Raw genomic sequence first — 72,089 nt, 5'->3', positions numbered from 1 at the left:
CCCCATCAGTGGTAGCAGAAGATACCTGACTGTAAAGTTAATGCTGCTAACACTTTTCTCTACTAAATCATCTTTCCAAAGCATAAATTAAAATATTTCTACACATGTCACATAAAAAAATAGCAGCAGTATTATTGCCATGGTGCAAAACCCTACCCATAGGCATTGATTATGCAGCATCTTTGTCTTAGACATTACTGTCTTGTCTTTTCTCCCCGTTCCCAGTTGTTAGGCACTCAGTGGAAGAATCAGCCTCAGAGTAAATATTTTGCATTTCTAAGAAAGAGGAAAGGTACTTGGGTTGACTCCCTTCAGGCAGACCAGATATTTTCCTGAAGAGTGAATTGGCAAGGTCTTGCTTGTATTAGGTTTCTATTACTAGCTTAGTCTTGTAACGCAACCCTGACCTATTGTCTCACAGTTTCGTAGATCAGGAATTTCTGGCAAGCTCACCACGGCCCTTCTCAGGGTCTCAGGAAGATGAAAACCAAGGTGTGGAATGGATAGCTTCTTATTTAGATGCTTTAGGAAGCAGCCTGATTTCCAGCTCACTCTGGTCCTTAGCAGGATTTAGTGCCTTGCAGCTGCAGGAGTGCTCTGTTCGCTTGATGACTGCCATGGTTTGGATGCCCTTGTTCCCTTCAACTTAATCCCTAGTGCAGAGGCCAGCATTGTGGCACAGTGGCTTAAACTGCCACTTGGGATACTGGCATCCCATATCAGAGTGCTAGTTTGAGTCCTGATTACTCTGCTTCTGGTCCAGCTCCTGCTAATGCACCTAGGAAAGCAGCAGCAGATGCCCCAAGTGCTTGGGCCTCTGCTACCCACGTGGGAGACCTGAATAGAATTCCTGGCTCCTGACTTCAGGCTGGTCCCACTGTGGCCACTATGGTCATTTGGGGAGTGAATCACAGATATCTCTCTCTCTGTCACTCTCTATTTCTCTGGCTTTCAAATAAATGGATAAATCAATCTTAACACAAGAGGCATGGTGTCTAGGAGACAATTAGAGCCCTCATGAATGGGTAAGTGTTTTCATAAAAGGACTGGTTGGAAGGAGACAGGTCCCTTCTGTCTTTCCATCCCTTCCACCATGTGAGGACACAGTATTCATCCCCTCTGGAGGGTATAGCTTTTAAGGCACTATCTTCAATTCGGAGACTGGACCCTTAGCTGACCAAAGAATTTACCAGCCCCCAGAACTATGGCAAAGAAGTTTCTCTTGTTTCCAAAGTGCCCAGTCTCAGGTATTTTGTTAGAGCAACACAAAGAGCCTAAGACAGACGCTGGCAGTTAGCCAGGGACTGTGCCTTGCTCTTAGAAGCTGCCTGCATTCCTCCAGGTGGCCCTCACATCTTCAGGTAGCTCAAAGCATGTCAGGCCCGCTCATGCTTCGAATTCCTCTGCTTCCTCTCAAGTAAATTTTCTTCTTTTAAGGACTCATGTGATTATAGCAGGGTTTCCTGGATATTCCCTTTACAGCCAGTGGTTCCACACAGCACAGTGCCATTACAGGAGTAACTCGTGGGCTCCAGAGGTTAGGGCATGGCACCTTGGGGGTCATTCCTAGAAATCCTTCCTGCAACTGCCCTGGATGGTAACAAGGCAAACGTAGAAGGACGATTTAAAGAAGGTTAAAAGTGTTCAACCCAGGCAAACCTTGGTAATGACCCACAATGTTAAAAATTTTGAAAAAATACGTGGCCCTCAGCAGGCTTTTGACAAACACATATCTTAGCATTTGCTGTTCCTAATGTTACACAGAGGAAGGAAAAGGGCAACCTCATCCCACAGTCCTTAGTTACATATGAACAGTTCACATGTGTTGAGTCCTCATTGTGTACTAGACGTGGTCCTAAATGCTTTCCATGTGCTAATAACCTGATCTTCAGATTAATGTATGATAGTCAGGTACCCTATCCCAGACAAGAAACTACTTGATCAAGGAACTTAGCAGGCACTGGGCATATAGTGTAATAGATAGGCTTTGAAAGGAGGCAGTCTCACTCCTGAGATGGTATGCTTAACAATTATACTAGGTGTATCTGGAATCATAGTTTTTTAAGGGGTTCAATTATGGAAGAATATTTTAGGGCAAAAATTGTGAGAGATAATAGGAGTCTGTGAATTCATGGCATGGACTGAGACCAATGGGGGACCAGGATGATCTGGTGGCATGAGCCTAGAATTTAGAGTAAAGCAAGCTGGTGTCTGAATGCAGCAATCACAGTTTTAAATGTTGTTACCTTGGGCAAGTCATTTCAGTTCTCTGAACTTCATATATTCATTTCTGAAATGGAGATGACAATATGTCCCCTCAACCTTTAAAGGCCATCTTGGTATTCAGTGATGTGAAAACATTGCTTTAATGGGTTATATGTATCTGAGATACAGGTAGTTAATATATTCACTGTTTCTTCTAGATCCCAGGACTCCATGCTGCCAACAAAAGCCTTGTTAGGTGAGAATGGTGTTTAATCTTAGGCTAACATTGTTTCTCACCTATATGTTCATATTAATACTTAAAGCACCATCATTCATTCTGATTTTTTTCACAATATGCCTTTTTTCCCATGCACATGAGAAGCCAATACAGAAGAATTCTATCGGAGATTAATAGAGGGCATTAGAGTTGGACTGAGGGGAAGATGAGAAATGTAAAGTAGAAAAGAGACACTTGTTAAATCTAATGGTCTAAAGGGAGGTGGGAATATAAAAAGGTTAAAGAAATCAGAAACCCTCATTTTCCACTGTTGATGAGTGGAAGGAAGAGGTACCTGGGGACTGAAAACTCAAGGGAAATGGTGACATTAGAAACAGCTGCTTTGGAAAAATAAAAGAAAAGTCAGTAGAAACATGTTAAAGGATTATCAAGAAATGCTTAGAGTCTGGATATGGCTGGAAATCAAATTTTCTCTGAAGTCAATTAGCATGATTCTGCAGTTTTACTCCTGTAGGTCACAGCTAGGAAACAGAAGCAAAAAATTCTCATGATCTTATGAGGCTCAGAAATAAACTAGTATTTATTAAGCATCAATAATTCATCCATCCTTTCATTGCACAAATATTTATCGAATACCTACTATGTACTAGACACTTTTCTAGTTATTAACAATGGAAGAATTGCAAGACATATCAATTTTATGTCCTAGAACATCTTGCAAGATTATAGCAAGAAACAGAATGGTAAAGAGGGAAATGAATATTTTTATATATGTGTGTGTGTGTACTATATATATACATACATACAGGTTATGATTTACATGTCATCAAGTATCTATATATGTGTATATAGATGTATATATACTATAGTATATATATATATCTTTATCATTACTATCTATATAAAATTACATTGAATGATCACATTAGCTCTTCCCTCTCATTTTATAAGTGGATCTCAGAGAGGTTAGAAAGGTCACAAAAGTACAAAGAGCCCAGATTTGAAGGCAGATGCTATACCCCAGGCATGTGCTCATTCTCTTTCACCAGTTATACTACTGAGCACCTGGCAGGATGAGTGAGTGGGAAGTTGAAGGAATGAAATCAGCTGGCTTTAATAGGATTGATACAAAAATGACTGACTACTAGGAGTAAAATATCATGGAGCCAGGAAGGGGAGGGAGGTCCTGCCTTGGAAAGTTGGGGAAAGAGGTCAAGGATTTAGCATTTTCCTTGAGGCTTTCCAGGACATTACCATTAGGAGGACAGTGTGGATAAGAACTGGCTCTGGTCGGGCTCCCATCTGGATTCTACAGGAAAGCATACTTTAGCTTTCCTTCTGGGCTTCTACTTTAATATGGTATTGGTCTTTTGTTGATGGCAGGTGTTGTTTTATTCTTGTTAACATTTGGGGATTCCTAATGGTGGGGCATCCTTCAACACACTGTTAATTGCATTGATCACGCAGATGTATATCATGCATCCAGCAAATGGTAAGAGCTCTATCAACAAAATTAATTATTACTATTATTGTTGCTTTCTTCCTTCAAGTGTGCTATGACTTAAAAAAAATCAAAAGAAATCCTATCATTGCAAGGGTGAGTAGGCTCAGGTGGCTTAGTTACCTTTAAAACGGACAATTTCCCAGGCTGTAAGATAGAGACAATTCAAGACAAAAAAAATAATCCCTTTGTTGACAATAAAACTCTTAACAGGGCATTTGATGAATACAGCAGGGATCATTTAATGAACCAAAACACAGCCCCTCGGTTTTGCTTCCCTTGACTGAAAGGAGGAGCAGTGCTGTTTTTTTTTTTTTTTTTTTTCTCAATGACCTTCACAATAACATTCTCACTCAGCAGCACCTGAGTCAGCATATCATTGCCAGTGACAGACTAGTTCAGTGAACAAGCAAGCTGGTTTATTTATAAGCCTCTTTCCCAATGGGATCCTGGGAAAACTGCTGTTCTCAGAAGTAACCTAAAGGTCAAGATGCCTTCATACATACTCAATGGGAAATCTAAAAGTGGTTCTTATATGATGATAGGACTTCAAACTCTGAACTACCCTTGGGTATGTTGCCATGAAATGTTTAGGGTGATAGATAAACTAGTTACCCTAATTTGATCATTGTACAATGTATACATGTATCAAAACATCACACTATACCCCGTAAGTATGTGTAGCTATTACAGGTGCATCAAAATGTTTAAAACAATTTTAAGTGCTGGGTGAGTATGTCATCTGGAGTGCTTCCCTCAGCAGTGTTCCTACCCATGACTCCATGATAGCTGACCCTCTCACTGTGAGACAGGATCTTCTTCCACTCAGTGCTCACCCCCACTGCATCCCGCTCCTCTCCCGCAGGAAGGATCTGCATTCCTTCTTCACAATTCTGACCACCACACCTCATCTCTCACGAAACTGAAGAGTGAGCATTTACTTATTTCTTACCACGTGCTGGGCAAACATCATTTCCGTCTGTTTTGATCATTCCTCAGTGCCTACAACTTTAGTATTCTGAATGCCTACTACAAAGTCAGACAGACCAATAATACTGAATAAATAAATTATATCATTTTGTCTTGAATATCACCTCATGTACTATGTAGGATTTACCTCCTTTAGAAACACAGTGTTTATAATGGTTAAAAAAATTATCCAAGAATGTAGGCAAGAATCCAGGTTTAAAATCCATGCTTGTCTGATTTCAGAGCTCATTTGCTAAGCCAATACTCAATTCTGGCTCAGACTGAAGTTATGCAATGGTCCTAGAGAATCCCAGACAAATCCATCAGAAGGACCATGACCTTCTGCTTTCAACAAGCCCTACATGTTGCTGCTACTTTTTTTTTTTTTTAAAGAAAGCTTTTATTTAATGAATACAAAGCTCCTACTTTATTCACACCCTTTCCATTCTCCAAGGAACTTTTTCTTCAAAAATCCAATACAGATCCAATCTATCTCTATGATGGATTCTCCTTTGAATTCTTGCAACAAAGTCACCCAAGCCTCAAACTTTCAGATGAACAATTTGCATGTTAAATTGCTTATAGAAGAGTGAGAATTGAGTTTTTATGCTCACCGTAATTTCCAATCAAGTGGAAGAGACTGAGAAGGGTCATAGCAAATGCTTGTGTAAATATATTTAATTTGACATTAACCTGTATCAATTTCCAGTTTCTTTTGTCAGCAATAGTGAAGAAGATATTTGCTAGACAATAATTTCTCTAGTTGGAGAAATTGTTGGGAAGCACAAAACAGTTTGGAGCTGACCCAAGGAACTTTGCTGAGATGAGAATTGAGGAAAGAAGCTATTTTTTTTTTCATACTTCTGAGCATGACTGCCAGCTTTGCTAATTTTTGAAACCAAGCTTCTGGGAACACTAAATACAAATGTACCTCCAGTCTCCAACACAGAGATACATGCACCAATTCCGTGGAAGTTCACCAAACCCAAATTCATGAGCAAGAATCAAAGTGGGAATGAAGGCAGTGAGTAACAACGGAAAAATGTATAGTAGAACTGCATCAGTATCATTTTTAATATGTCTCTGCGCTACTCACTGAAAAAGAACAAGTCAGGATAGTTGTCCTTACCGAGAGATATCGGTAGATACTTCTGTCTCATTGATTTGGAAATCATCAAGCAGAATCCTAAATGCCAAAGCCTGAAAACCTATCTCTATTCTTTCCTTCCCTTTTAACTCTGGCAGAACTGCAAGCTGAGATAACACCAAGATATTTTTAGCTGTGTATATTGATTTTTTTTTTTTGTCCTTGGAAGCTACTATATTCTATTATAACCCCAAAACAAGTGAAAAGAGCCAGCTGTGGCAAAATCTCATTTAAGGCAGCAGCATAATGATATTAAAATAATAACATGTATCTAACAATACAATACTTGGGTAGTTTGGCAGGAAGAATTGCTCTTGAATGCTTTGCTTTCTGAATAAGGCCTTTTGACTGAGTGTTTTGCAATGAAGTTATTAGGCAAATGAAAAATTTAAGATGCAGTAGACTTTCATGGTGGACAGGGAATCAAACTGCAAAAAAGGGGTAGTCTATATCAGTAATTCCCACTGGTAGAACAATCAGAAAAAGTTGAAAATGGGCATCTTCATTACATCTTTTCAGTATCCAGCCTTTTAGTCTCTGGCAATAACATCATCAGCCCAAAAGGGAAGTGATTGATCTTAAACCTTTGTTGCTCTATGCCAGTGAAGTCCCAGACACTAGGTAGAGTTTCGTAGCTTGCTTGTTCTGTTGAAAGTATCAAGTATTAATACTAACTGATAGAATTAAAAAGGAGAGAACCATCCAACATGGGAAGTGGGATACACAGCAGACTCATAGAATGGCAGACGTCCTAAGCAACACTCTGGCCTCAGAATCAGTGCTCAAGGCATTCAGATCTGGCTGAAGAGCCCATGAGAGTATTTTAGGTATGGAAAGGCAAGACACTGTGGCAAAAACAAACAAACCAACCAACAAACAAACAAAACAAAACAAAACAAAACAAAAAAAACAACCTAAATGAAAGATCTCTGTGAGTGAGATCCCAGTGGAAAGAACAGGCCATCAAAGAAGGAGGTACCTTTCTCTGAAGGGAGGAGAGAACTAACTTCCACTTTGACTACGACCTTGTCTAAATAAGATCGAAGTCGGCGAACTCAAAAGGTTTCCATAGCCTTGGCAACTCATGAAAAGAGCCCAGGGTGATTACTGATGCCACAAACAAGAATGTCCATTGTCAAGTCAACAACAGGAGTCACTGTGCACTTACTCCCCATATAGGATCTCTGTCCTTAGTGTGTTGTACTGTGAATAAATGGTATAACTAGTACTCAAACAGTGCTTTATACTTTGTGTTTCTGTGTGGGTGCAAACTGTTGAAATCTTTACTTAGTATATACTAAATTGATCTTCTGTATATAAAGATAGTTGAAAATGAATCTTGATGTGAATGGAATGGGAGAAGGAGCGGGAGATAGGATGATTGCAGGTAGGAGAAAGGTTATGTGTGGAAAAAGCTGCTGTAATCAAAGGGCTGTATTTTGGAAATTTATATTTATTAAATAAAATTTAAAAAAAAGTATCAAGCATTGATCATCCCTTCTTTTCCTATAGACCATATCTACCAGCAAAGCCTTCTACGTCCATTCTGGAATATCACAACATTTTGTGCCTGGATTTCCATTTATTGCCTTTTTGTGTAGGAGGAAATATTTTCTTCTTGGGATTTTGCCTGAGTCCCTAACATAGACTCTGCATTGTTTCTTAGAAGTAGCGTTATCCTCTACCTCTATGCTTATTTTCATTTCTCTGCATAGGAGAAGGATCTACTTGGAAGTTTCCAGAATGGATATGACATAAAGAATACATTCATCATCTAGAATTTTTTGTTCCTTTATTTTATAGAGTACTTTGTTATTGCAATGCATTCATTCTCAGTTCTTTCAACATTAGTCTGACCTGTTATGGGAAGGCCAGTTGTTCCACAGAGATCTATTTTATTCACGAATTGTGTTAAAAACATTGATTCTGACTATATCTCAAGCTTTAGTTTCCTCCAACCTAGCTTTACTGATAACAATCAGAAAAATCAAATCTCCATCTGTTTGATTCCTGGATGAATCTCCACGTGACTCCTAAACCAGTCTCTTAGTATAAAATTCCATTGTACTGTCACACCAGCTTATAAAATACTATTCCCTGGCCGGCGCCGTGGCTCAATAGGCTAATCCTCCACCTGCGGCGCCAGCACACCGGGTTCTATTCCTGGTCGGGGCGCCAGATTCTTTCCTGGTTGCTCCTCTTCCAGGCCAACTCTCTGCTGTGGCCCGGGAGGGCAGTGGAGGATGACCCAAGTGCTTGGGCCCTGCACCCCATGGGAGACCAGGAGAAGCACCTGGCTCCTGCCTTTGGATCAGCGTGGTGCGCCGGCCACAGCGCACCGGCCATGGCGGCCATTGGAGGGTGAACCAATGGCAAAGGAAGACCTTTCTCTCTGTCTCTCTCTCTCACTGTCCACTCTGCCTGTCAAAAAAAAATACTATTCCCTATAACTTTATAGAAGAGTCTCAGAGAAGTTATAGGTCTTTGTGAAGGTCACGAAGATATAAAGCACAGAGATAAGATTTAAATACAGGCACTATGCTGTAGGCCGGTGCTCATTCTACTGTCTCAGTAAGTCATACTACTGAGTTCTCTGGTAGGATGGAGGAAGTGGGAAGGAAGGAGAAAGGAAATTGGCTGGTATTGTTGAGAGTGAATCATAAACGATAAGCCAAAGGAGTGAAAGATCTGAAGCCAGAGAGGGGATGGAAGTCCTGCCTTGGAAAATAAAGAAAGAGAGTCACGGGTTTGAAATTTCTCTTAAGAATTTGTAGGATATCAGGAGAGAAGGGACATTGTGGGAAGTGAGTATGCTCTGGCCACTCTATTTACTGGGATACACTGGGAAAGTATGGTTTTGCATTTTCTTGTAAGCCTCTATCTTTAGAAGGTGTTGGCCTTTCCTTGTTGATAGATATTTGCTTATTCCTAGTTAAGTTTCCATGTAGTAGGTATTCCATACATTGCTCTTTGAATTGCTTAATTCATATATGTATAAAGCACTCAGCAAGTGGTCAGTGCTCCAGCAAATAGTAAGAACTCCATAAGCGTTTTTTGTTAAATTTCTGGTGTTCATAACCTGGTAGACATGGCCAGAACATCAATTTGAAATTCTTGAAATTTAGAGTCCTGTTTTTGTCCCACAGTATACATCAATCTCCTAACAACTGTAGATACTAAAACCTCAAATTTAGGTGCAAAATTGGGAGACCTCTTGGATAACATCACAATTGCAGAAATGAGTTTTTGGATATATCATAAAAGGACAGGAAACAAAAGCAAATACAGAAAAATAGGATATTATCAAACTAAAGAGTTTCTATATAGAACAAGAAAAAAATCAACAAAGGGGCAACCTATGAAATGGGAGAAAAATGTTTGCAAACTTACATCTGATAAGAGGATAATATCCAAAATTTATAAGAAACTCCAACTACTCAATAGCAAGACAATATATAACTGTTTTAAAAACAGGCAAAGGACCTGAATAGATATCTCTTAAAAGACATACAAATGACTGACACATATAAAAAATGTTCAACAGTACTAATCATTAGGGAAATGAAAATTAAAACCATATTGAGATAGCATCTTAACCCTGTTTATCAAAAAGATGAAAGATTAGTAAGTGTTACTGGTGATGTGGATAAAAGAGAACCCTTGTGCATCGTTTGTAGAAATATAAGTTAATGCAACCATTGTAGAAAATAGTAGGGAAATTCTTCAAAAAATCAAAATTGGAACGATCATGATCCAACAACCCCTCTATCACTCTTCTCTCTCTCTTAAATTAAATTAAATTTAAATTTAAATTAAATCAGTATGTTCAAGGAAATGAAGAGTGGGGTTCTACTTGCTGGATTGAAGTTTATCTCTGTATTTCATCCATTGGCCCTGGTTAAGGTATTTGGAGGAACACAGGTGATCCTCTGCTTCCAAAGTTATACAATGTGGTTACTTTAATGTCATTGATGATTTTAATGATTGGCATGAGTCTTTAGTACAGTTCTATCTGGTTCCAACATTCATACTCTTAATAGATTGTTCTCTGACCCTTGTGTTGTCTTAATCTCTGAGCATTGTTTTAGTATATACAAACTTTATGAATGTAGAATCATTCACTAATGAGCTTTGTCTCAAACCACTACATAGAATTTAGGAAATACTAAAGTGAACTTGATCTTGTTTCATTGTTTGATGAAGCTTTGAACAATATCCCAAGACTGTACAGGGGTGTTTGAATATTGATTCCGTCATTTATCCTTCCTCCTAGAATTACTCTATTTGGAAATTTGATAAAATACTTTCTCATATTGTGGAGTGGAGAGAAATTATACCATAGTGGCTTATTGCATGGATTCTGAAGACATATTTCCTATGTTAAAATCTGGCTCTTCCAATTTTTGCTATGTTACCTTAGACAGTAATTTGCCTATTAATAGAAGAAAATAGAATGCTCACAATGATAAGTAGCAGCTATGAATCACTTTGTATCGTGTAGTATATACTTTTTTAAAAAAGATTTATTTATGAGAGAGAGAGAGCGAGAGTGAGAGAGGAAGGGGGGGGGAGAGAGAGAGAGAGAGAGAGAGAGAGAAAGGATGCATCAGGAACTCTATCTGGGTCCCCCTGGTGGGTGACATGGTTTCAAGTACTTGAGCCATCACTTGGTACTTCCCGGGTACCTAAGCAGGGAGCTGGATTACTAGTAGAGTAACTGGGACCTGACCAGGAACTTCTATATAGAATGCAGACATCACAAGCAACTGTTTAATTTACTAAACCTGAATGCTTGTCTCAGTAAATACATTTTAAACATGTTCATAAGACTATAAGGAGAGACTTCATCATATTTATTGCTAATATCAATATAAGTTATATCAGGCTATACCCTTCTACGTAGATATTCTAATGATTTTCAAACTGTGAAGTAAAGACTTGTTTTTTGTATTGAATTTGCACAAGCTTTCTGGCATCCCTTAGTTTGATGCATTATAACAACATCTATTCAAAATCTGTTCCAATATCTCATGGCAATTCACACAGATTTTAACTGTTGATTTTGTAATCGATGCCCCCCCTTTAAGAAGAAACATTTATTTATTCCTACTTCTTAAATACTTTTTCAGTCTACACAGTTTAACAGGATGACTTGAAGTTCCTCTGTGCTCACAACAGCATTACCTTTTGGTGTGTTGGGATGTGATTTCTCTGCATGTAGAAAGATAAATAAATATAAAGAACTTGATCCCTAACTTTTCCCTCACATATTGCAGTCTTCATTTTCCTCCTAACTGCATCTGTTCCATGCTTTTCAGTTTGAAAATCATTCACTTTGATTGAAACAACAGATGCATAAGAACTAAGCAGTTCTGGTTTTCTCTGCCATCTGTGAATATGCCACCTGCCTCAAGCTTTGGTCTACTCCCTTCTTTTTGCATTTGTGTGTTACTATCATTGAGAACTACTGATCAGGAAATTACCTTGAAATTTCCAATTGCATTCCTACCTGCCACCATGCTATTTTAAGAAAGCAATGTTTCCATGATATTGTTAATACACAGCTTAATTGAGTTTCTGAAGATCTCTAGGGAACAAGCTTCCACATCATGGACGCTGATACATTTCAAAATTTAGCAATTAAAACTCTTAGTTATTTTTTTCTCACATCTCTCCTGTCCCTTTATGTTTCCAATGGAACTCTGAGTTTCAGTAATAATGGTGAGATATATTGGGACCGTGATATGATATATTGTTGAAACCTGAATACTTTTCAAAGTGAAAGGGATATTATTACAATTACACCTATGCTACAGAAAGGAGAAGAATGGGTATGTCAACCCAAGGCAAATCTATAAGCATTGCAAGTACAGATTGTTTTTTCAAGTGTTAGTCCAATAATTATGGATTAAGATCAGTGACTTTGAATCATGAATGACAGATACAGAACATTAGTCCTTTATTTAAATGTTGCTGGTGGTGTACTATATGCCAAACTCTTAGGTGCTAAGGCCACAGAAGCCCCATCATCAAGAAATTTCACCATGTCCCTGAGGATAATGGATATGCTATCTCTTTGTCTGTACTTGGTGAAATCTGGTGGGAACAGAGGATTTCAGACTTAAGCCTGAACCTTGTTCCTTTAATTGACAGCATCTGCTCTCAAAAGTTGTGTCTACTCATATTTTTCCTAATTTTGCACAAAAACAATTCTGAGATGCCTCTCTCTAGTCTTGTGTTCTCTGTAAAAGGAAATTTTTTTCTTGAAAGTATTGGGTTAGTGATTAGCAAACCAAAGTGCTCTGTGTGTGTGCTTAAGGGTTTTTTTGAGAGTCAGCTATAATTTTGTCTCCCATTGTCAAATTAAGTTATAATCCTTTGTGTGCAAGAGAGTCAAGGAGAACTGGATTTTAAAGCTAGCTTTGCCACACACCAACTCTGTGGTCTTAAGCACTGATGTCATCTCTTTAATACTAAGCTTATTCACCTGTAAAAAGAGGATATAATCACTCTCTGGTAACACTTTAATGAAGATTTAATTAGACCATCATGTCTATCAGGCATATGTACAAGCACAAAAACTAGGTTTTATCAAAACTAGTAGGCATTCTTTTCACTTTAGACCTTCCCTTGTTATTTTTTTCCTTGCCCACTTGACATAGCCCTCCAGAACTCATAAATATTTGGATTCCAAGACTTTTGGGCTTTTCAGGAACTATCCAATCCAACCTGCCTATTTGAAGATGGGAAAATTGAGGTGTTGAGAGGTTGGGTGACTTGTAGATCACGCAACTAGTTAAATTCTTGAACTGCGGTTAGAAAAACCTAATGATCTTTCCTATTCTATGAAAGGCCATTGAAAAGAGCTTTTGTTGCCTAAAGGTTTAACCCCCAAGTGAAGCAGTACATTTCTGACCAACAGTGGACACTGGCTGCAGTGGCTTTCCTTGGTTCAGCAGCCATGAACAACTAAATGCCTTGAATGCTCTAATTTTATTAATCCAGACAGGACCATGTCCAAGACTAAAATACCAGATGTAAGACCTATTTCACCTACTTCTCATAACTATTCTTGAGTAACAATGAGAACATATATATTCCCAAAGCAGAGACAGGAAATTGCACTCCACTGTGGCTATGAGATTACATCTTTTGTATTAGTAAAATTGCTCATGGTGCTCTGATTCCCTGCTACAGACTTAGAACTTTCCTGTACCTGTCACACTCTGGAGAAAGCATGCAATAAAAACCCCTAATTATTTTCCATATATTTTTATTCTTTTAAACATTTCTATAATAAAAAGATAGTACCATGAGAGAAGTGGTTGCCATGGAAACTCACCAAGGATAAACAGTCTCTTGCAGCATGGTGTGAGGCAGGAAGACAGAGAAGACCACAACTCTCAGGAATGTGAACACAGCAGCAGGTCACGTTTTTCCTCCACTTCTATCCGTCTGGTTATTTGGACCTAATGGGAGCATTATGCATGTGCCTTTCAAAAGGCCCTGGATAGGAGGATGTTATGAATATCTTTAGTATGTCTGATACAAAGAGCAGACCATTGGATGCATACACATTTAGAGAGTTACAAAGAAATATATTTTCACTGAACTTATGAAGATTTGCTCTGGTCTAGGAGCAAAGCAACCTGGGTTAGTAGCTCAAACCTAGTACCTATCTGTGTCACAGAGGATGATCAGAAGTCGGCAGATTAAATTCATGTCACTGTGAGAAACATTGGGTGGATAAGAAAATGAGTTTTCTCTCTCAAGGGACTAACTCAAGTTTCTTTTGTCAGAGCCACATAGAGAAATGGTCAGGTGTATTTCTCTTGGATAGTGATACCAATGGCCTTTCTGAAGTGCCTGTCTTTAACTCCCCAAGCATTTTCATAAACTTTCCTATACATATTTATATTTCAAGATTTTGTCTACTCCTGCAAAATACGCTCTTCACATGACTCTGTTGTATGGCATGAAGTGTCCCTCCTCCTCCCTGCCACCCTCAATCCATTGGATGAACTTTGGCAATCCTTTATACCGCTACTTAGTCATTCCCTCTATATATGATCTCCTCACATGGATTAAACATCTATTTTGGTGCCATCTCTATAGAAGACACACACACACACACACAATCTATTTTTCACATGCCTATTACATTAATAATCTTTGTGGATTTGTATGCCCCTTGACACTACTAGCTTTCTGGAGGCCTTGGGGAACATCTATGTTATCTGTGTATTCCCAGAATGAAATATACACCAATCAACTTATGAAGATGAAAGGACTTTATATGAGAGTACAGTAGTCACCATCATCAATCCAATGCTGAGATCTAAACCTCTTCTGTATTTGCACCATGGCGTATTTCTGTGAGTACAGTGTGTTTTAGGGAATACTACGTAAACAGTGAACCATGAAGGAGACAGAGCTAAGATGTTTGAAGAGTGCTGATGATATGTTTTATAACTACCTGCAGTCACATTCACAAACTTCTGCTGATGTCTATTCTGCACCAGCATTGAATTTGATCCTCTGTGCTGCTAACAAAGACCCCCTCTGTTAATTTTCATTGTAAACATGGGTCAAAGGAAATATCATCTCTAACCTTCAAATGAAAAGAACAGAGAGAAGAGATTAAAGATATATCCAAGTCAATATAATTATTATGAACAAATGTTAGATTGATCTTTTATTTGTTACCAAGGCCAACGTATCTTCCGTCATAGATACAAATAAACATACTGATCTGGATTACTTCAAGAGAAACTCATAAGCTCAATCTGAGGCCTCTCTTAATATTAATGTAGACACAGGCCGGCGCCGCAACTCAATAGGCTAATCCTCCACCTGTGGCGCTGGTACCCTGGGTTCTAGTCCCGGTTGGGGCGCCGGTTCTGTCCCAGTTGCTCCTCTTCCAGTCCAGCTCTCTGCTGTGGCCTGGGAGTGCAGTGGAGTTTGGCCCAAGTCCTTGGGCTCGGCACCTGCATGGGAAACCAGGGGAAGGCACCTGGCTCCTGGCAGGCAGAGGCATCTGGCTCCTGGCTTCAGATAGGTGCAGCACGCCAGCCGCAGCAGCCATTTTGGGGGTGAACCAATGGAAGGAAGACCTTTCTCTCTGTCTCTCTCAATGTTTAACTCTGGCAATCAAAAAAAAAAAAAAGAAACAAAAAAATTAATGTAGACAGACTAACTTTTGTGAGATTGCAGAAATACCTGAAATTCTAGGATACACACACATATATATAAAACTATTCTGGGAAGAGTGATTAAATAATCACTAAAATACTGAAACATGAGAGGTTTCTTTGAGGCCAAAGCAAACTTTCTCACTTAACTCCATTAATGTCTTTATTTGAGGTAATTTTAATTAATATCTTCTTGCTAATATGTTTCCTAGTAGCAGGAAAGGGAATAGAAGAGAGAGAGGTGGTGATAAATGAAAGCCTTGGCGGGAGGAGGGGCCTGAATGTAGAGTTTAACCCTTTAATATGCTAATAAGGGAATTGAAGCTCACAGAATGGACTAATTTGCCTTGGGTATTGCATTTTATGAAAAATACAAAGCAATTCATTGATTATTCATTCAGAAAGAATTGGGTGGCATGCCTACATTTTTTCTAGGCCTTAAAGACTAATTACAGGGGGTGATAAGAGCAAATTAATTGAATGTGGTTCCTACTCTCAGGAATCATAAGGCCTACTGTAGGATAATGACTGCATGCAACTGCATGTGTGATTAGTGTCTGTGAAACTCAAATGCAGGGTATCTAGGAGTAAAGGATAAATCTTAGTTCATTCCAACAGAACTCTCCGTGATGACATAAATGTCCTAGAAATCCTCACTGTGTAGCAAAGTAGCAATAAGCTGTGTATGGCTATTGAACAATTGAAATGTTTCTAGAACTCAAGTAGAACCATTTTTTTATTTTATTTCATTTGAATTAATACAGGAAAATATCCATATGTGCTTTTGACCTACTCTTTAGTGAGTCAGAAATAACACCTTAAAAAAGAAAAAACTTGGGGCCAGTGCCATGGCTCACTTGGTTAATCCTCCACCTGCGGCACCAGCATCCCATATGGGCAACGGATTCTAGTCCTGGTTGCTCCTCTTCCAGTCCAGCTCTCTGCTGTGGCCCGAGAGGGCAGTGGAGGATGGCCCAAGTGCTTGGGCCCGGCACCCACACAGGAGACCAGGAGGAAGCACCTGGCTCCTGGCTTTGGATCGGTGCAGTGCCAGCCGTAGTGGCCATTTGGGGAGTGAACCAATGGAAGGAAGAACTTTCTCTCTGTCTCTCTCTTTCACTGTCTATAACTCTGCCTATCAAATAAATAAAAAAAAAAAAGACTTCCTTGAATAAAGAACAAGTGGAAACAAGCAAAGCAAAAGAGAGATAAGTACAAATACTCCAGGTTTGGTAATAAAATCATATTTATTAAGTTCCATTATCTCAGTGCAAGCACAGTGTGATCAGGATAAGGCCTGATCATGATTACATACGGCTAAATAAGAATTTGAAATGTCCACCTGGGTTGGAAGGCCAGGCCAACTAAACACTCTTACAAGTGTCTCTGGGAAATTTCATATCTCCCATATGGAGGTCACCGTGAGAACAAGTATGAGTGAATTATATATTAGAATAAAAGATAGACTAGAGACAATAATCAATGATCCCTGGCTTATTTTCCTGGTGGACTGTGGTCTTTTTGCTTTATATTTTTTGAAATCTTTATTTAGTGGTGCCATTAAATCTTTGTAATGTAAATAAAAATAAACTATCTCAAAAATTATAAGTAAAATATTAAGTTGAAGAAAAAAGAATAAAGGATGGAAATAGAGTTGAGGATCAGAACTATACAAAGAGACATACAGTCCATGAAATCGAGAAAGCAAAAGCAGGTTTGCCTTCCAAAAACATATTAGTCTTCACTTCTCCCTCTCTTAATTAAGATTCCACAGGATAGCAATATGCCAAGAAGAAGACTTTATATTTGAACCAGACTAGGTTTCCACTCCACTAGGTTACAACATTTATTGCAAACTGAAAGTATTCACACTTATATATTTTCCTTAAAAGTCAGCTCAGGGTGAGTCTAACAGTAAGCATTGGGACCATCAAGGCCCCATCAAACATGTGTCGATACCAAGTGGCCACAGTTAAGCAGTTTGGGGTTGGACAGGACTCTAGGATGGTGGAGAGTGTCTACAACCTGAATATGCTATAATTAAAAACAGCATCAATTCTGCCACTAAAGCTATAAAACCTCAGAAAAATTTTCACACTCGCTGGTCTTATTTTCTTTACTTCATAATCTGATCATGAGGATAAAGTGATGTAACAAATGTAAATCCTGTAGCTATAGGTTCAATATAAAAGTTCATCTGGAACTAAACCTAGCAATACTTGCCAGAAATAAAATGAGTTGCATAATTCAGACATGAAAGGACCAGACTTGAGTTTTGCCAAAAAGCCTAGATCAGAACTGAAGGGTAGGAGAGCTCAAGACTTGGTAGCCTTAACTTACTTGACTTTGAAGACTGTTTTCCTAGAGCAAAGGGTGCCAATCAGGATCTATCCAGAGATAAATTTGTGATATTTTATCTAGCAAACAGAATCTGCAGATTCCACCTCTCCTTGGAGACCAGCAGGCCATCACTTCTAAACCATAAACATATTGCCTTGAATTAAACCACCCTCAGTTCAGACTGAAGCAAAATTCTTCTGAGATTTGTGATGCATGTCTCAAAATGTGTTCTATGTTCACCACAATACAAACATTCTTCTCTTCAATTCCAGTTCCATTTCTCACTGGTTAATTTGCCATCTCATTTATGTCTCTATCAGACTTGGTTATTTTGCAGGTCTATTCTTGTTACTAAGAACTGGCCTGATTTCCATGGGTAAGTGATACACATTGATGCAGGATATTTTGCTAGATTTTCTGATGACAAAGCTTGCAAAAGTCACGAATTCTGCCCTCTAGGAGAACCAAATCTACATGATTTATATAGAACCTCCCAAAAAACAAGACATAAAAGGTTAGCAGAGAACCCATTCAACTGTATTGAAGCTCTAGTACCATACCATGCAGTGTTCTGCAGATATGTTTGTGAATTATACTATTCAGAAGCTGGCTCTATGCACAAATTGACTATTACAATAAAATACAACAGAGAAAACTGTAATATCATCAAATATTTATTAAATACTTATTATTATCTAGTCACTGTGCTAAGTGTTGGGAATATAGTTTTTTTTTTTTTTTGTTATGATTTCTATCATCTTGAAGCTGTCTGGCTATCTGGAAGTCACACAACTCAAGGAGTACATATACAAGCAAATACAAGTACATAAGTGTATATTATGGTACATTCTGTGAATGACAGGAATAGAGATATATACAAGAGAATAACTGAAAAGATCTGCTTAACAATGAATAATATGAGAGTTTCCACGGGAATGAGAATTTCAGGTCAAAGCAGGTCTAGTACAATTAAAGTTGGTAAAATCAGGGAAATGATATTCAAGAGAAGAAATAGCATAGAGAGATCCAGAAGCAGGAAAGCAAGAATGTATAATCTTTGTGCTAGGGCATCATTGTCATGATGATCCAATCACTTTGCAAGTCAAAATGGTATTTTTCAGTGTATGTCATTCATCAAGTGCAACTTGTATTCTGTGTGATGTGCGCTTGTTCATGAATTTCCCTTGGTCAGGAATGTCTTTTCTTGTTCTCTGTTTCACTAATTACTGAAAAGCCTAGGTTAAAAGTAATCTCCTATAGAAAATCTTCTATGTTTATCGACCTAAACATGATTTAATGCTTCTGCTTTCTAATACATAGTGAGAACTTTTCATATTATATAGCATTGAGCATATTGTACTTAATTCTTTGATAGAATTTCAATCCCCATTCCCAAATTTCTGGGTGAATTTAAAGAAATTAGTTTTTCCAGCTGCAACTCAGACACCAGCTACCCCAGCCTTCAGCTCCCAGGATATCAGGAATGGTATGCAAATTTCCAGATTAATTGCTTTGTCATGTCTTGGACAGGGTAAATTATTTCCCATGTAATGAAAGTCAACAATTTCCAAATTAACTTATATTCCAAAGAGGTGGAAAATCAACTACATGGTAGAATTGATATGATAATAAAATAATTTCCTCCATTCTTTTATTTCTTTCCTCAGTTACCCTGTGAAATGGCCTTCTAGATAATAAGAATTAATTGGAAGATTTAGTTCAGAGCTGGATACTTGCTGCTTAGTGCTGTCTCTAGCAGGGAAATGGACATAGAACTTAGAGTGGATCCCTAAGAGCAAAGAATAAAGCTGAGAGGAGAGTAAATGAGCGTTACATTTTCAATATGAAGAGACAGGGTGACAAGGGCAGAAAAGCAGGCAATTTTATGAGCAGAGCCTTATGCAAGAATAGCTCGAATTATCTGAGTGCCTGGTGTTTATTTTTTTAGGAACCTCAGAAAAATAGGATACTCATGGAAGAAAACCACAGTCAGTGGAAAAAAGGGTATCCTTTAAAAGAAATTCAATGTGTTTTATTATGTTTGAGGATGCAAATTGTTTTGAAGAAAACTCTGATAGTATCACCTAAAGATGAATATATATACTAATAAAAATCAGAATTTCTGGTAATTACAGTGTGCTTACAAAAAGCATGCACATATACTTAGGAAAATGTTTATGAAAATGTTCACAAAAACAATATCTGTAATAGTCAAAAATTATAATAGTCAGAAATTGTGTATCCATTGATGACATAATAGATAAATTATTGAATATTAAAGTAGATTAAATTGTATAATAGATATATAAGTTGTGGACTAGAATACTTACAGACTACTCCTACATAGAGCAACATGAATGAATTTCACATATGGTTAAACACAAAGATCTAAAATATGCATGCTGAAATGATTCTGTTCAGATGCAGAATATGTAATAAAAATGGAACAAAACTTATCAATAGAAGGAGAAATAAAAATAGTGAGATAATAATTATGATAGGCAATCAGGTGAATGGGGCTTCTTTAATACTGTGAAATTTTAGTAGTGGTTACAGATGTCTTTACTATTTGAGGTTCATTGAGTTGTACTCTTAAGATATAGGGGATTTTCTGCATACACCTTATAATTCAAATGACAATTATTTTAGAAAATAGATATGTAGAAGGACATGACTTTATTTCAATCATGTGATATTCATAAAAAAAATGGACCAATTGAAACCTGTGTGTTTCCTTGAACTTATTTATAAGCTGCTGAGTGAGCTCAGTTGATTTACTGTACAATAATGCAATTACAGTTAATAGCATCACATTGCATGTTTGAAAAATTGCTAAATAATAGATTTTAAATACCATCACAAAAAGTGATAACTATGTGATCTAAGGGATATGTTAATTGCTTGATTTATTGTCTCCACATGGTGTTAATATATCAAAACATTATGTTGTATATGCATAAATTTTGTCAATTAAAACAAATTTTTAAATTGTGGAAGCAAAGAAGCTTTTTCAAATTGAATGTATAAATTTTGGAAGAGAAATATAAAGCTATCTTTATCTTGCTATTTTCAAACTTTAAAATTTTTTAAATTTAATTTTATTTGTAATTGAAAAAAATAATTGTATATATTTATGGGATACAATATGACTGTTCAGTAGAATAAGGTATGTCTCTTACCTCAAATATTTATTTTTTCTTTGTGGAAAGAATATTTTAAATCATCAAGAGCATAATTTTAGGGAAATCTTTTCAGCATTTGACATAGGTGCTTTAAATGTCAAATCAGAAATCTCAGGAACGCCTGTAACAAATAGCTGACCCACATGGAACCTTAAGAACCAGGTATAGGGAAGAAATGTTAAAAAGAAGTTGCTGAGGGGGTTGTTGAGAAGAAATAAATAGAAAAGCATATAAAAGCAAAGTCAGTGCCAGCACTGTGGCGCAGCGGGTTAAAGCCCTGGCCTGAAGCACCGGCATCCCATATGGGCACCTGTTCTAGTCCCAGCTGCTGCTCTTCCAATCCAGCTCTCTTCTGTGGCCTGGGAAAGCAGTGAAAAATGGCTCAAGTCCTTGGGCTCCCACTCCCACGTGGGAGCCCTGGAGAAAGCTCCTGGCTCCTGGCTTCGGATCAGTTCAGCTCTGGCCGTTGCAGCCATCTGGGGAATGAACCAGCGGATGGTAGACCTCTCTCTCTGTCTCTACCTCTCTCTGTAACGCTGTCTTTCAAATAATAAAATAAATATTTAAATAAATAAAAGCAAAGTCACCGGTGGTTTAGGAATAGAAAACTGAAGCATTTCATTTGAGACAGAAAAGGAGCCAGGTTACATTAAATTCACAACATTTGGCTTACATGCCACATTGTCCACTTAGGTTCTGAGGCCATTGATGCCTGAGACAAGAAACTGCGCAACTTAGGAGTGTTCCCAGGACTCCCTTCACATCCTTGTTCTTCAGGCTGTAGATGAAGGGGTTCAGCATAGGGATGACCACAATGTAGGTTACCAAGGCAACCAAGTTGCTCTGGGAAGAATGGGTCAGAGTAAAACTGAGGTAGTCTAAAAGTCTTGTCCTATAGTACAAGGAGACCACACAGAGGGGAGAACCACAGGTGGAAAATACCGTATACTTGCCTGTGGTGGAGGAACTCTTCATCATGGAGAAGACAATCTGGGAGTAGAAGAGGATTTCAGTGATGGGATACACACCTGACAGGGCAGTTAACACATGCAAGATGATACTATTGATGAAGATATCAGAAATGGCAACCTTCAAAACTGGAGGCAGATCACAGAAATAGGGAATTCCAATGCCAACAGAGAAGGTCAGATGCATTATCAGTAGAAGGTGAAGCAAGGGGGCCCAGAAAATGATGAACCATGACACCAGCACAAGGAGCCCACAGAGGTGATGTATCATGATGATTGTGTAGTTCAGTGGGTGGCAGATGGCCACAAACTGGTACATAGGCCTTGACGGTCAGTAGGAAATTCTCCATCCCAGCAAAAATCATAAAAAAGTACATCTGACTGAGGCATCCTTTGTAGGACATATCTTTGTTGTGTGCCTGGATGTTCACCAGTATCTTTGGAAGTACAGTAGAGGTGAAACAGATATCAACAAGGGACAAGTTGCAGAGGAAGAAGTACATGGGGTGTGGAGGTGGGAATCAGAGCTGATGGTCAGGGTGGTGCACAGGATCTTGGGCACTGTGAACAGGTACATGGACAGGAGCAGCCCAACAAAGAAAGGCTGTAATTTAGATCCTCTTTTGAAAGGCCCAGGAGAAGGAATTTTTTTTTTTTTTTTGACAGGAAGAGTGGACAGTGAGAGAGAGAGACAGAGAGAAAGGTCTTCCTTTTTGCCGTTGGTTCACCCTCCAATGGCCGCCACGGCCGGCACATTGCGCTGATCCAAAGCCAGGAGCTAGGTGCTTCTCCTGGTCTCCCATGCGGGTGCAGGGCCCAAGCACTTGGGCCATCCTCCACTGCACTCCCTGGCCACAGCAGAGAGCTGGCCTGGAAGAGGGGCAACCGGGACAGAATCCGGCGCCCCGACCAGGACTAGAACCTGGGGTGCCGGCGCCGCAAGGCGGAGGATTAGCCTAGTGAGCCGCGTCGCCAGCCAGGAATTTTGATACTTCTATGTGGTTTTCTACTTTTATGTAGTAGGTGTTTCTGAAATCCTTGTATTTGATGTTCATGATTATGGGCTTTTGTTTCTTCTCTTGTTTTTATTGTCCATATACCTTTTCCTTTCCTCTGGAAGGATTCACCTTGTAGGCATTCTCTTTTCCTCATGCTGCCTTCCAGTCCACCCAAAGCCACAGTGGAGTCTCCATGGGGTTGGTTCTGAGGAGCAGGAAGCTCTGTTCTTCCAAGTGGATGCTACCCACATGTGTCAGATTCCATGGTGTCTCATCAGGCTCCTCTTTATTATTTTTTTTAACAAACATTACTATGTATATAAAAAGCCATAAAAGCAAAATAACTATAAGAACTACAAGTGACTTCAGCAAAGTTTCAGGACAAAAGTTTAAAATATAGCAATTTTATTTCTGTAGTCTAGTAATAAACTATTGAAATTTTAAAATTTTAAATTTATATTTGCTTTGTATGAAACAATAAAATGCTTAAGAAAGTTTTGACACAAGATGTACAAGACTGCTACCCTGAAAACTTTAAAGAATTTTTGCAACAATATAAAATAATAAATAAATAGGAATACCATATTCATAGGTTTAAACTCGGAAAATTATTAACATATGATGCTTCTCAGACATATATTTAATAGTCATGCATTTTCAGAAGAATTTTTTTGGTAAAAATTGATAAGCATTATCTTAAATTTAGGTGGAAATATAAAGGTCCCTAAATATCTAAAAACAATCTTGAAAAGGGAGATACTTTTCAGATTGGCATTTTCTGAATAAAATTTATTTTATATCTATAATAGTTAAGAAAATATGGCGGGGTCAGTATTGTGACATAGCAGGTAAAGCCATGCCTTCAACATTGGCATCCCATATGTGCACCAATTCAAGTCCCGGCTACACTTCCAATCCAGCTTCCTGATAATGGCCTGAGAAAATCAGCCCAAATACTTGGGCCCCTGCCACAACATAGGAGACCCAGAAGAGGCTCCTGGCTCCTGGTTTTGACCTGGCCTAGCTAGCCTCAGCCATCTGGGGAGTGTACAAGCAGATAGAAAATCTTTGTCTCTGTGTGTCTTTCCCTCTTTCTCCGTAACTCTATCAAAAAGAGAGAGAGAGAGAGAGAGAGAGAGAGAGAGAGAAAAGAAAGAAAAGAGAAATTCTTAAACAAACAAAAAATGCAGAAGTATCAGATTGAAAATTAGGAACAAAGGAACATTTGGACAGGAAGGATGGAGGCGAGGAGACGAAGATTAGGTTAAGGAAGAAAGCCATAAAAAGAACAAACCAGAAAATGTTTCTAATATGAGGTTAAGCAAACCAATGGGGGAAAATAAGAAAGCTATGAAATAGACAAATATTGATAAAGTTCATTAATTTCTGTAAATACACTGTAAAGGCACAAGGAATGTCATTTCCAAATAGAGTGCTAAATCAATTCTGATCTATACAAAATAATTAATTCAAGTCTGATTGTGTCCCTAAGTATAAAGCTAAAATTATTAAGCTCTGGTAAGAAACAGTAGAATGTCATAGCCAGCTTGGCATAGGCAAAAATTTCTGAAAGAGAATACAAAATACAGTAGCTACATATGTGGAAAAAATTGGATTTTATTAAAATGAAAGACTTCTGTTCATTAGAGAACTCCTTTAAGAAAAAGACAAGTTATTAGAATGGAAGAGCTATTCATAACACTTCTATCTGAAACAGAATTTGTTTCCAGAACATTTAAGTAAATTTTTCACAAAAAATTGAAAATACAAATAAAACAATAAAAATTGGCAAAACAACCACTTTATGATAGATGTATACAAATGGCCAAGAGGCACAAGAATAGATACTCAGCAACATTAGTCTTCAGGAAATGGACATTAAAACTACATTGAAGCCGGCACCGCGGCTCACTAGGCTATTTGTCCACCTGCGGCGCTGGCACCCTGAGTTCTAGTCCCGGTTGGGACGTTGGTTCTGTCCCAGTTGCTCCTCTTCCAGTCCAGCTCTCTGCTGTGGCCCGGGAGTGTAGTGGAGGATGGCCCAAGTGCTTGGGCCCTGCACCCCATGGGAGACCAGGAGGAAGCATCTGGCTCCTGGCTTAGGATCCGTGCAGCGCACTGGCTGTAGCGGCCATTTGGGGAGTGAACCAATGGAAAAGGAAGACCTTTCAACCTGTCTCTCACTGTCTAACTCTGCATGTCAAAAAAAAAAAAAAAAAAAAAAAAAAAACATAAAACTATATGGAAACACTATTTCACACCTGCTAAGATAAGTGAAATATTTTTGTAAGTTAGTGGGGCAAATTAAATTAAATTCTCTGCTATATTTGATGGAAGTAAAAATTGATAAAAAAAACCATTTCAAAAACTTGCAGTTTCTTATAAAATTAAAATGTTCCCACTGCATAACTGCCAAATTTCACTCCTAGATAAATTTCCAAAAGAAGTGAATGCTTATGTCAAAACAACTTCTCCAAGAATGTTTATAAAATTTTTATTTCTGATATTCAAAGATTTCTACAAACAGAAGAATGTGTAAATAAATAATAGTATAGTCACATAATGGGATAGTTATCAGCAATAAAATATGTGAACTACTGATATAAACAACAGAATAAATACATTAAACATTTTATTGAGCACATTATGATAAGTATTCATACCTAGAAGTGCATACATCATACAATTCCATTGATAATAAATTGTAGGATAGGCAAGACTGCTAAAAGAATATGTCAGTTTGCAAATAGGAAAGATGGAACTCCTTTTGATAACTAGGTATTCTGGTTTCTCATTGGCATGATGGTTATATGAGTGAATAATTGTTGATAACTCATCTGTCAGTACACTTATGTGAATTTGAGAAATAATATTATTTTGGGCACATAATAGTCACTCAATCAATATTAACTACAATTATTGTTAGAAATTGATTAAGTCTTTTCCCATTATTTTTGGACTTTCAAGAAATTTATTTTAAATTTTAGAATAGAGAGTCATAGGAAAAGTGGTATGATTTAAAAAGCCATCTTTGTCTTGGGACCATGAAACTCACGATCTGTATGAGTAATCTAAACTTCACAGGGTGATTGTGCAAGATGCAGCATGATCCAGTAGACAGGCATGTACTTTGTAGATACAGCCTGTAGACTCCTCACATCATCTTATTATATCCACCATGTGACATAAACTTTGTCTTTACTTTCATCTCTAAAATGCAAATAAATATAATTACCTCAATCATCTGGATTAAAAATAATAATACATATAAAAAGGCTTGGAAATTAATAAGCCCTCCAGAAATAAAACTTCCTTTTCTATTTCTGTCTGTGTACTCACTTCCGTACTGTCGCCTTTAGTTACCTTATTAAGTTAGGAGAATCGATTTGTGAAGCAATTTGCAATTTTTCTCAACACTTTATTAAAACAATAATTGTTTAAAAATGTTTACCATTATTAAATCAATAAATGCTTATGGGTTATAATGCAACATTTCAATACATGTATATAATATATACTACTCAAACCATGATGATAAACATTTCCCCTTCTTTAACATTACGTTTTAATTAGAGCTCTGAAGTTCCTTTGTTTTATTTGCTAATAAAACATGTAATAGGCAATTGTCAATAATAGACACCCCACTGTGCTACACAAAACTTTACATCTAAGTCTGATTTAATGCCTGTTACATAAATTTCTTCTATCCCTCCCTACCCCCCTCCTTTTATATTTTATTTTCTTTGAGGAACATACCTTCATGCATGTAATACATGCAGAATTGGGAACATGATGCTTCTCCCCCCCTCATCTTCTTCCCCCTCACACTTCTGCCCCTCAACCCCTCCCTCTTCCCCTCCCACTCCGATCTTGTACAGAGATCAATTTTTCAGTTAAATTTTATGCTTATAAAATTAACCCTACACTAAGCAGAGAGCTCACTGATCAGTGTGAAGAAAAAAACAAAGCCAATCAAATAAACAAACAGAAAAAAGTGTTTATTGTTCCTCAACAGTCAAGACAAGGACTGTTCAAAATCAATGCATCTCAAAGTGTCAGTTTCACTGCTATAGATTACATTTTAGGTACTCTATTAGTTATCACAGATCCAGAGAGACCACACTGTATTTGTCTTTTTGTGACTGGCTTTTTTCACTTGGTATAATGATTTCCAGTTGCATCCATTTTCTTGCAATGAAAACATTTCAATTTTTACTGCTGTGTAGTATTACAGAGTGAAAAATAACATAAACCTTTTATCTCGTACTCAGTTGATGGAAATCTGGGTTGATTCTAGATCTTAGCTATTATAAATTGAGTTGAGATGATCATGAGGGTGCAGATCACAATTTCATATGCTGATCTCATTTTCTTTGGATACATTCTCAGGAGTTGGATGGCTGGATCATATGGTAGGTCTATATTCAGCTTTCTGAGTATCTCCATATTGTGCTCCACAGTGCCTGTACCAGTTTACATGCCCACCAACAATGGAATAAGGTACCCTTTTCTCTGCATCCTCACCATTGTTTGTTAATTTCTGTATGAGAGCAATTCTAACTGGGATGAAGTGAAACCTTATTGTGGTTTTGATTTGCATTTCCCTGATGGCTGGTGATCCTGAGCATTTTTTTCATGTGTCTCTTGGCCATTTGAATTTCCTCTCTTGAGACGTGTCTGTTCAGTTCCTTTGCTCATTTCTTAATTGGATTGTTTGTTTTGTGGTTGTTTAGTTTCTTTAGCTATTTATAGATTCTGGAGGTTAATCCTTTGTCAGTTTTTAGTATGCAAATATATTTTCCCATTCTGTTGGTTACCTCTTCACTTTTCTGAGTGTTTCTTTTGTAGTGCAGAAGCTTCCCAGTTTGATGCAATCCCACTTGTTAATTTTGGCTTTGATTGCATATGCTTCTGGGGTCTTTTCCAAGAATTCTTTCCCTATGCCAATATCTTGTAGGGTTTCTCCAATGTTCTCTAGTAATTTGATGGTTTCATGTCATAAATTTAGGTCTCTGATACATTTTGAGTGGATTTTTTTGTAAGGTGTAAGGTAGGGGTCTCTTCATGCTTCTGCATGCAAAGATCCAGCTTTCCCAGTGCCAATTGTTGAAGAGACTTTCTTGGATCCAGGGGTGGACATTTGCTCTTTTGACAAAGGTAAGTTGGTTGTAAATGTGTGTGGATTCATTTCTGGAATTTCTTTTTTTTTAAACTTTTATTTAATGAATATAAATTTCCAAAGTACAGAATATGGATTACAATGGCTTCCCCCCCATAACGTCCCTCCCACCCGCAACCCTCCCCTTTCCCACTCCCTCTCCCCTTCCATTCACATCAAGATTCATTTTCGATTCTCTTTATATACAGAAGATCAGTTTAGCATACATTAAGTAAAGATTTCAACAGTTTGCTCCCACACAGAAACATAAAGTGAAAAATACTGTTTGAGTACTAGTTATAGCATTAAATCTCAATGTACAGCACACTAAGGACAAAGATCCTACATGAGGAGTAAGTGCACAGTGACTCCTGTTGTTGACTTTACCAATTGACACTCTTGTTTATGGCATCAGTAATCACCCTAGGCTCTTGTCATGAGCTGCCAAGGCTATGGAAGCTCCCTGAGTTCACTGACTCTGATAATTTTTAGACAAGGCCATGGTCAAAGTGGAAAGGTACCTCCTTCTTTGATGACCCATTCTTTCCACTGGGATCTCACTTGTGGAGATCTTTCATTTCGTGTTTTTTTTTTTTTTTTTTTCCCCAGAGTGTCTTGGCTTTCCATGCCTGAAATACTCTCATGGGCTTTTCAGCTGGATCCGCATGCCTTAAGGGCTGATTCTGTACTGTTCCATTGATCTACACACCTGTTTTTGTGCTAATACCAGGCAGTTTTGAGTATAACTGCCCTGTAGTATGTCTTCACATCTGTTATTGTGATGTCTCTGGGTTTGTTTTCATTGTTTAACATTGTTTTAGCTGTTCAGGGTCTCTTTGTGTTTCCATATGAATTTCATTATCATTTTTCCTATATCTGAGAAGAATGTTATTGTTATTTTAAATGGGGTTACATTTAATTTATAAATTGCTTTTGGTAGTTAGGACATTTTGAAAATGTTGATTCTTCCAACCCATGAGCATGGAAGATTTTTCCACTTTTTTATGTCTTATCCTATTTCATTTTTCATATTTTGAAATTTTCAGCATACAGATATTTGACATCCTTGATTAAGTTTATTCCAAGGTATTTGATTGTTTTTGTAGCTATTGTGAATGGGATTGATCCTAGGAATTCTTTCTCAGCTATGGCATTGTCTGTATATTAAAAGGCTATTGATTTTTGTGTGTTGATTTTATATCCTGCTACTTTACCAAACTTTTTTATAATTACCGAGTTTTTCCATGGAGTGTTTTGGGTTCCCTATATATAGAATCATGTCATCTGTGAATAAGGATAGTTTGACTTCTTCTTTCCCTATATGTATCAGTTTGATTTCTTTTTCTTGCCTGAAGATTCTGGCTAAAACTTCCAGGACTATATTAAATAGCAGTGGTGAGAGTAGACATCCTTGTCTGGTTGCAGATCTTAATGAGAATGCCTCCAATATTTCTCCATTCAATAGGATGCTGACTGTGGGTTTGTCATAAATTGCTTTAATTATGTTGAGGAATATTCCTTCAATACTAAGTTTGCTTAAGGTTTTCTTCATAAAAGCGTGTTGAATTTTTTTAAGATTGATTTATTGTTTATTTGAAAGGCAGAGTTACATAGAGGCAGAGGGAGAGACAGAGAGGTCTTCCATTCACTGGTTCACTCCCCAGGTGGCCTCAATGGGCAGAGCTGCACCGATCTGAAGACAAGAGCCAGAGGCTTCTTCCAGGTCTCCCACGTGGGTGCAGGGGCCCAAGGACTTGTGCCATCTTCTACTGTTTTCTCAGGCCATAGCAGAGAGGTGGATTGGAAGTGTAGTAGCTGGGACTCGAACAGGTGCCCATATGTGATTCTGGCACTGTAGGCAGTGGCTTTACCTGCTATACCACAGCGTCAGCCCCAAGAGCATTGAATTTTATCAAGTGCTTTCTCTGCATCTATTGAGGTAATCATATGGGTTTTAGCCTTCAGTTTGTTAATGTGGTTTAACACATTTATTGATTTTTGAGTGTTGAACCATCCCTGCATACCAGGGATAAATCCCACTTGGTTCATGTGAGTGATCTTTCTGATGTGTGGTTGGATTAGATTGGTTGGTATTTTGATGAGGATTTTTACATCTGTGTTCATCAGGGATATTGGTGTATAGTTCTCTGTCTCTGTCATATCTTTTGGTTTAGGAATTAAGGTGATGCAGGCTTCATAGAAAGAGTTTGGGAGGATTCCCTCATTTGCTATTGTTTTGAATAGCTTGAGAAGAATTGGGAATAGTGCTTCATTAGAAGTCTGGTAGGATTCAGCAGTGAAGCCATCATGACCTGAGCTTTTCTTTGTTGGAAGAGTCTTTATTATTGATTCAATCTCTGTCTTGTTTATTGGTTTGCTTAAGTGTTCTGTGTCTTCGTGATTCAATTTAGGTTGTTTGTATCTATCCAGGAATGTACCCATTTCTTCTAAGTTTCCTAATTTGTTGGCGTGCTGCTCTTTAATTTCTTCCGATTCTTTTTTATTTCTGTGGTATCTGTTGTTACATTTCCTTTTTCATCTCTGATTTTGTTAATTCAGTCTCTTTTTTCTTGCTTAGTTGTGCCTATGGTGTGTCTATTTTGTTTATTTGTTCAAAAAGCCAGCTTTCATTTCATTCATCTTTTGTATTGTTTTGTTTCAATTTTGTTTATTTCTGCCTCAATTTTAATTATTTCTTTCTTCCTACTAATTTGGGGTTTGGTCTGTTGTTGTTGTTTTTCTAAGTCTTTGTGAGGCATTGACAGCTCATTTATCTGATGACTTTCCAATTTCTGATTTAGGCACTAATTGCTATAAACTTCCCTTTTAACACTGCTTTTGCTGTATCTCATAAGTTTTGATATGAGTTTTCATGTTCATTTGTTTCCAGAATTTTTTTTTGATTTCTCATTTTATTTCCTCTAGAAAAACAGGAACACATTGTTCAGTCTCCATGTATTTGCATATGTTCTTAAGATTCTTGAGTTGTTGGTTTCAAGCTTCAATCCATTGTGATTAGAGAAGGTACATGGTGACTTTGTTTTGAATTTTCTGAGACTTGCTTTATGGGCTAGTATATGGTCTATCCTAGAGAAAGTTCTGTATACTTCTGAGAAGAGTGTATATTTTGCCACTCTGTGGTGAAAATTTGTGCAAATATTAGTTAGGTCCATTTGGTCCAGAGTGTCGATTAGCTATGTTGTTTCATTGTTGATTTTCTGTCTGGTTGATCTATCCAGTGATGAAAGTGGGATGTTGAAGTCCCCTATTACTACTGGATTGGAGTCTATGTCTCCCTTTAGATACAATAATATCTTTAGGTAGCCAGGTGTCCTATTGTTGAATGCATATACATTTATTATTGTCTCATCTTCCTCTTGAATTGATCCATTAATCATTATATTGTCCTTCTTTGTCTCTATTAACAGTTTTTGTGTTAAAGTCTATTTTGTCTAATATTAGGATGGCTACCCATACCCTTTTTTTTCTCCTTTAGCATGGAATATCTTTTCCATCCTTTCAATTTCAGTCTACATATATCTTTGTTGGTGAAGTATGTTTCTTGTAGGCAGCAAATAGATGGGTCTTGTTTTTTAATCCATTCAGCCAATCTGTACCTTTTTTTTAAAAAGATTCATTTATTTACTTGAAAGACAGAGGCAGAGAGAGAGAGAGAGATCTTCCATTCACTGATTTACTGCCAAAATTGCTGCAATGGCCAGAGCTGGGCCAATCTGAAGCCAGGAGCCAGGAGCTTCCTCTCGGTCTCCCACGTGGGTGAAGGCGCCTAAGGACTTGGACCATCTTCTACTTTCTTCTCAGGCCATAGCAGAGAGCTGGATTGGAAGTGGAGCAGCTGGGACTCTAACTGGGACCTATATGGGATTATGGATGCCATTACTACAGATAGTGGCTTTACCCACTGCGCCACAGTGCCATTCCTCAGTCTATATCATTTACCTGGAGATTTGAGGCCATTTACATTCATTTACTATTGATAAGTAACTACTTGGCCCTGCCATTTTTCCACAAATGTTCCTATCATTTGCTTTGCAATGCTCTTGTACTGGGGATTTTCTGTCTTCGCATTCTTTCATGATGATGGCTTTCTTCCTGTATTTCCGTGTATAGTGCATCCTTAAGCATCTTTCGTAAGGCTGGACAAGTGCTGACAAATTCTTTTAATTTATATTTGTTATGGAAGGTCTTTATTTCACCTTTATTTATAAATGAGAGCTTTGCAGGGTATAGTATTCTGGGTTGACAGATTTTTTTCTCTTAAGATTTAGAGTATATCTTGCCATTGTCTTCTAGCCTGTGTGGTTTCTGATGAAAAGTCAACTGTGAGTGTAACTGGAGATTCTCTGAAAGTTATCTGGAATTTTTTGTGCACATTTTAGGATCTTTTCTTTATGCTTTACTGTAGAAAGTTTGATTACAGTGAATCATGGTAAAGATCTTTTCTGGTCATATCTTTGGGATTCTATTCTCTTCCCGTACTAGGACATTCCTTTCTTTCTCCAAGTTAGAGAAGTTTTCTGTATTTATTTCATCAAGTAGCCCTTCTAGTACCTTCTCTTTTTACACAGCTTCAGGCACTCCTAAGATCTGTATGGTTTTTTTTTTTTTTTTTTTTTGGTATCCCATAGATCTCCAACACTGTTTTTAAGTTTTCTGATTTCTTCTTGTTTTGGGTTTGACTGTAACATTTCCAGAGATTTGTCTTCAGGTTCAGCTATGCTTCTGCCTTGCTATATCTGTTATTGACTCTTCATTGGATTTTTATTTGATCCTTTGAATTCTTCATTTCCTGTATTTCATTTTGATTTCTCTTTAAGATTTCAATTTCATGGGGAAAATTTTCATTCATATCATATATAGGTTAATTTAGCTTGTGAATTTGCTTCTTATTGCTTTTGAGTAATCTGATGATTAAATTTTTGAATTCCAATTCCAGCATTCCCTCAAACTCTTCATCTTCACATTCTAATATTGAAATTTTGTAGTATCCCTTTGAGGGGTTCATAATGTCTTTCTTATTCTTGTTTCTTAAATTTCTGCCTTTATAGGCATTTGTAATTTTTTTTTTGTCTAATGGCTTTTATCTTCGATCTGTACACCTGTGGCCTAGTGGCACATCTGCACTTTCAGTGAATACCAAGCAATGTGTGGTGGGCATGAACAGGGAGCTCTGTTCAGTGGTCCACGATGGGGCGAGTATCCAGGGTAACACTCAAGTTAGGCATAGTAGCTCTCCTCTGGTTTACTGGATGAAAATGGTCATCTTTGGTGGTGTGACTGCCCCTTCTCTTCCAAGCTAAGGAATGCCCAAGTGTTAGTCCCCAGTGGGCTCAACACTCATCTGCACCTCTGTATGAGCTGCATGTATGATTTGTGGAGTCTTTTCTGTGAGCAATATTCCCTGTGCTGTGAGCTGCTCTAGGCAACCAAGGAGCTCTGAGAGTGTGGAGAAGCACCTTGTGGTTGCGCAGAACCCAACCACACTCTGCCTCCTCTCAGGCAGCCACAGTCTTTTTTCAGTCTCAGCTCCCAGGACTCTCAGCGGGGAGGAGTGCCAGTGGGGCCACTCCACCCCACTAACCCATTCTGTCCACAAGGAAACTAAGGTGTTCCTAGAGCCACTAACTGTGTTCTAGCCAGCTGCATCGAGTCTGGTCCTCCCAGCCAGATTCTATGTCAGTAGGGAATGCGGGTTTCTCTCTCTCTGGTCAAGTCTGTGGTTTACAGGCACACAAAATACTCACCTGCCACAGCCCTGCTCCCTTCATAAAAGTGCTGGCATATTAGGGGAGTCTGGCAGGTGCACTTCCCTTCCACAGAGATGGCTCCCTTGCCGGGTGAGTGCAACTGGCATGGTGGAGGCCATCTCCCTCACCTTCTCTTGGACTGTTGTCACCCTTGCTGACTTGGTGGAGGGCACCCCAATAATTACTGGGTGCATGCACAGGAGCTGGGGTGGCCACTACCTGCTTGTGTCCAAAAATGGTGCCAGTCTTCCCACTGCTGGCCACAGGTCTCTGTTGTAGCAGAGAGGGGGTTGGGAAGAGAGATTCCCCCCTGTGTTTTTTTTTTTTTTTCTCCTGTCTCAGGGTAAGCAGTTGCCCTGCTGTCATGAGAATCCAGGTGGAACTCTCAAAGGTGCAAATTACTAACCTCTCCCTCCTGCTGGATCAGCAGTGCCATGGGCCTGTGGAGTCCGCTCTCACCTACTTTGCCAGAGCTGGTGCCTTCCTCTGTGGATCCAAGCTGCTAAGTCTTTTGCTGTGTGTCTGCTATTTCAGCACAAGTCTGGACTATTTCTTTAAAAAAAAAAAACTTTTATTTAGTAAATATAATTTTCCAAAGTACAGTTTATGGATTACAATGGCTTTGCTCCCCCTATAACTTCCCTCCCGCCGACAACCCTCCCATATCCCGCTCCCTCTCCCATTCCATTCACATCAAGATTCATTTTCAATGATCTTTATATACAGAAGATCAATTTAGTATATATTAAATAAAGATTTCAACAGTTTGCACCTACACAGAACACAAAGTGTAAAATACTGTTTGAGTACTAGTTATAGCATTAATTCACATTGTACAACACATTAAGGACAGAGATCCCACATGAGGAGTAAGTTCACAGTGACTCCTGTTGTTGACTTAACAAATTGACACTCTTGGTTATGGTGTCAGAAATCTCCCTAGTCATGAGTTTCCAAGACTATGCAAGCCTCTTGAGTTCTCTGACTTCGATCTTATTTAGACAAGGTCATAGTCAAAGTGGAAGTTAGTTCTCTCCCCACTTCAGAGAAAGGTACCTCCTTTTTAATGGCCTGTTCTTTCTACTGGGATCTTACTCACAGAGATCTTTCATATAGTTTTTTTTTTCTTTTTCTTTTTCTTTTTTTTTTTTTTTTTTTTTTTTTTTTTTTTGTCTTGGCTTTCGATGCCTAAAATACTCTCTTGGGCTCTTCAGCCAGATCTGAATGCCTTAAGGGCTGATTTTGAGGCCAGAGTGCTGTTTAGGACATCTGCCTTCTATGAGTTTACTGTGTATCCCGCTTCCCATGTTGGATCGTTCTCTCCCTTTTTTATTCTATCAGTTGGTATTAGCAGACACTAGTCTTGTTTGTGTGATCCCTTTGACTCTTAGGCCTATCAGTATGATCAATTGTGAACTGAAATTGATCGCTTGGACTAGTGAGATGGTGTTGGTACATGCAATCTTGATGGGATTATATTGGAATCCCCTGGCACGTTTCTAACTCCACCATTTGGGGCAAGTCCGATTGAGCATGTCCCAAATTGTACATTTCCTCCCTCTCTTATTCCCACTCTTATATTTAACAGTGATCACTTTTCAGTTAAATTTAAACATATAAGAATAATTGTGTTTAATTACAGAGTTCAACCAATAGTATTAACTAGAACAAAAAAAAAAAACACTAAAACTGATAAAGTATTAAATTGTCTTTTTTTTTTTGACAGGCAGAGTGGACAGTGAGAGAGAGAGACAGGGAGAAAGGTCTTCCTTTACTGTTGGATCACCCTCCAATGGCCGCTGCGGCCGGTGCGTCGTGGCTGGTGCACTGCACTGATCTGAAGTCAGGAGCCAGGAGCTTCTCCTGGTCTCCCATGCAGGTCCAGGGTCCAAGGACTTGGGCCATCCTCCACTGCACTCCCGGGCCACAGCAGAGAGCTGGAATAGAAGAGAAGCCACCAGGACAGAATCCGGCGCCCCGACCAGGACTAGAACCCGGTGTGCCGGCGCTGCAGGCATATGATTAGCCTAGTGAGCCACAGCGCTGGCACTCTGGACTATTTCTACTGCTTTCTCAGGTCCTCCCACTGCAGTCCCCTGCAGCTTTGCCCTGAGAGTGTACTTTCTCCCCTTTCTTTAAATATTAATTTCACCTCACTTAAATCATACCATCCTGTCACTATCCTGCCATCTTGCAATTGTCCTCCCTACCTTTTTTTTTTTTGACAGGCAGAGTGGACAGTGAGAGAGAGAGACAGAGAGAAAGGTCTTCCTTTTCGCCGTTGGCTCACCCTCCAATGGCTGCCACGGCCGGCACATCGCGCTGATCCGAAGCCAGGAGCCAGGTGCTTCTCCTGGTCTCCCATGGGGTGCAGGGCCCAAGGACTTGGGCCATCCTCCACTGCACTCCCGGGCCACAGCAGAGAGCTGGCCCGGAAGAGGGGCAACCAGGACAGAATCCGGCGCCCAGACCGGGACTAGAACCCTAGGTGCTGGCGCTGCAGGCGGATTAGCCTATTGAGCTGCGGAGCCGGCCCTCCCTACCCTTTTTAACCTCCGCTAGTCACTATCTTGTGTTCAGATGGAGGGGTTTTTTGTTTTTTTTTTTGTTTGTTTTTGTTTTTGTTTTTGGTTTCACAGATGAGGGAGAACATGCAATATTTGTTTGTGTTTGGCTTACTTCACTTTAGATGATAGGACTATTCATTTTCCTGCAAATAACAGGATCACATTCTTTATATGGCTGAATAATGTTTTATTGTATGTATATATTATATATATATATGCCACAGTTTTTGATCATTCTTTCTATGATGGACACCTTGATAGAGTCCATAATTTGGTTATTGTGAATAGCAATAAACATTGTAGAACAGGAATCTGTTTGATATAATAATGTTTTTTGATATATACCCAGTATTGGGATTTCTGGATTATAAGACAGTTCCATTTCTGCTTTTTCAGGGAATGTCCATACTGTTTTCAATAGTGGCTAAACTAATTTACATTCCTACCAACAGTGTATAAGAGGCTGCTGTCTATATCATTGCCCACATTTGTTACTGTCTGACTTTTTGATAAACTTTTTAGTTCATCTGACTTTAAATGTTTGAACTTGAAAGAATAAACTGTAGATCCATAAAACTATATGTTTTCCTAAAATGAATTCAAAGTTTCTGTGGAAATTAAACCTAGCTGCAAAAACAAAAGTATGTATTCATCCAATTTAAAAAGATACCATGCCCAAGCTCATCATTGCCTGGGTCACTGAGTTTCCTGTTACTAAGGCTACGGGATTTTGTTTACAAAAGGAGCACATATTTAACCATTTTTTAAAATAAAACTTAGGGACAGATTGTACTCTACTAAGGGGAAAAAAAACCCACAGATCCATCTGGGGAGGTTAGATATGATAGACCCTTTAATTTCATGAATAACATGGTCAAGGATCTCAGTGAAAAGATGACTTAATTTTATATTTGGCTAGAAGATGAAAATCTCCATTTTCTTTCCTCTGCTAAGGAGCATAAGCAGTAATGTGTATTTATCAGAGATGTCAGCAAACATAAGCAGTCGTGTTTACCACTGTTGAGTCTTTGGTAGATTCAGAGTCTCAGAAACATAGAAACAGCACTTATGAGTTACCCATTAGAGCATCTCTCATTTATATAGAAATTGGCAGCCCACAGAGGGAGTGTGGCTTGCCCACAGGAATGGATGTGAGAGTAGGAATGAGATGCAAGAGGTAGGTCTTAATTGATGATAGTCCTCTTTCACAAAATTCATACTGAGAATAACCTCACTTAGAAATGATCAACTTCAAACACATGGGAAATCACATTTCTTACTCATTTACCCAGTGGATTAGGGGGTGGATGTTCTCAACACAGTCATGCTGGATTCCTGGGAAAGCTAGCTTCACATTTGCCCCCCAGTAACTCACATCTGTTGATTGTTTATGCTCTGTTTGTTTGGTTTTGGTTTTTACTTTCTATCTGCACATTATGATGGAGCACTGTCATAGTAAAATATTGAAAACTACAGATAGAAAATCTTAAAAACGACCAGAGACAAACTAAACATTATATCCAGTGAAAGTATGATTTTCATTATTTCAGGTTACCCTCCAACATAATGGATGCTAGAATACAGCAAAATAAAGGCATTTACGGATAAAGGTTAATTAATAGCATTTGTCCCAGGAAAACTCATCATTACCACAAACACTAAAGAAAAACTCTCTAGGCTGAAGGGAAATAATAGCGCATAGAAACTTGAGTCTTCAAAAAGGAATGAAGGCGGTGAGTACTGTGACACAACAAGTTAGGTCACTGGTTGGGACTCTATCATAATACCTGATTTCAAGTCCCACTGCTCCTTCTGACCCACCTTCTGCTAATGTGACTGGTGGGGCAGCAGATGATAGCCCAAGTTCTTTGGTTCCTTGGACCTACATGGGAGACCCAGTTAGAGTTTCTCTCTCCTTGGTGGTTGTGGGTATCAGAAGTGAAGCAAGCCGGTGCCACGGCTCACTAGGCTAATCCTCTGCCTTGCGGCGCTGGCACACTGGGTTCTAGTCCCAGTTGGGGCGCTGGATTCTGTCCCGGTTGCCCCTCTTCCAGGCCAGCTCTCTGCTGTGGCCAGGGAGTGCAGTGGAGGATGGCCCAAGTCCTTGGGCCCTGCACCCCATGGGAGACCAGGAGAAGTACCTGGCTCCTGCCATCGGATCGGCGCAGTGCGCCGGCCACGGCGGCCATTGGAGGGTGAACCAATGGCAAAGGAAGACCTTTCTCTCTGTCTCTCTCTCTCACTGTCCACTCTGCCTATCAAAAAAAAAAAAAAAAAAGTGAAGCAGTGGATAGAATATAACTCTCTCTCTCTCTCTCTGCTTCTCAAATAAATCAATGAATATATAGATATATCTTCATAAAAAAACAGGAAAGAAAGGCATTGGAAGTATAAATATATTTGTTTTGAAGATGAAAATGTCTACTTTACTTTCATTGGCTAAGGATTTAAAATTGAATACTTTTTCAAATTATTTAATTTACTCATGGCTATTTAAAGCAATATTACAGCACTTTCTTGTAGCAGTTCTATGTATGTAAATACAATATTTACACAGAAGAGGAAGGTGTGGTAAATGGAGCTCTACGGTTGTAAGGATTCTGCATTTTCAAGGATTCTGTGTGGTCAAATGGCACCATATCAACAGGATGTAAATGTAAGAATGTAAAATGTAAGGAAATATATTTGATAATAGAGTGATTCTTCCTACCCTACCCACCTGCCCACATATCCACCCTTCTTCCTCCTTCCTCTCCTATGTTCCTAAATTTGCATATATGCAATGCATGAAGTTTGTATACCTTAAATACAAAGTTTCTTGAAAAAAAAAAAAAGAATGATGGACTCAGAGCCTGAGCTGTGGCCTAGCCTGTTAACTTGCCACCTACATCACTGGCATCCCATAAGGGCCCTAGTTCGAGTCCTGGCTGCTCCACTTGTCATCCAGCTCCCTGAAAATGTGCCTGAGAAAGCACATTAAGAATCTATTTTCAATTAACTTTATACCCATAAAATTAACCCTACACTAAATAAAGAGTTCAGCAAATAGTATATATATATATATATATGTATATATATACACACACACACACATATATATACATATATATATATATATATATAAACTGTCCATCAAGGGCTGTTCAAATTCATCACATCTCAAAGTGTCAGTTTCACTTTTATGGATTACATTTTAGGTAATCAATTAGATACCACAGATCAGGGAGAACATATAGTATTTGTCTTTTCTTGGACTGGCTTATTTCACTAAGTTTAATGGTTTCCAGTTGCATCTATTTTGTTGCAAATGACAGGATTTCGTTTCTATTACCACTGTATAGCATTCCACAGTGTACATGCACCATAATTTCTTTATCCAATCTTCAGTTGATGGATATCTGGGTTGATTCCCTATCTTAATTATTGATGATTGAGTTGCAATAAACATGGGGGTACAAATAACTCTTTCATATGCTGATTTCATTTCCTTTGGGTAAATTCCTAGGAGTGGGATGACTGGGTCATCATTCTTAAATGCATTAGCTTAACCCCCTGACATATTTCCCATGAAAGACCTCAGTGTATTTTCTGCCTCTAGAATCCTATCCCACAGCGACACCAGGGAGAGCTTTTCACAACGGCGCATGTGCCAGAGGCTTTCTGTAATCCAGTCATCATCATTGATGGATCCTTCCTGTCAGCTGCTCATGGATAACCCATTTCCAATGTACTTTGTGAGCACCTGCCTTCTCTAACCACTCCCAGAAAAAATAAGGTCATGTTCCACTGGGGACAAATGTGAAGTTGGTATTTGCTGCCAGCTGTTTTACTGGGAAGTGTGCTCAGGAATAACATCTGTGACAGAATAAGGAACACTGAAATAGCAGAGGGAATCCTAGGCTTTTGAATTTTGGTGCTGATGCAATAGATGTCTCTGTTGACCCAGAAGGTGCTCTGGAGTTTGGTCAATCCTGCAGCAATGTCTCAAATTGTGGAATGAGAACAAGAAACTTGTACCTCCTCAATTAATCAGGCACTGGATGTGCACTGACACAGAGGAGAGTAGATCACCTTATGCAAGTAATTCCTTCCATGCAGAGCAATTATTGGGAGATACATAGTAGACAGTGGTCAACAGCTGCCACTCCAGAAGCTAGGAATGGTATGTTGATCCTGAAAAGGTGGTGTTAAGGACAAGGGGTTGGATTACAGCATCTATTCCTGCTAGAGGGAAGCTTTTATAATGACCCTGTCCAGAGAAAATAAGAAAGGAGTGGTATAAATAGGAAAAAGATTAAAGTCATTTAAGAGATAATGCTGATACTGACAAGTGGGTATGGTAGATGAGACACTCAAGCTGTGTGTGTGTGTGTGTGTGTGTGTGTGTGTGTGTGTATTTTGGACCAGAGAAGGTTTCTTGAGACACTAGACTTACAAGCCCTGTTCTCTGAGTGTCATGGGTGAAGAAGGAATGCATAGAAGAGAGATTCTTGCTCTCTTTAGAGCTTCATACTTCATTACTATTCAATCCAGGGGAGCTTAAGGAAGAAAATAAGCTTTGGGGTTTCTGTGTATCATTAACACTTATGTTCAAACAATTGGGTCATCTCAACTTTTCTCTATATGTGTTATACAACTCAAAACAAGAATAATTTTGATTAATGTTATTTTTAAAATAAAAAATAGATTTTATCATAACATTTTAGGGTAGAAATCATTAAATTACAAAAATACTGGCAGAATGCCAAAACTGAAAGGAAGGAAATAACTGTGTTAATTGGTTAAAAAATAGAAAATGGAGCTGGCTTCTAATTAGTTTAATTTTCATTAAAATAAGCATGGAATTGAAAGCAATGTGAAACCACTGATGTGTATTATGCTTGAGTATCTTTATCTGAAATTTTAAGAATAACTCTTAAATATAAACATTGAGTAGAATTATGCTATCTGTTATGGTCACTATTTGGCAAAACTAAGTACAATTTTAGACACTGAACAAAGTGCAGAACCTTGTCAGGCTTCTTATTAGTTATCATAGAAGTTTAGAACCTTCTCTTATATAAGAGTATCATGACTTCATTCAAATAGTAGAGAGTTACATTGTATTTGAGCAAGTAGATTAATGGAATCAATGTGTGTGAGAGTGTGTGATGAACCTGCATATTTGGTTCATTTCCTCAGTGGCATTAGGAGATCAGAGTTAACTTCATTCTTCAAAAGAGGAATTGGAGGCTCAGAATGTTAAGGAAAATAGCCCAAAATTATACAACCAAAAGTAACAGAATGAAGCAAACATGCATGCTGTTTCCATGTGGGAAACCCTTTTAATGCCTCCCACTGCTATTTGAGCAATAAAACTAAAAATGAGGAGTAAAAACTGTACCTACACAGATTTGACTCAAAACAAGGAAGTACTTTCTGACAACCCATGCTGTCCAAGATAAAAATGTTTGTCTTATATGTGTTCATTTTTAAACATATACCCATAAGGATTAAGTATTTACAATGTTCCACTGCTAATTTTGTGCCTCTCTAAACAGCTCTTCATACTGCTGACATGGATATACTTTCAAATTTCAAAAATAATCATGCCCATCTCCAAACTATACAAATACACATTTACTTATTAAGATTCTTAAGAAATCTTCAATAACATGGCCAGAAGTTCTCAGTGTTCTTCCCCTAGTCTATAGCTGAATTTTCCAGGCACTTTGCTATGTGGTACAGGCATCCCAAGCAATAGCTTAACCAGTGTGCCTGCCCTATGGAGGAGAGAGAGAGAGAGAGAGAGAGAGAGAGAGAGAGAGAGAGATTGAAAGATGGATGTTCCATCCATCAGTCACCAGATGATCACAACAGTTGTCTGTACCAGACTGAAGCTAAGAGCCAGGAACTCCACCCATGTCTCCCATATGTGTGACAAAGGCCCATTAGTAGAAGCTGGATTGGAAGCAGAGCAGCTGAAACTTGAACCAGAACTATGAATTTGGATGCTGTTATTGCAAGTAGTTACTGAACCCTCTACACCACAAGTCAGCTCCAGGGTTCTCATGCTTGAGTGAGATGACTCTGAGACACATGATCAATATTGGATCCCAGAGTCCTGTGACATAATAAGTTGCCCATGTATGAAATTCTTCGTACATTTGTTTTGGATTTTCTCCCTTTTTATACCTGTCTTCTGACAAGCTAGTATTTCCTGAGACCTTGTATCAAATAAAGAACTATTATTGAGGTGTAACCTTAGAATCTGCATATTAGGAATCATGACTTTCAACTTCACATGTTCTCATCTTCCTTCTGTATCTTTGTGTCTTCTCCTGTTTGTATAAGAGCATCCATTATTGGATTTAGAGCTCATCTTAAATATAGAATGATTTCATGCCAAGATCTTTACCTTGATTATGTCTGCAAAGACACTTATTTTCAAAAAACATCAAAATGTGAGGCTACAGGTGAACTCAACTCACCACAGATACAAGCTCAGCACATAAAAAAATCCAAAATATCTTTATGGCAGTATTGGAATAGGCCTTCCCATGCAGCCCAAGTGCAGACTATTGTAAAAATCAGGATATGATTTTGAGAGTAGCTGCATTACAAAGAAAGATGATTCTAAAGGCAGAGCAAGTGTTGTACATTAAATTCTGTTATATCAAGAGAAATAATAAGTCCCTGAGACCTATAATGGAAAATCTGAAAGAATGTGTTTGAGCTCCTTGAATTGCTAGATTCTCCTGAACCCTCCACATAACACAAATGTCCCTTCCTCAGTGCTGGAGGGTAGAAGACTCCCCTTGCCTGCATACTGTGGAAAGACCATGCCTGAAGCAAATAAGTCTAAAGTGGAGCTTGTCTTTCTTAAGTTCTGACTCCATATTCCCTCACTGCTTTGTGTAGACCAGTAATTAGGATGAAGTCTTAGCATAACACACTGTAAAACTACTGCTTCTAACTCAAATGGTAAGAGATTACTCAGCACTGGAGCTGCAGGACCTAGATACACATGTCAGTGGCAACCAGAAAAGCATGCTTTAAATTGAGTTTTGAGGTTATTGAAGCAGGACATGTGGAATGTAAGGCTGGATAATGGGGAGACAAAATGGGGTGACAAAAAGGCACTTTCCCATGACTCAGGCTTTTTTTTCCTGGTGAGAATTCCTGTAATCAGTTTCAATACACTGATAGGATGATTTTTGAAGCTCAGAATAAAACTTATACTAAGCTTGTAGCGGTCTACAGTAAATGAGGTGGTAGAAAGGCCTAAACAAGAGTACTAAGGGAGGGGATTTAAAAGCCAGACAGGAGGGCAGTTAGAATGGACTTATTGCATAAGATTAGAGAATTGATCAACTGAAATTGTTCTTCAAGAAGGACGATAATGCACTACTGAGAAAGTCAGGGCCATCACTGAGAAGCTCGGTGGGGGTTGTCCTCAGCATGCCAGGTTTCACTGAGCGGATGCTGCCCTGATAATGGCTGTACTATGCCAATGGGTGTGATAGGATTTCAGAATAGATAGAGTCCAACTGGTAGCACGTCACCATGAGAGGTGAGGTGGACGTGAGTTTTAATGATCAGAAGTGCAGAATAATGACCATGAGGTGTCAAATGTGCAAGGAACGACAACAGTGGGTAAAAGGCCCTGAAGATTTTCTTTTCTTTCTTTCTTTTTTTTTTTTTTTATTAGACAGGTAGAGTTACAGTGAGAGAGAGAGACAGAGAGAAAGGTCTCCTTTCTGTTGGTTCACCCCCAAATGGCTGCCACGAATGGCGCTGCGCCAGTCCGATGGCAGGAGCCAGGTGCTTATCCTGGTCTCCCATGGGGTGCAGGGCCCAAGCACTTGGGCCACCCTCTACTGCCTTCCCGGGCCACAGCAGAGAGCTGGCCTGGAAGAGGGGCAACCAGGACAAGAATCCAGCACCCATATGGGATGCTGGCACTGCAGGCAGAGGATTAGCCAAGTGAGCCACAGCAGCGGCCAACCCTGAAGATTTTAGTGGTTAAGAGAATGATCAGCCAACAATGGTGTTGCTTTTCTTATGTAACTTAAAGATAAAGTATGGTTGAGAACAAGCATGTTGTTAGCCTGCAATGAAAAAATTCATATTCTCTTCCTCAGTTTTTTTCCCAAGAATATAATATACTTGGAGTCACACAATACATAGGTTTTCCAGGCTAACATCTTTGACATGGCAGTATGCATTTAAGGTTACGTCATATTTTAATCCCTGAAAAATGTCCAACTGGATGGACATACCATAATTTGTTTATCCACTTGCTTATTGGAAAGCATATTAGTTCTTTTCATTTCCAGCAGTTGCTATTAAAGCTCCTTAAACATTCTTGCTCAGGTTTTGGTGTGTACATATATTTTCAATTGGTATGAGGTGAATACCTAGGAAAGCAATCAGATCATATGGGAAGCTTATGTTTAGCTTTGTAAGAAGCAGCTGAACTGTTTTCCTACTTTGTATCCCCACCAGCAGTGAATGTAAATTATGTTGTTTCCTGTCCTCAACAGTATATGGTGTTATCGGTATTTTTGATTTTAGCTATTTTTGTAGTGGCTTAATGACATCTAATTGTTGTTTAAAATCACATTTCTCTAATTACATGTGGTTCTTGGAATTTTTATGAATATTTATCATCTGGATAGCTTTAGTATTTTGGTGTCCAAAATTACTGTCAATTTTTAATTGAGTTTTTTTTCTGATCAATGGATTTTAGCTATTCTTTGTATGTTTTTAACACAATCTTTTATCAGATATATGATTTGCAAATATTTTCTCTCAGGCTATGGGTTTTTTTTTTTTTCATTCTGCTAAACAATGTTTACATTTTACAAACAAATTTTACATTTTAATTAAGTCCAACTTACTGTTTTCTTTCATGAAGCATCCTTGTATCTAGAAATCTGTTGGGATACAGATTGGGTTGGTGTCGAATCTACATATTAAGTTGGGAAGAACTGATGTCTTCTGAATCTTTGAATCTTTCTGTCCACAAACATTTAATATTTTGGATTAATTTAATTCTTCTTTGTTATTGTTCATCAAAGTTATACCTGTCTGTATCTGCCTCTCAAATAAATAAGCAAATTTTTAAAAGATTTATTTATTTATTTGAAAGGCAGAGTTACAGAGAGATGGAGAGGTTGACAGAGATTGAGGTCTTCCATCTGCTAGTTCACTTCCCAGTTGGCTGCAATGGCCGGAGCTGTGCCAATCCGAAGCCAGGAACCAGGAGCTTCTTCCCTGTCTCCCACGCATTTGCAGAGGCCCAAGGCACTGGACCATGTTCCACTGCTTTCCCAGGCCATAGCAGAGAGCTGGATCGGAAGAGAAGCAGCTGGGACTCAAACTGGCGCCCATATGGGATGCCGGCATTGCAGACAGTGGTTTCACCTGCTATGCCACAGCGCTGTCTCCACAAAATCATTTTAATATGTACTTTCCCTTTTATGGATTTTTATGTATTTTCTTATATCCATATCTGTGTATTATACCTATGTACTGGGTGTTGCTAAGGTAAATGCTGATGTGCTTTTAATTTCAAAATCCATTTTTTTCATTACTGTAATATAAGAAAGCAATTAACTTTTGTCTATTAATCTTGTATCCCACAACCTTGCTATAATTGCTTTGTTGTTGTTGATTATTTGAAATTTTTTGCAGAAATTCATGCAATCTGCAAACAAAGTTGGTTTTATTTTATTCTTTTAAATTGGCATACCTCTTATTTCCTTTAAAAAAAAATGACCTAATTGTGTTAGTGTAGATTTCCATTAAAGTGTTATATGAGGGGCCAGCGCTGTGGCATAGTGGGAAAAGCCACCACCTGCAGTGCCAGAATCCCATATGGGCACCGGTTTGAGTCCTAGCTGCTCTACTTCTGATCCAGCTCTCTACTACGTCCTGGGAAAGTAGTGGTAGATGGCCCAAGTGCTAGGGCCCCTGCACCTGTGTGAGAGACCCAGAAGAAACTCCTGGCTCTTGCCTTCAGATCAGCCCAGCTCCGGCTGTTGCAGCCATCTGGGGAATGAACCTGCAGATAGAAGACCTCTCTCTCTCTCTCTGTGTCTGCCTTGCCTCTCTGTAACTCTGCCTTTCAAATAAATGAATAAATCTTTTAAAAAAAGTATTATATGAAAGTGTCTTGCTCCAAGTTTAAACGAGATCTATATAGTTTATTACCATTAAATATATTAGCTATAGTCATTTTGTTTTTTTTTAACTTTTATTTAATAAATATAAATTTCCGAGGTACAGTTTATGGATTACAATGGCTTCCCTCCCACATAATCTCCCTCCCACCAGCAACCCTCCCATCTCCCACTCCCTCTCCCATTCCATTCACATCAAGATTCATTTTCAATGATCTTTATACGCAAATGATCAATTTAGTATATATTAAGTAAAGATTTCAACAGTTTGCACCTACACAGAAAAATAAAGTGTAAAGTACTGTTTGAGTAGTAGTTATAGCATTAATTCACAATGTACAGCACAATAAGGACAGAGGTCCTACATGGGGAGTAAGTTCACAGTGACTCCTGTTGTTGACTTAACAAATTGACACTCTTGGTTATGGCATCAGTAATCTCCCTAGGCTCTCTTGTCTTGAGTTGCCAAGGCTATGGAAGCCTCTTGAGTTCGCCGACTCTTATCATATTTAGACAAGGTCGTAGTCAAAGTGGAAGTTAGTTCTCTCTTCCCTTCAGAGAAAGGTACCTCCTTCTTTGAAGACCTGTTCTTTCCACTGGGATCTCACTCGCAGAGATCTTTTTTTCTTTTTTCTTTTTTTTTTTTTTTTTTTTTTTTTTTGCCAGAATGTCTTGGCTTTCCATGCCTAAAATACTTTCTTGGGCTCTTCAGCCAGATCTGAATGCCTTCAGGGCTGATTTTGAGGCCAGAGTGCTGTTTAGGACATCTGCCATTCTATGAGTCTGATGTGTATCCTGCTTCCCATGTTGGATCGTTTTCTCCTTTTTAATTCTATCAGTTGGTATTAGCAGACTAGTCTTGTTTATGTGATCCATATGACTCTTAATCCTATCATTATGATCAATTGTGAACTGAAATTGATCACTTGGACTAGTGAGATGGCATTGATACATGCAATTTTGATGGGATTAAATTGGAATCCCATGACACATTTCTAACTCTACCATTTGGGGCAAGTCAGCTTGAGTATGTCCCAAATTGTACATCTCCTTCCTCCCTTATTCACACTCTTATATTTAACAGAGATCATTTTTCAGTTAAATTTCAACACCCAAGAATAATTGTGTGTTAATTAAAGAGTTCAACCGATAGTATTAAGTAGGACAAAAAAAAATACTAAAAGGGCTAAAGTATTAAGTTGTTCTTCAACAGTCAGGACAAGGGCTGATAAAGTCACTGTTTCTCACAGTGTCCATTTCACTTCAACAGGTTTCCTTTTTGGTGCTCGGTTATTTTTTACCAATCAGGGAGACATATGATATTTGTCCCTTTGGGACTGGCTTATTTCACTCAGCATGATGTTTTCCAGATTCCTCCATTTTGTTGCAAATGACAGGATTTCGATTTCATTGTTTTTTTTTTTTTTTTTTTTTTTACTGCTGTATAGTATTCTATAGAGTACATATCCCATAATTTCTTTATCCAGTCTACTGTTGATGGGCATTTATGTTGAATCCAGGTCTTAGCTATTGTACTTTTTTTTTTCATTCACTCTTTGTTAGGTTCAGGAAGTTTCCCTCTATTTCCATTTTCCTAAATTTTTTTTTTTAAATCATGAATGAGTGTTGGATTTCATGAAATGCTTTTTCTACACCTCATATGATTTTTCTTTTCATTAGGTTAGGCATGTAATTAGTTTTAGCACTGTTGGATTTTACTTGCTAATATTTTGCTGGTATATGCATCCATGTTTGTGTCTTCATGAACTTCTTACATATGTTTTCTAATCTGAATTTCTAATATGAATTTCCACATGAAGCTATGCAGCAGCTAAGAAACATAATAGAATACCTTTTGTTGAAGGTCAGATTCTCAGAGGAGTAGAGTTCAGAAGCCTTCTGTCTGCTAGTCCTCATAATGATATGACTGTGACATAGACCTTCACATCCTCTGTTTGCTTATGAATCTTATGGCAGAGAAAATCTGGGAATGAGAATATTTTCACCCATTAATCCCCCCATTTGTTCTAGATCAATATTGTTTCATGGAAACCAATCATCAATTGACCTAGGACTGAGTTCTTGTATCTCTGTGATAAAAGGAATTGCATTGTGTCTCTAAGTCACCTTTGATATTTACAAGCTTATAATTCCCATCCAATTCCCGTATGTTCTTTGTAGTGTGGTAATTTCTGGTGGTATGAAAACAATGAGATTTTTATTAAGTTATCTATAGATTTGATTATTTCCAGAAATAAAAAGTTAAAAAAAAAAAATCTTAGCCCTCAAGGAAGTTTAGTCTGAGGTGTAAGACATATACATGAAAATGTCACTATGTTCCTAAATCTGTATATATGAAATACATGAAATTTATTTACTTTATATATAAAAGACATATACATGGACAGATTAGATGTTAAGTAGGGACAGAGGGAACAGAATGTGCCCATGAACATGGAATAGCACCACTTAGCACAACCTTGAGGTGCAATAAATCTCAAACGGTGAGCAATCATCACATGAAAAGATATGAAAGGTGTTCTAGGATGAAGTGACAGCATGAGAAAAGTCAGGGAAATGAAAATAATATGTTTTTTTAAAGTCAGGTTGAGGAACAAGATGTACAATTTGTGAGTCACAAAGAGAGATTTTTTCTTTCAGTTTTGGAAGAAAATTTAAGATCATCAGGAAATGCAGAATTACACTTTTCCTCTTCCCTGATTGCCTCTGTCCTCCAATATTTCCGACTGGTATTGAGTATCACCTGGAGATCTTGCTAGGAGAATCACCAATAGGAGCATGGCCTTTGTTTTTAGTCCCCCACCCTTGCTGATTCACCCTACCCTAGGGCACTAGATGGAGCTCTATGGAAACAGTTCTAGGTGTTTGGAGAAAGCTGGAAAAGAGAATCTAATGAGTTTACAAGATCAGAATTTATGAACTAGAACTGAGCATTGCTCACTGTGAAACTGCCTTAAAGATAGCATCCACTGATGGATGTCCTGTTTCAAGATCATTGGAACTTTCACTTTATAGACCACACCTGGAAAGACAGAACTATGGGAATCTTTCTTAGGGCACCCTATACCAGAGAAAACAAGAGCTTTGAAGTTTATTCATGAGACTTAAGGCAAAATTTCAATTCTGCCATTGATAGCTGATCCACTTATAGAAGGTCTTCTACCTCTCTCACACAGATTCATGATCTCTAAATTGATGAAGGTGGTACTTCCTTCACTTGATTTTTTTAAAGACTAAATGAGGTAAAAATGTGAGAGCAAAAATGTCTGTCATATAGGAAATACTTGATATATTTGGCTCTGTACTGAGGTGGGGGAGGTGAATATCCATAGTAGTTGATAATGCTGGCAAATGCCCAAGCAATCATCAAATTAATGCCTCATTTCTTTTTTAAAAGATAGTAGCAAAGCATTAGTTGTGAGAGAAGGATAAATAGAATGTAAAAGGATGGAATCCAATAAATTAATGCTTAAATCTTCCAAACATCCTTTTACATGAAATGTCTGTTCTTAACTTTATACCTGTAGAAGATATTGATAGTAACACTAATATTACAGCTAGCATACTGCATGGAGTGGCAAGCAATGTCCTAAATATTTTGCATCCACATTTTAAGCTTCCAATGACCCCACAAAAATTTTTTGTCATCTACAAGATTTTTTTGTCATTCCTATTTTAGGTACAAAGTTAAAGTTATTCATAGGACAAATAATTTCCAAATTTTACATGACAATTTCTAAATTTTACATGAGGATTTCCAGATTTTACTTAAGGTTTCTGACTAGGCGTGAAACAACAACAAAAAAAATGACAAAGACAGATTAGTAGCAGTAATATATTACACGTTTATGTCAACTTTTATGTGACACAGGAGCCTTTGGAACCTTCAGACCTGAAGATTTGAAGACTGAAAGTATTGTCTACTTTTATGCTTAGGTTTGATGAAGAATGGACACTTACACAGAAAAATGATTAAATGATTGCACCAAAGGGCATGGCCTAATACTAGTAGACAGAGAGGAAGCCCAGCAAGACCTATACATTCAGGGGTTTTTTTTATTTTTTTTATTTTTTTATCTCTTTCTACAGCATTGCTCACTTGAGGAAGAGGAATTCTAGTTTCTACGGCTTGGGGGAAAGGTGAAGCAGGGTGGAAGGGCAGGGCAAGGTCCAAAAGATACTGTTTTGAACCCCCTCAGTTGAAACTATTCAGCATGATGAGGTGCCATATTTTGGGGGTGTTGTGTGCTGATTTCCGACAAACACCAATAAGTATTAATTGGTATAACACAGATTTGGAATTAGTTTGAAGTCAGAGCCCATGTTCTTAGCTTCCTTTCTGTGACCTAATTTTACCAAATACTTGATGACAAACTGAGAGTTGCCCAAAATCTCTTCCCATCTTAGTTCTTTTTGTAAATCCTAATGTAATGATTTATCTTCCTTAGTCTTGAAGTGTCCTTAGTTCTTGTTATTTTTTCATATTACCTCTTTTCCTCTAAAAGTAGAATAAAAATATACATTGATAATGCTAACCTCATACCTTTGTGCCTTGTTTCACAAGGTATAAAGACCTGAAGCAGAATTTACTTTTAGTTTGTCTGGAAGGTGATGAGATATATCTTGGGTGCTGCTATTCTTTCCCTTGACTGAACAGCAGGTGAACAGAGACTAAATTCTAAATTCTAAATTCTACTTTCAGCTAAAAAAAAAAAAAAAAAAAACCTAAAAATTATGCTTTACCACTTGGGATGCTTCTGAAGGAAATACTTGTACCAAAAAAAATGAATTTGTGAATGGATGCTCAGATACTCAAACACAACAGTAATAAACGATTAAAGGGGAACAGATGGCCCGAAATCCTATAGTGCATGAAGAGAAAGGGAGCCAGCATGGTTGCATGCATGTTTCCCACAGACGTGGCACCTTTTGACTGGACATGCAGACTGCTTTATCTCTGTTGTTTTCTATTGTCCTGCAGCCATGGTAGTATTCAAAAGCAGGGCTACTTTTGACTAGAAGCATAGGAAAAGATACTGTTGGACATGGAAAAATGTTTAGTATCCACTCCTCTTCATTTTTGAGGGTCCTTGCTCTCTAACTTATTTTACACCCCCATTGAATAAACCCTCAATGGCATCTTTGCAACCAGACTCCTGATGTCTTTCTGTCACTAGGGAGCTTAATATACCTTTTACCTGAGAGTTTGCTAATTTATTCAGAAGGATGAGGGAAAAGTGGGAAGGAGAGGAAAGAAGAAGAGAGAGGGAAGAAGGGGGAAAGGAAGGAAATAAAGAAAAGATAGGTGTGATGGTTAATTTTAGGTTTCACCTTGACTGGATTAAGGAATATCTAGAAACTTGGAAAGGCATTATTCTTGGTGTGAGGTGTTTCCAGATGAGACTGGCATGAGCTTGAGTGGAATGTGTGGAAAGACCTCATCTCAGTGTGGAAGGGGCCCATCGACAGGCTGAGTTACAGAAAGAATAAAAACAGAAGGCAAGCTTGTCTGTCACTAGGAAAGTTGACCCACGCTCGCTCCATTTGCCAGTCTCTTGCCTTGGATATCAGAACGTGAGACTCGCTGGCCTTTGGTCTCTAGACTGTGGCTTTCTACTTCAAACTGGGTTAGAGCCTCAGCACCACTGTTTCTGAAGCCTCTGGACTGGGGCTGAGGCGTGCCACCTCAGGGTCTCCAGCCTCCAGCCTGTCTTTCATGGTACTCTCAGCTGTTGTGATTGTCAGTTAATTCCCCTAATAAATCCCCCTTCATGTATCTGTATGCATATCCTACCCCTTTGCAGAATCCTGGCTAATGAAGGGGGAAGAAAGGCAGAGGGGTAAGGAGAGAGGGAGGGAAAAGAAAGAAGACATTGATTTCGAAAAATACTTATTTATATGCAAACAAAAAAGCAAAAAAAAAATCCTGTTAACACTTCCTTATACAATTGCTCATTTTGTTCTCATAGAAGCATATGCAGAGGGACAGCTTTGCCCACCTTCAAGATCCACAACCAAAGCTAGTTTCTTCTATTTATGGCTATTATTTTATCATCTCAACTATGTTTTCATTTGATCATGGTCTTTCATTAAACAATCTTTATTGACCATTCCTGAAGTGAAAGACACTGTGCTAATGAATTTTTCAGGGGACAAAAATGTAAATGAGATATGCTCACTCACCTTATGAAATCTGCAAAATGCAAGCAAACTAACAAAAATGTAAGAACTATGGCTAACAATCTTCAGTGAATTAAATCCCATGTGAGAAATACACTCAATTCCGACGCCTGGTGAGAGAGGTACTGTGCTCATTTAAAGCTCTGTGGATCTTTGTTTCCCTAACTTTGCAGTTAAGGCTCTGGTTAGCATTGAAGTGAATTTTGCATCTTGATCCATATAAAATTGTTTTTTTTTTTTTAAATTCTCATTTGTTTTAGACAGGGTGATCTTTTCATAGCAAAGTTAAGAAATTTGGATAAAAGTTAAACCTCTTTCTGAATCTCGGTGAGAAAAAGTTAAAATTTCAAGATCTTGTAGAGAGCATTCTGTGTGTGTTTTGAAGAAGATAGCTTAGAGACAGCTTCAAGTCATTGGACAGGTAGAGGGCACTTCCTTGGTAAAGCAAAGGACAGCACTTAAGCTTTCATCACCAGTTAACTCTTATTTTCTCAGCAAGATCTATGCTATTCCAGAAAGTGTTTTATCCCAGTTGAGGCAAAACACTTCCTATGTACATTTTCTCAGGCACTTTATAGTCCATTGCTTGTGTTCCTGAAGTCATGAAGAATAGTTTGAGGGTCTTGGCAGAATGGTCTCTGCTAAAAGAATTTAATGCCCAGTCAAGGAAAGAATTAATAGCAGTATCTTATGTTTGCACCTTGCTATGTGCAAAGCACTTTCCTCCTAACTCAGCAAGACTTAATGGTATTCCAGAGACCAATTGGAGCAGAAGAGAAGGGCAGCAGAGTGGTGCTGAGATGTTTTCTGGTTCCTATGTTTCAGAATAGGACAGACTCTTGGGGTGAATCTAGCAGCATGTTTGGCACTGGAACTCCAAACTGTATGTCAGCATTCAGGGGTCAAATGGCTGACCTCAAAGAAGACTGGGGGAAACTCTCAGGAAGAGAAAACCAATCATAATGTTAGTAACAGTCAACATTTACTCCCTGTTTACTATATGCTAAGAAGTATGCCAAAACCTAATTGATCCTGGCAAAAACTTGGCATGTGTTGCTATTATTCCAATTTTACCAAACAGGAAGCTGAGACACAGTTGGTTAAGTCATCATCTCAATACCATACCACCTGAACCTCTTAATTCCGGATGCCACGCTCTTAAGCACTGTGTTGTGCTGACTTGGACCTCTTGGATCCCAGAGATCATGAAGCACATAAAACTTCAGGAGAATCAGGTGCTCTGCATCTTCTGTGAACTAGGGGTTCAGATCCTGCCTGTGAGAAACTGCTTCACAGGGAGAATCAGTCAGGAAGTGGTGCAAGGGAATACATGCATGAGGTGCTGTGGGAAGTGAACATAGAGGCTGACGGGGCATCCAGAAGAAGGGAACGTTGCTTGTGAAAAGAACTTGCAAGTTCCTTAGGGCAGGGACTGCCTCACCCAAAAGCCTTCAGGATTTCTCCATCATATCTACATCAGAGATGATTATGTGGTCACTCCTCAGAACTCATCCCACTATTCTCGGACACCTTATTACTGACAATGAAGACATTTTATTTTTTTAAATATTTATTTATTTATTTGAAAGTCAGAGTTACACTGAGAAAGGAGAGGTGGAGAGAGAGAGAGAGAGAGAGAGAGAAAGAAAGAGAGGTCTTCCATCCAATGATTCACTCCTCAGATGGCTGCAACGTCCAGAGCTGTGCTGATCCGAAGCCAAGAGCCAGGAGCTTCTTCCGGGTCTCCCACATGGGTGTAGGGGCCCGAGGACTTGGGCCATTTCCACTGCCTTCCCAGGCCCTAGCAGAGAACTGGATGGGAAGTGGATCAGCCAGGTCTTGAATTGGCACCCCTGTGGGATGCCGGTGCTTCAGGTCAAGGCATTAACCCGCTGCACCACAGTGCTGCCCCCCACCCCCACCCCAACAATGAAGACATTTTAGAGAGCACTCATACAGAAGAAGAGGTCAAGAACAGAATGGTAACAAATAAGCTAATAAAATGATGAAGACAGAACATTATGTGTGGAGGAGAGTAAGAAAGTAATGATTTTATGTTTTCTGTAGTAAGGAGAGTCTTCCTTGAAGAGGTGAAAGTGATCTATTTTTTGGAGTATAATTGATTTATAAACACTGCAATTATTTAAGTTAAACATTAGTGAGTTTACACATATACATGCACTTATGATAACATTGAAAGAATCATAGCACAACACATGTCTGTCTCCTTAATAAATGTTCTGTGTCCTTTTGTGCTTTTTTACAAAAAGATGTATTTATTTATTTATTTATTTATTTTAAACACAGAGTTGGGGGGGGGGAGAGTGAAAGAGAGAGAGATAGAGAATCTTCTACTTGTGCTTCACTCTTCAAATGGCTGCTATGGCCGGGGTGGGGCCAGGCTGAGGCCAGGAACCAAGAGTTTCATACAGGTCTCCCATGAGGGTGGAAGGTTCCAAGTACCTGGGCCATTTTCCACTACTTTCTCAGATGCATTAGCAGGGAGCTGGATCAGAAGTGGAGCATCCAGGACTCGAATGGTGCCTATATGGGATGCCAGTGTTGCAGGTAGCAGCTTAACCCACTATACCACAATGCCAGCCTTCACTTTGTTCCTTTTAAAGTACATTTAACATGAGATCTCTCTGCTTAAGATGCATAGTAAGCAGTAAAATTTATATTTTAAGAATGACCTGCTATTTTCTAGAACAGAGAAAATGAATTTCAAAACTTGGTCAGTGTATCCATTGGTTCCCAAACCAAATGATTAAATAATCTGGAAAAGTTGTTACAAAAGAAAATCTTGATCTTCATCTTAAGAATTCTAATTTAAGTGATCTAGAAATTGGCTGGGAGTTTGTATCTCTAAAAAGCACCCAGGATTCTATAAATGGATCATTGGCAAGCCATTTTGGAATGCATTTTGTATACATGTTTGCTTATTAAAAAAAATAAAGTATGGAATGAGCACTGTGACATAGCAGGTTAAACTGCCATCTGCTGTGCCAGCATCCCATATGGGCACCGGTTCAAGTCCCAGTTGCTCAATTTCCCATCCAGCTCCCTGCTAATGTTCCTGGGAAAGCATCAGAGATGGCCCAAGTCTTGAGCCCCTTCACCCACATGGCAAACCCAGAAGAGGCTCCTGGCTCCTGGCTCCTGGCTCCTGGCTTCTCCCTGGCTTAGCCCCAGCTGTTGTGGCCATTTGGGGTGTGAACTAGAACATAGAAAATCTCTGTCTGCCTCTCCTTCTGTCTCTCTCTGTAACTCTGCCTTTTAAATAAAAAATAAATCTTAAAAAAAAAAAAAACAAACAAAGCAGAAGACAGTAAAAAACAGGTATGCGTTATTGTGAAGTTGTTTAAGGTGTTGATCAAAGAGGTAGAGTTGGGATGTGACAGATAATGTAGGTGGGGACTGAGTCCTGAGAGTCTTGTAAATATTGAAGGGCCAGTAGAATTTTCAGGCAGAGTAACATCATTTTCAGATGGGATTTTTAGGGACACAGGGCTAGCAGGATTATAGAAAATAACTAGAATTGGGACAAGGCCAAGACATTCAGATGTTACTGTAATAGTCTCATGAGAGAAGTGTTATTTAATGCAGTGAGAATAAAGAGTAAAGGATACTTTTGGAAGATTGTTATAAAAATGGAAGGGATAACCTCATTAGCAATTGTTTTAGCTTACTTTTGGTAGTTATATTTACTTTTGTTTTCATTTCATACTTGTTATGAATTATTTTTATTGAGAAAAAATTTTTCTTCCATCCCATTTCCTATCCTAGTAAGTTAGGAGAATGAAATAAACACTTAAATTGTTTCCTATGGGTTTGAATCTGTTCATAGGCTACAAGAAAATGGCAAGGTTGGCAGCGGACATGAGTTCTTTCAACACCTTCACGGGGAATAGGATAAATCCTGGTGAACAAGATTATCCAAATCTTTGACACTGACAAGTTCATAGTATTCATGCCAATGTTAGGTCCTTCCCCAAGCATTTCCTTCTCTATCATATATCTCACTCTTGTACAGCTGGTGACATTTTTCTTATTAAGATTAATATTTCATTGGTTCTACATTCTCAAACATTGGCAAGAGGATGTCTAAGATTAATAGAATAAATGCCAGCATTTAGAATGGTGGAGACATGGAGGAATGAAAAAACATAGGAAGATACATTGAATTCTTCAAATGAAATTATAATTTTATAGATACATATAAAGATAACTTTAACCAATAATCCTATTACTATAAATTTATATCAGGGACATAATTTGAATAGAGGAGAAAATCCGTGAGAGAAAGGCTTTGGAAAATCGTTATCTATTTATGGTAAATCTATACAAAAGAAGGGGGAGAAAGAAGAAGCCATGGATGAAAGAAACTTAATACTCCAAGTGCAATAGGTGGTTAAATAGGTTATAATAAATAATTGATAACATTAATTTAATATTTGTATCAAAGTCATAACTGGTGAAAGAAGTGTGATTTGGATTTTAAGATGTTTTAGACCAAGAGTTGAAACAATATGGTACCTGGGATAAATCTTTACAAATAAAGTTTTAATTGGAGCCTTGCCATGTCCCCCTGTTTCTTATATTTCAAACTACCATGGTAGCGTTGATTAGCTGCATAAAGACCATATATGAAAGGAGAAGGCCCATATATTTTTAATCTGGCTCTTTGTAGAACAAGTTTGCTGACTTTCCTTTAGACTAAAAGGGAAATGGCATCTTTCAAAGTTGTTTGCTATGCATTCCTGCATCCCAGAATGAAATCCTGAAAAAAGGACTCAGGAGACTCAAGTTTTAAATGTCAACTCTTCCGCTTTTCTTCATATCACTCTCTGGATCATATTTCACCATTAGAGTCAGTTTTCTCACCTGTAAATAGGGAGCACACTCTCTTTAGAGTGCTGCTAAGGGGGTTAGAGATTCTGTTTGTAGCACACCTAGCTTGATGACTTGAACATGGTCATCAACAGGACTCAGATCCCAAATACTACCCAGGAGGAGGAGTCAATCATTTGGGGTTCAGATCCCAGTTCAACCATTTACTAATTCTGTGACCTTCGGAAAGTTACTTAACTCTCTAATCCCATGATCAACACTTAGAGTGAAGATGATGATGAAATTCTGAGAGGGGTATAGACTTCAATAAGAAAATGTTTGCAAGAGGCTTAGCACAGTGTTTGATACCTATGGCAATACTAAATAAGAGATAGGTAATATCCTGCTCTCTCTTTTGTTCCATTTCTACCCTATTGTGCGCTATGATCTTGTTACTCCTTGGCTTAAATTAGTGTGATCTTCACAGTGAAGTCTGGGTTCCTTCACTTAACAAGGTCCCGCATGTCTAATTCTTTCTACCCACTGCTGCTTTATCGGACTACATCTGCCTTATGCCTCTATCTTTGTACCCTGCACGTACAACCTGTAGCATAGAGTCTAACAAATAATAACCATGTGTATCTATGTTTATTTTTTAAAACTGATGAACATTGAGTATGTTTTGAACTTTGAAATTTGAATAAGTGACTTTTTTAAGACCTGACACTATTGATGCTTGCTGTGTGCTATTCTAAGAGATGTACAGTACCTATTCACTTAATCCTTTTGGTCACTGTAAGACTTATCTTGTAGTTGAAAAAATGGAAGCAAAAAGAAATTAATAGTCAAATTTATGTAAGCATCTATTAACAGATGTAGGATTAAAATTCAAGCAGCTGGGCTGAAAGAATACATGTGAAATATATTACTAATATTCCTCTTGTAGCATAAATAGAATAGAAGCTAGAGTCCACTCAGTAATTTAAAAATCAGATAATTCCAAATTTGGTTGATGATGTAGAGAAACCACACATCGTCATGCACTTCTGGTGAGAGAGTAAATTGGAACAGCTACTTTGAAATACTACTTGGTTGGCTATTTAAACAGCTAATGTCTTACAGCTCCCTCTTGCCTGTTCCTATCCTGTGACTCAGCAATTTCATTCCCAGGGACATTCCCAAGGAAAAGGAATGCATATGTCTACTAAAAGACATGAACAAAAACATTTATAGTAGCTTTTGAAAAATAATGGCATCCAACTAGAAGCAATCTACACAAATAGGTAAAGAATAAATGTATTGTACTGTATTCGTATAATAATTTATTGCACATTAATATAAATAAACTACTACTATACCCAATAATGACATGGATAACTTTTCGAGGCATAATGTTGAGAAAAGTAACTCAGACAAAAAATTACATTCTATATTATCCAACTCATATAAATTTCAGGAACAGGCACATTAACCTATGTGATCAAAGTCAAAAGACAGTTACCTGGCTATAGGAGTGTGTGTGTGTGTGTGTGTGTGTATGCAAATGTTTGTGTATATGTATATGGTGGGGGTGACTGAAATACATGAGGGAAAGAGCCTTGTCAGTTCAGGAAATCTTTTGTTTGAATTAAAAAGTGGTTATGTAACTTTAGACTTAACTAGAATGTCATCAATACATACTGTTAAGACTGGTACAAAATATGTATATTGTATCCCTCAAGAAACAAATAAAAAACAAAATAATTCAATGACTATGTGTTGGTAAACTTGAGACTGTTGAAATTTAGTTCAACAAGAAGGAATTCTTTCTTCTCTCTCTTTCTCTTTCTCCCTCGCATTTGTTTCTCAAAACAAATTATTTCCCTTGCTTTCCCAGAAGATTCTACCTGAACTATATTTAGAGTATTATGACATAAAATAGATGACTGATTCACTAGTGGAGGAACACAGTTGGCACTGAATTCTCAAATAAGAATATATATAAAACAGAAACAGGTTTCTTCTTCGTGAAATAGTTAAGTGGTTAGATTTCCCCCATTTGTGCAGTCAGCAGCCAATCAGGCAATTTTGGTTGGCCTAAGGGCGATGGGATTGTGAAAAGCATCCAAGAATGGAGTCAGTGTTTCATGATCTGCCCCAAGCCACACACTCCTGCACTAAATCAATAAAAATCATTCACAGACTTTTGGATTTACTTTAAGAAAGTAGCATTTTTATGAACCTCCTAGGCAGATACAAAAACAGCTTGACATTGGGTTTAGGAACATCTTGCAAATAACAATTCTCATTGTTCAGAGTTATCTTGGCTTATGAGTAAATGACTTCACAGCTTGACAGAATGTATGTAGCTATATATTGACTTTGCACTTGCGAGAAACTCAAGATTTGTTTCCTCATGAGGCAAATTTGGATAGTAAAGCCTCTAAGAGCCAATAATCCTTGAGGTTTCTGTTTTGCAACAGCTACTGGGGGGAGGGCTGGAACTGTATCTGGTGACTTAAACGTTTCACATCTCTCTTACTGTCTTCGCATATAAAATGTCTCACAATTGGACTTTAGCAAAAGGACACTCATATTGCTCATCAAATTCTTATTGAGACTTCAGGATGCTCCTTGAAATATATATGACAACTCCGCTTTGTAGATGAGAAACTGAGTTTGCCAAGTTATGATAATACCATATCCCAGCAGAAACAGAATTTGAATCAATATTTTCTGACCTTGGAAAAAACTTGAAGTTTCTACTTAATTCTAGTAGCTTCTTTAAAATAAAATAATAACATGTACGGTCTAATCATATTTCTGCTATCAACAGTGTATATGACCTTGGAGTAATTACTTCATTGCTTTAACTTTAGTCTATTGATCTGAAGAATAAATCAGTTGCACTGGTATGTTTCTCCAAAATGTTGTGGTTTTGTACCTACCATATTTAGCTCTAGAAATGTGTCCTTTCTTATTTCCTGCCATGGCACAAAAAGAACCACATTAAAGCCAAAGACGTTTTATTTGAACTAGAAATCTGCTGGGAAATTGTAATTCAAACCACTCAATCTATTCTTTTCCCTAATAAGATTATTTAAAAGTACCCAGTCTCACAGGGAGAGACTTGTGATGAAAGGCCTGAGCTGTATAACCAAGGCCAGACTTTTAAAATACAGCATAATTGAAATGAATAATATGCCAAATGACCGGAGAGTGTTTAGACATACAAAATGTAAATGTTTTAAAGAATTGAATAAATGAATGTTCCAGTGGAAAAAAATGGTGATTTTCCTTATGTAATATATAAGTAAAAAGAGAGTTTTGAGCTTATATTGGCTCATGATTTGATGTAACAATTTTCAGAAGGGTCTTGGGTTCTGTGCTTTGCTATGGAATTCTGGAGGTGATAGCCACTCAACTAAGACTGGTGTCCTTGGGTATTTCTCACTGGGGAAAATTTTCTTATTCTGTCTACTACCCTATGTCTCATCTGCCTAAATTACACTCTTGGAATGGAAACTAGAATTACAGTGAGTTACAAACAAATATCAACTACTTGTTTTTTGGTAAAGCCAGAAATAATATATTTTCAACATATCTAGGTCTATTTATGCATGTGGCCCTTTAAAAAGCATTTTAGGTTTAATTTAACACATACTGAATGAGTGTTTACTGTATAGTGTCAGCAATAGATTTGGGTGATAAACCTATCTAAATATAAGAACTCACTTCTATTAGGACTGATATTATAGTGAAATAAAACAAATGACTACATCTCTAAAACACCATAAAGCTGTAGAAATTAATGCAGTCATGAAAGACTCCCTGGAAGAAGTGACTCAAGAGAAGAGTTTTTAAGATATAGGGGCCAGCACTGTGGTGTAGCAGGTAAAGCCACCACCTGCAGTGCAGGCATCCCATATGGGTGCTGGTTCGAGTCCCAGGTGCTCCACTTCTGATCCAGCTCTCTATTATGGCCTGGGAAAACAGTAGAAGATGGCTCAAATCCTTGAACCCCCATGGGAGACCTAGAAGAAGCTCCTGGCTCCTGGCTTTGGATTGACGCAGCTCAGGCCATTGCTGACAATTGGGAAGTGAACCAGTGATGGAGGACCTTTCTCTCTCTCTCTGCCTCTCCTTCTCTCTCTGTATAACACTTTCAAATAAATAAAATAAAAATCTTAAAAACCCGAGATATATATTACATATATATCTAGATAGATATATATCTAACATATGTTATATATATATATATATATATATATATATATAAGCTGTTAGGTAAAGGACTTTGAAAGAACACTGCTGAAAGATGGCATGCAAGAGAATTATACTTGACCTGAAGAATTTATGCATAAGAATGGATTTAAGTTCCTGATATTCCTGATATAGAGGCCTGGGTACCCCTCCGGCTGCAATCAATTTTTCTGTCTGGACAACTCGTGATCCTAGGACCTTCCAGACATGTCATTTGAGCTCACACTGTCTCTGCTCTCAGGTGATAGTCTCTTTTTTAAAGATTTTATGGGGCATCCATGTATCATTACAAGATTGTAGTGAATCATTACAGGAAAGTGAACAAAACATGACATAAATATCAGTGTTAATGAATCTGCGTGACACAATTATGTCCCTCTGTTGAAGAAAGAATGGAAGTGTTTGTAACCACAGCTAAACAGTCACTAGATGTAGCCTTAACTTTAAGTAATGCGAATTCCTTCAGCAGAAAGCAATTCCCAGAAAGAGACTCATTGTGAGCCATCTCCGCTCAACTCTGGCAGTTAGAGAAATGAACACTGAAGTCCTGAAAGAGAATCTGGGCAGGGCATCAACGTGTCCACCACAACTGTCATTTTACCTTGTCCTACTAACACATCTTAGTGTACATGCATCTAATCTTAATAACATTTCAACTGATGAAATAAGATGTTCCAGGGCTGGCATAAGAATGCTACTGGAACTCAAACTGATAATGAGGTCACAAATTGCTAATCTGTCCTGTACTTTTTGTACCTTCCAGGAGACAGATCAATGGGGGAAGAAAGAACATGAATTAACACCTGCAACACACAAAAACATCAGTCAAATATAAACTTAAGGACAGCTTCATTTCATCCCCAAAATAGCTCCAATGTGGGGAATCCATCCGTGTAAGAGATAAATATGTATATCAGGAGGTTGTGATTTCCAGGACTCCCCAAAGGCCATCACCTCTCAATCCTCCTGCCTTGAAATTCTTTCCCAGTTATACTGCAAGGTGTTTTACACAGTCCTTCTAATGTAATCCTCACAATAGCCTTATGAATTAAATATTCTCATTCTCATTTTAAAAAACTCAAACTCAGATATTTTCAAGTGTTTTATGAAAAGATACCAGGAACTGGACCTGGAATTTTCATATAGAATTGCCTGGTCCCAAAGCCATACAAAACTTGTACACTATAACAAACTGTCTCAATAGGCTTCAAATCAAAATGCACTTATCAAGAAAAATGAATTCACTATTGCACAAGAGGACTTTTACAGATTTCTCAGTTATGGAAAGAATTAATCATGAATCAATTCACCCAATATCTACACACTTCAAAAATGAGTTTTTAGCTGTTTTAGTTCTCAGCATTCCATTTAGTGCCAGAATAAATAATCCATTAAAAGTGTCTACCTTCACTAAATTATTTAGCTTCCCAACAAATAAACAAAAAGCCCATGCCTCTAAAGATGAATTAAATATTCCGGAAATTTATAGAAAATAAATAGAAATGTAATTCTAAAACTCATTATTGGACTCTAACACCTTTTTCTTGAATGCCAGTAAATCCTTGATTCAGCCCAAGTATGAATGCAATTCTAATCATGAAATATCTACTGTTAAAGAAAACTCTGAGTTTTTTTAATACCAACTATTAAAATTATTGAATAATGATGCTCAAGACCTGAGATGCACATTGGAGGGCAGCAGTGAGAAAACTGGCTTAGGTTTTGATCTTATTATCCTCTACTTCTCAGGGAACTTCACAGACAAGTGGAGCCTTTCCTAGCACATTATAAACTGGAGGGAATGCTTTGTTGACCAATTTTGTTTGGCATCTCTCAATACACAAGAACCACTAGGACTCTTCATGCAGTCAACTGGCAAAATATTTTATTGTAAGAGAAGCTGGGCGGGTCAAGATGGTGGAATAGTGAGGACGCACACTGATAGTCCGGGAAAAGATAGGTTGATAAAAGAGGAATTACAGTAATTACAGGGAAAGGCTCAGGGGAAAAATGCAGAGGAAACTCTTCTGGATCTAGTGGAGGTGACACAGACGGCCTGCAGGGAGAGCAAGGACGCCCACGGCTCCGAGTCTGCACATCTGCACTGGAAGGGGAGGTGAGCTCAGTAACCCGAGACATTGGCAGGGGAAATGGCAGACAGAGCCTAGAGGGAACTAGGCTAGAAGCCCCGCTGGGGAAAGTTCACCAGACTAACTTCAGGAGAGAAGAAAAAAGAAAGGAGGGGGGGAACAGTATGGACGAGTTTCTCTCTCTGCCCACCTTGCAAAGGCGAGCAAGAGACAAAGAGCAGGTGCCATTCTGGATATACGTAAAAGGTGCGCGTCCTCAGGGCTGTGCGTGATGTCAGAGCTGTGCACAACCCCAGGGCTGTGCGCAAACTCAGAGCTGAGTGCGAACTCAGTCAAACAGAAAAACCTGACTCTGGGGGTGTGTGTGAAATACCAGGAGGTTAGGATTTAGTGAAAGGGTAGAGCTAATGAACTGAGGTGGGGGTGGGTGGGTGGGGAAGAGACGGTGGGTGAGAGAAATCACAGAGGTCACCTGAGTACTCTCCAGAGATGCTACAATTTGGTAACCTTGGCAACCCAGTGGGAGACTGCAGGAGAAATTTAATGCACAGTGAGGGCAGGACAGATTCTTTGGGTGGTCTGTGGAAAAAAAAAGCAGACGAATGCTATACACACAGAAATCAGAGATTGGAAGCTAACTACCATCAATTCTGCTCAGCTGTGCAATATTACTTCCCTCCTGAAAAAAATAAATAAATAAAAGAGAGAGAGAGATCTACCACACCTAACCGGAGTGTGTCACCTTTGGCACACCCTTAACTCTGAAGAACTAAGCAAAGCTCTCTGGCTACACACATCTCAAGCCTTGAAGGCTCCTCCAAAGGCAGATAGTACACTTACACAGTCATAGTATAACAAGGAAAAAAAAAACACAGTAAGGGAAGAAGAATTCAAAGAATTCCTCTAAAATGCCAAGCAACAAACACAGACACTGAAGGAACAAGATTAATGAACACATTATGATGCCCCCAAATGAACAAAACACCCCAAGCCAAGATTATGAAGATGATGAGATATAAGAAATGCAAGATACGGATTTCAAAAAATTTATGATGAGAACATTTAGAAGTTTTCAAAAGCAAATTCTTGAACTACAGAAATCCTTACTGGACAGGATAGAAAATCTCTCTCATGAAAAGGAAATCATAAGGAGGAACCAAAATGAAACGCAGAAACTAGTAGAACAGGAAAGTGTGATAGTGAAGAGAAATCAAAATGAAATGAAGAACTCAATAGATCAAATGACAAACACATTAGAGAGTCTTACAAACAGAGTCAGTGAAATAGAAGAGAGAATATCAGACTTAGAAGACAGAGCACAGGAAAGCATGCAGTCAAACCAGAGAAAAGAAGAGGAAATTAGAAATCTAAAAAATATTGTTGGGAATCTACAGGATACTATTAAAAAAAACCAACATTCGAGTTCTAGGAGTCCCTGAAGGCATGGAGAGAGAGAAAGGATTAGAAGGCCTTTTTAGTGAGATACTAGCAGGGAACTTTCTGGGTTTGGAGAAGGACAGAGACATCCTAGTACAGGAAGCTCATAGAACCCCTAGTAAACATGACCAAAAGAGATCCTCACCACAACATGTTGCAATTAAACTCACCACAGTGAAACATAAAGAAAAAATTCTAAAATGTGCAAGACAGAAATGTCAGATTACTCTCAGAGGATCTCCAATTAGACTCACAGCAGACTTCTCATCAGAAACCCTACAGGCTAGGAGGGAATGGCGAGATATAGCCCAGGTACTAAGAGAGAAAAACTGCCAGCCCAGAATATTATATACTGCAAAGCTCTCATTTGTGAATGAAGGTGAAATAAAGACCTTTCATAGCAAACAGAAATTGAAAGAATTTGTCACCACTCATCCAGCCATGCAAAAGATGCTGAAAGATGTGTTAAACTCAGAAACACAGAAACATGGCCATCAGTATGAAAGAAGGTAAAGGAAGAAAACCTACCAGTAAAAGATCATAGGAAGCTCAAAGCATATACTAGAAAATATCTTTGGGAAAATGGCAGGGCAAAGTTACTACTTATCAATAGACACATTGAACGTTAATGGACTTAACTCTACAGTTAAAAGGCACAGACTGGCTGAATGGATTAAGGAACAAAACCCATAAATTTGCTGCCTATAAGAAACACATCTTTCCAACATAGATGCATGCCGACTTAAAGTGAAAGGTTGGAAAAAAATGTTCCATGCCAACAGAAACCAAAAAAAGCAGGTGTAGCCATATTAATGTCAGACAAAATAAACTTTAACACAAAAACTGTTAAGAGAGACAAAGAGGGACACTATATAATGATTAAGGGTTCAATTCAACAGGAAGATGTAAATATTAAAAGTGTATATGCACCTAATTAAAGGGCACCAGTTTATTTAAAAGATATGTTAAGGGACTTAAAGGGAGACTTATATTCCAATACAATAGTACTGGAGGACTTCAATACTCTACTCTCAGAAATAGATAGATCATCTGGACAGAAGATCAACAAGGAAACAGCAGATTTAATTGACACTATTGCCCAAATGGATCTAACAGATATCTACAGAACTTTCAATCCTACATCTAAAGATTTTACATTCTTCTAAGTAGTGCATGGAACCTTCTCTAGGATTAAGCACATACTAGGCCATAAAGCAAGTCTCAGCAAATTCAAAAGAATTAGAATCATACCATGCAGCTTCTCAGACCATAAGGGAATGAAGGTGGAAATTAGCAACTCAGGAATCCCTAGAGAGTATGCAAACACAAAGAGACGGAACAACATGCTCCTGAATCAACAATGGGTCATTCAAGAAATCAAAAGAGAAATCAAAAACTTTCTGGAAGTAAATGAGGATAACAACACAACATATCAAAACTTATGGGATATGGCAAAAGCAGTGTTGAGAGGAAAGTTTATAACAATAGATGCCTACATCAAGAAATTGGAAAGGCACCAAATAAATGAGCTTTCATCACATCTCAAGGATCTATAAAAACTGCAGCAAACCAGACCCACATCTAGTAGGAGAAGAGAAATAATTAAAATCAGAGAAGAAATCAACAGGATTGAATCCAAAAAAAACATTACAAAAAATCAGCCAAGCAAAGGGCTGGTTTTTTGAAAAAATGAATAAAATTGACACACCATTGGCTCAACTAACTAAAAAAAGAAAAGTACCAAATCAATAAAATCAGAGATGAAAAAGGAAACGTAACAACAGACACCACAGAAATAAAACGAATCATCAGAAATTACTACAAAGAGTTGTATACCAGCAATAGGGAAATCTATCAGAAATGGATAGATTCCTGGACACATGCAATCTACTTAAATTGAACCAGGAAGACATAGAAAACCTAAATAGACCCATAACTGAGACAGAAATTGAAACAGTAATAGTAGGATTTATCCCTGGTATGCAGGGATGGTTCAATGTTTGCAAATCAATCAATGTGATACACCACATTAACAGACTACAGAAGAAAAACCATATGATTATCTCAATAGATGCAGAGAAAGCATTCGATAAAATTCAACACCTTTTCATGATGAAAACTCTAAGCAAACTGGGTATAGAAGGAACATTTCTCAATACAATCAAAGCAATTTATGAAAAACCCACGGCCAGCATCCTATTGAATGGGGAAAAGTTGGAAGCATTTCCACTGAGATCTGGTACCAGACAGGGATGCCCACTCTCACCACTGCTATTCAACGTAGTTCTGGAAGTTTTAGCCAGAGCCATCAGGCAAGAAAAAGAAATTAAAGGGATACAAATTGGGAAGGAAGAAGTCAAACTATCCCTCTTTGCAGACGATATGATTCTTTACTTAGGGGATCCAAAGAACTCTACTAAGAGACTCATAGAAGAGTTTGGCAAAGTAGCAGGATATAAAATCAATGCACAAAAATCAACAGCCTTTGTATACACAGGCAATGCCACGGCTGAGAAAGAACTGCTAAGATCAATCCCATTCACAATAGCTACAAAAACAATGAATTACCTTGGAATAAGCTTAACCAAGGACGTTAAAGATCTCTACGATGACAATTACAAAACCTTAAAGAAAGAAATAGAAGAGCATACCAAAAAATGGAAAAATCTTCCATGCTCATGGAATGGAAGAATCAACATCATCAAAATGTCCATTCTCCCAAAAGCTATTTATAGATTCAATGTGATACCAATCAAGATACCAAAGACATTCTTCTCAGATCTAGAAAAAAGGATGCTGAAATTCATATGGAGATGCAGGAGACCTCGAATAGCTAAAGCAATCTTGTACAACAAAAACAAAGCCGGAGGCATCACAATAGCAGATTTCAGGATACTGCAGGGCAGTGGTAATCAAAACAGCATGGTACTTGTACAGAAACAGATGGATAGACCAATGGAACAGAATAGAAACACCAGAAATCAACCCAAACATCTACAGCCAACTTATATTTGATCAAGGATCTAAAACTAATTCCTGGAGCAAGGACAGTCTATTCAATAAATGGTGCTGGGAAAACTGGATTTCCATGTACTGAAACATGAAGCAAGAGCCCTACCTCACACCTTACACAAAAATTCACTCAACATGATGTTGCTGTTGATTTCTCAACGATGTTGCAGTGGATTCGTTTCTGAGAGCAGCAGCATGGTGGGGGCAAGAGGCGCCAAGTCACCACACAGACCCCCGGAGTTGGGTGAAAGCAGGCTTGAGGCGAGCAGCCCACAGACTCATTTATTACAGTTGGAACCACATCTTATATAGTCAAGACCAGCCAATCTGGTCAAGGGGTGGTCTATGCCCCAACCAATCACAGCCTGTTGCCAGGCAGGCTCCGTTGCCCGGTGGGTTTCAAAGCCATTCCTGAGTACCTGACACTCGCTTGCCAGTGGCCACCTTGGCATGGCCTTCTCATTCCACCACAAACATGGATTAAAGATCTAAATCTATGACCCGACACTATCAAATAATTAGAGAACATTGGAGAAACCCTGCAAGATATTGGGACTGGCAAAGACTTCCTGGAAAAGACCCTGGAGGCGCAGGCAGTCAAAGCCAAAATTAACTATTGGAATTACATAAAATTGAAAAGTTTCTGTACTTCAAAAGAAACAGTCAGAAGAGTGAAGAGGCAACTGACAGATTGGGAAAAAATATTTGTAAACTATGCTACAGATAAAGGATTATTAACCAGAATCTACAAAGAGATCAAGAAACTCCAAAACAACAAGACAAACAACGAACTTAAGAGATGGGCCAAGGACCTCAATAGACATTTTTCAAAAGAGGAAATCCAAATGACCAACAGGCACATGAAAAGATGTTCAAGATCACTAGCAATCAGGGAAATGCAAATCAAAACCACAATGAGGTTTCACCTCACCCCGGTTAGAATGGCTCACATTCAGAAATCTACCAACAACAGATGCTGGCGAGGATGTGGGGAAAAAGGGACACTAACCCACTGTTGGTGGGAATGCAAACTGGTCAAGCCACTATGGAAGTCAGTCTGGAGATTCCTCAGAAACCTGAATATAACCCTACCATTCAACCCAGCCATCCCACTCCTTGGAATTCACCCAAAGGAAATTAAACTGGCCAACAAAAAAGCTGTCTGCACCTTACTGTTTATTGCAGCACAATTCACAATAGCTAAGACCTGGAATCAACCTAAATGCCCATCAACAGTAGACTGGATAAAGAAATTATGGGATATGTGCTCTATAGAATACTATACAGCAGTCAAAAACAATGAAATCCGGTCATTTGCAACAAAATGGAGGAATCTGGAAAACATTATGCTGAGTGAAATAAGCCAGTCCCAAAGGGACAAATATCATATGTTCGCCCTGATCAGCGACAACTAACCGAGCACCAAAAAGGAAACCTGTTAAAGTGAAATGGACACTATGAGAAACGGTGACTTGATCAGCCCTTGCCCTGACTATTGATGAATAACTTAATACATTATCCCTCTTAGTATTTTTTTGTCTGTTCTACTTAATACTATTGGTTTAATACTGTGATTAATACACAGTTATTCTTAAGTGTTGAAACTTAACTGAAAAGTGATCCCTGTTAAATATAACAGTGGGAATAAGAGAGGGACATGCTCAAGGTGACTTGCCCCAAACGGCAGAGTTAGAAACATTCCAGGGGATTCCAATTCAATCCCAACAAGGAGGCATGTACCAATGCCATCTCACTAGTCCAAGTGATAAATTTCTGTTCACAATTGATCATAATGATAGGACTAATAATCAAAAGGATCACATGAACAAGACTAGTGTCTGAAAATACTAACTGATAGAACAAAAAAGGGAGAGAACGATCCAACATGGGAAGCAGGATACACAGCAGACTCATAGAATGACGGATATCCAAAACAGCACTCTGGCCTCAGAATCAGCCCTTAGGGCATTTGGATCTGGCTGAAAAGCCCATGAGAGTATTTCAGGCATGGAAAGCTAAGACAATCTGGGGAAAAAAAATGACCTAAATGAAAGATCTCCGCGAGTGAGATCCCAGTAGAAAGAACGGGGCCATCAAAGAAGGAGGTACCTTTCTCTGAAGGGAGGAGAGAACTTCCACTTTGACTATGAACTTGTCTAAATATGATCAGAGTCAGTGAACTCAAAAGGTTTCCATAGCCTTGGTAACTCATGACTGGAGCCTAGGGAGATTACTGAGGCCATAAACAAGAGTGTCAATTTGTTAAGTCAACAACAGGAGTCACTGTGCACTTACTCCTCATGTAGGATCTCTGTCCTTAATGTGCTGTACATTGTGATTTAATGCTATAACTAGTACTCAAACAGTATTTTTCACTTTGTGTTTCTATGTGGGTGCAAACTGTTGAAATCTTTGCTTAATATATACTAAACTGATCTTCTGTATATAAGAGAAATGAATCTTGATGTGAATGGAAGGGGAGAGGGAGTGGGAAAGGGGAGGGTTGCGGGTGGGAGGGAAGTTATGGGAGGGGAAAGCCATTGTAATCCATAAGCTGTACTTTCGAAATTTATGTTCATTAAATAAAAGTTAAAAAAAAAAAGAAAAAAAAAGAGAAGCTGACAGTTTGATGTAATGAAAACTGTGAACTCCTTAGAGTCTGACTTCTAGGACATTACTTATCTTCTCCTAGCTCGAGTTTTCCTCTCAGTGAAGGAGAGGGACAGGGACCGGGCGCCTTTTCCACTTTCCTGTAATGCAGACAGAACTGAAGGAAGCGATTCATAACCATAGTGCATGCTCTGTTTTTTGTTTTTCTTTCTTTTCTTCATGATTAACTTGTGCCCTTTGTTAAAAATAGTGATATTCTACTTGTGAATGAAGTAGATCGTGCAAAGCAGAAAGTGAATGCAAATAATAGATTTAGTTGTTCTGAGATATATTTTCACTTAGTTTCCTCTAGAATATGGAAAAAAGTTAAATAAATATAGTTAAATTTATATCATTTTTTCATGTTTGAGCTTTACAGAAAAATCTGATTTTACTGGAGAAGATATTGGAGATAATGTCTATGTAAACTATGTAGAGCAGAGCCAGATATGTAGTAGTTGTTCAGTAAGTAATGTTTTATTTTATACATGTCCTCAATTTTTTTGATGGCATTTGTCCCTGACTCCTTTTATTTGTCCCAGAATCATCCCAGGTTTTCTCTTTTTGGACATTTAGTTTCCCCATTTTGTTTAATGCTTCCCACATATCCCTTTTTGATCCATGGTTCATAATGAAATTATTACCTTCACATTTAATGTAATAATTCATTCAACATATGGTTTCTGGCTTCTTCTGTCACCTTGTAACAGGCATGTGTTCATACAAGACAACCCACACTTTCTACAATTTCATAGGACCATCCTTGACCCTATTTGCTCCCAACTAGTCTCTATCTTAATGTGGAAGGTATATATGACCTTTGGCATTTATTTGAAAAGAGTAAGATATTACCCTGTAAATAAAAACAGAAAGAAGTGATTAATTACTGAGTACTCCAAAGTCAGTGTGATAAGTATTTGGTAGATTGTATTATTGCTTCCAAGTCTTTATAACCTCCCTGTAATGAAATGATATATCTCAGCTTCCTGCCATATGAGTTTCTAGCACTTACCACCAGAGTTTCTAGAAGATATTTCCCCATTCCATTGCCGCTAGGCTTAGCCAAAAGGCTACTTTCTCCAGTGGAATGTTAGCAGTTGTGACATAGGCAGATGTTTTAAATGCATTCCTCTGATTAGATTTGGCCTCTTGCACTTCTGCCTCCATAGCAGAATGGACATCCCTGGGGACTACCAACTCAAAAATAACAAGGAGGTAAAATGGATTAAA

General features: G+C 38.3%; 1 pseudogene; it reads right to left on the bottom strand.

Annotated features, from left to right (window-relative positions):
• Positions 1-21,442: 21,442 nt before the first annotated feature.
• Positions 21,443-71,001, bottom strand: LOC100353910 (olfactory receptor 7D4-like; annotated as a pseudogene).
• Between the last annotated feature and the right edge of the window lie 1,088 nt (positions 71,002-72,089).

The sequence above is a fragment of the Oryctolagus cuniculus genome, chromosome 6 (assembly GCF_051225735.1).
Source record: "Oryctolagus cuniculus isolate XC-2025 breed Fujian yellow rabbit chromosome 6, ASM5122573v1, whole genome shotgun sequence".
Lineage (NCBI taxonomy): Eukaryota > Metazoa > Chordata > Mammalia > Lagomorpha > Leporidae > Oryctolagus > Oryctolagus cuniculus.
This window is presented reverse-complemented; position numbering and strand designations above follow the sequence as displayed.